The sequence below is a fragment of the Schistocerca serialis genome, chromosome 4 (assembly GCF_023864345.2).
Source record: "Schistocerca serialis cubense isolate TAMUIC-IGC-003099 chromosome 4, iqSchSeri2.2, whole genome shotgun sequence".
NCBI lineage: Eukaryota > Metazoa > Arthropoda > Insecta > Orthoptera > Acrididae > Schistocerca > Schistocerca serialis.
In genome coordinates, this window is record NC_064641.1 from 874,373,109 (window position 1) to 874,445,197 (window position 72,089).

Sequence of the window (72,089 nt, forward strand, 5' to 3'; positions counted from 1 at the left end):
TACAAGGTTGGCCAAGGAATAGTTAAGATGCTCTACAGTATACAGATACCGCCTCTCAAGATCATAGGCAATAATATCAAAGTTTCCAAAGATCAAAACATATTTCAGGTATTCGGCCGTTATACTCCAAGCAATAAATTCTTTAACACAGCAGATCCGACAAACATGACAGAGGCAGCTAACGTACGGTAGATTGATAGGGAGATTACCGAACAACCCGAACTGCAGGTTGCTCTAATCCACCCCTTCTCCACAAGGGAAAAACGGACTACCCAATTTATAAACAACCACGTTCCCGTGGGTGGGCAAACGGAGGAGAATGGTGGGACGACCCCAAAGCAAAACGGCTGGTGACCTCACCATAAAAGCAAGTAGAATTTAACAAGAGTAAATCAAACAACATATTACCAATCACTTAACTTCTTACAAACTGCGAGAAGTCCCGGCGCAGCACCCCCTAAATCGCTCTCCCGAACCGTCCGCTGCCAGCCGCTTCAACGGACGCAGGAAGGCGCGCCGATCTCCCGTCTCACGGCGTCGGACCAGCCAGACTGATGTCGTGGGTTGACTCCTGTTGCTCTCGCGTCGCCCGCGAAGTCACTACCCCTCGCTGTACGCCGCGGCCAGCTGGACTCACGTGGCGACCTTGTGGAAGGTTGCATTAAGTAGATCTTCCACTGGGAGACCGAGAAGATGCGTTGCGCCATCTTGCATGAAAACAGTGGTTTTGCACAGTTGTGCTCTTCCAAACGGTACAACTGACTAGCTCTCTGAGCGTATCAAAGAAGAAGGGACTAAGAATGAAGGTACTTGTGCATGCACAGCACACTGTCACAAACGGCAAGTACCGTAGATCGTCGTGCACAACACGCAATTTAACACTACCATAAATTCGACAGATCTGTGTATCTCTGCACTCTGTGGTTTAAAATATGCTTCCTCCCTGCATAGAATATTGCCCGGCCATATATCTTCAACTTCGATCCGTATCAGAAACTGAAGAGCAAATGCAGAACGTTCCTGCGGATCATGAGTTTTCAGAGAGAGAAAAGAAAGACATCCCAATGTTAATTGTCTCACTGGAATATGATGTATCTCAGGGCTTATGCACAGTCACTAAAGATGTGGCAGGAGAGAATAGAGAAAGGAAACATAGTAATTAGAGAGGACATGCAGGTGAAAAAAGGTTAGCAGTAACTGAAATTACTGTCGGCAGGAAGGTCAGTTGAGTGATATTTAGTTTTGTGACATCTGCAACCCCCAGCAGTACAACTTTTCGGAAATACTGCAAAGTAATTAGCGGCCTATGTCTGTCGTGGAACGATGTTTTTAGTTAATTAAATAAAAGCAGAGAAACAATTTCATGTATTTTGCGATTGTTGTTTCATATGGCTTGAAGGTCAATGTGTAACGTCCCCTTAGAAAACTTAATGAATTACTGTGCTGGTAAGCCCCTACGTTATTTGATTTTCAAACAGCTGAGCAGAACTGAACGTACTCAGACATTTCGCATTTTGCTCTTTACCTATTCTGATCAACACTAAAATGACAACAATATTTTTAGCGCAACGCAATCTGACTTTCAATAATACCTACAAAAGAATGGCCCTAACTAACATTAAACTATACCTTTCACAAATCACTTACCTCACAAAAATCTTCGTTACTCAGGCTACTGCAATACAGAGAGCACCAATACTGCTAGCTAAATAAAAGATTCAAACTACTGAAGGCACTAACTACTGATAGGCATAGTTAGCAAATGAAAGATTTTGATAGAGAACAAACAATGTATTTACCTTAATAGTGTTCAAAAGTCATAATATCAGTCCATGATATCCAATATTACAAATTTACTGTCTCTGTCCAGATCATCCGCTCTCAAAACTCCGCCATCTCACTTCCCACATCCACCACTGCTGGCAGCTCACCTCCAACTGCGCAACGCTACGCGCTGTTAACAGCCAACTGCCCAACACTACAATGGCGAATATTGCAACAATGCCGACCAGCCTCAGACAGCACACAGCACAGTCAGTGGATTTCATATAGAGCGCTACGTGGCGTTACCAATAAAAAAAACTAAACAGCCTACTTACAAATGCTACTGTAGAGTAATTTCTAAATAAACGCAAACAGGCATACCATAATCCAATATATATATATATATATATATATATATATATACACACACACATAGGTTATGTCCAGATTCCTTAATTTTCTGTGATAATTTCGTGAGACACACGGTGCACATTTTACATATCGCTAATCATTGTATAAATGGTCGAAGCGGAAGTAGTTTTTCGTAGCTACGATGTGATATAATGTGGTGATTTAATTCGATAAGCTAACACCGTGTTTTATTATTAAAAATGATAACAATTTTCGATTTTTAAATTTTTCATTTATAAACCACATTCCGAAATGGTATATGGAATTATTATCGGAAAGGCTTGCTCTACTTACGTATAACTAGGTTTATTTGAACAACTTTTGTTTTTACTTTTAAGTACCATCATATCCTGCCCTTGCTTCGGAAGCACATTAAGCACAGGGATTCGTGATTCCACAAGCGCGACGTCGACATAGCTCTTGATGGGAGGAGGGGGAGAGGAGAAGACCCAGATAGATCAAAGTACTCGACAGAGGCGGTGGAAGGGACAGGGCACCCACCCCTTTGGACGAGGTAAATCCTTCCATCAGCCAGTTCTTTCCGCAGACCTCCGGTGCCTGCATTTCTCTGGATACCGACCACCATTCCTCAAGTTGATAGAGTTGTTGCCCCACTACGAACTACGGGACATTTTTCGCTACACTAACTAAACCAGGCGCGGAAATATTGGCACCGCTTCTTGTTACTTTACAAGCTGACAATCCCGGCATGGCCCAGGTCTTTGAGGTGCCAGTTTCTATTACAAATGAAAACAAACAATGAACTAGGGTTTTAGTGTAATATCGAAAAAATCCTGGCATGGCCCAGGTCTTCGAGGTACCAGTCTCTATTACAAATGAAAACGAACAATGAACTAGGGTTTTAGTGTAATATCGAAAAAATTTCATTTCCATACATTCGTAAAAACACCTTTGAAATTATGAATCAACAGTGCAAAGAAATGTATGTAATGTACAAATGTATAAGTATGTATAAGTATATATCGCATATTACACCAGTGGTTCTTGTAATGTTCTGTTCATTTCTCCTGACTTATTACTTTTATTTGTGGTACATCTTTCTCAGATATATTTATGTTTTGAAAATTAAGTTTTGTCTCCCATATACATCATTTTACAACTCTGCTACAAATTTATTCCAACTATCTCGAGGAGCCTCTCCTACAACTGATTTTTCTTTGGTCTCCTGGAGATTGCAGAAAAGACTCATTACTCTTTGTTTTAGTTCAATTATTTCTTCAATTTCTTCATTCCAAATTTTAAGACCTTTTTTCTTTTGACACGCGGTTACTTTCCTATGGCTTCACCTGTTGCTTTATTTATACTGTATGTCATGTTTTCCCATTATATGATCACATGACTTTTGTAGGTGTGTGCATTAAATAATAATTAAATCTTTGTTTGTTGGGATCTGAAGATGAAGGATCTGTGTTCATACATGATGAGCACTCGAGTCGCTTTGACTTGATTAGTATTCCTGCTTTGGCTATAACCAAAAAAATGGTCACTGCAAATATCATGGCCACTGGAAAATTTAACGTCGTGCACATGGCATGGACACTTAGTACTGACCTATTTCCTCTGTTATCACAAATGTATTTAGATATGTCTTTCTTTAGCAGGAACATATTAGTTAGTGTGAGGTTGCAAATACAGAAACTTCTCATCTGATTACTATTTGCATCCATAGCATTATTACAGTAATTGTAAATGGATTCACAACGCCTTTTGAATGTCTATCTGGCTATATAGCTTTGCTCCGCGTGAGTGGAGAAAATTTGAAGCGACAAGTGGTGGCAAACGTTTTCAGTAGATGCAAAATCTGTCCGTGGCGGGAGTTACCTATTACATGACACCGTCTTCAAGATGTTTTACTTTGGATCTGTATCTGGACTGTAACTTTGTAATGTCTAAATTTCTGCCAAAATATATGTTTCTCACGATTCCTTTGTTCTGTACTTGTTCTGAAGTTGCTCATAACTGTAATAAATATCTTAAAAGATAAACGTATTGGTGTGGAAGCTTGAGTCTGAATGTCAGAATACACATACGTTTAGTCATAATTCTGCTTGTTGGATTCATGAACAGTAAGCTAATGCACCTGATAACTACAACGCTACAAGAGTTTACTGCAATACTGTCCTTTGGGTTCCTAAAAATAAGCATGTAAACGGTGCCTGTCATGATTTGAACTTTCTTTAAATGAATGTTTGCTCTGTATTTTGTCCATCATATTGCTGGTTTCTTTTTAACATGAGTACTGTTGCGTCTAATCTGATGGATCCCGTAAGATGTTACAAAAATCTGAGCACTGTATGTCACGTAATTTCTTTCTTTGGTATCACTGCGACAAAACAGTCATTCAGAGAACTTATATAAAATTAAGATTCTTCCTGATATGGCTCCCAATACGTCATAGTTTCATTGAGATTATTGTACTTCTGAACTTCCACCCATTAGTTGGGGTTAAATGAGTTTGTAGATATACTGAAAGCAATTAAAACTAATATGAACGCATGATTTGAATCTAAAAGCTTTACTGATTGCTGCTACATTTCCTGAAATAAGCACAACTTCAAGCATAATGTGTTAACGTGTACAAAATTCTTTGCCATGTTCAACATACATAAAAACTGAAAACTAAACTCCTCTCTAACAGGCCATGAAGGCCCAGCGGCGCCGACTGGCCGCCATGTCATCCTTAGACAATAGGCGTCACTGGACGCGGATATGGAGGGCATGTGAACAGGATATCGCTCTCCCGGTCGTATGTCAATTTTCGATACCGGAGCCGCTACTTCTTAATCGAGTAGCTCATCAGTTTGCCTCACAAGAGCTGAGTGCACCCCACTTGCCAACAGCTCTCGGCTTACTATATGGTCAACCATCCAAGTGCTAGCCCAGCTCGACAGCGCTTAACTTTGGAGATCTGACGGGAACCAGTGTTACCACTGCGGCAAGGTCGTTGGCATTAAACATACGTAGGGCGATTAAAATTCGCTACTTGAGAGAGTCTCCACAAAAAACTAGTGATCGTTGGACATCGAAACTTTTCGGAATCGTTTTTAAGAACATGCGGAAGGGAAATAATGGATAAACCACTGAAATAAAACACATTTTGATTTCTGCATCAAAGGATAACATTTGTTAATTGAGTACAATATTCGCGTTCCAGATGACAAACGTTGCTCAATGGGATGACAATCATCTTCTACAACAGAGTGGCAGCACATTATAGAATACTCTACTGCTGCGCAAAACGTCTCAGGTGGGATATTGACTAGCTCCATCGCTATGCTCATCTTCAGCTTGCAATGTGTGCTGGTTGTCCTTATCCTGTGTCTCAGACTATGGCAACTAACTTATTCAAGAATTTGTGGCGCAACTGGCCGTGGGACTCTTTTAGGGGCAATTCCTAAATTGTCAGTTAATTCGATTCTGAATCACGTTCTTCAATGCTGGTGCAGAAAGAGGGACCTCTCCGTATTGCTTTAGCGCACTGACACTCGCGAACAGCAGGAGAGTATTCCCTTTGTTTAGTTAAAAAAAATTTTCGAGTACAGCCCCACTCATCTTTTCCAAACACATGTTAACTGTCTGAAACTGAACACACACTGGTGCTTGTGTTTCAAACCTACCAGTGCTGGCGCCTAACTACGGGGTGACACAGAATAACGGGAATGTTTGAAAGGAGTACTGGCAGCCATGGGCAGGTGGCAGCACTGTGGGATCGTGACCGTTAGCGAGTAAACAGTCCGCCATTTCAGTAATCATGGATCAGTGGAAGGGACAACAGCGGGCGTTAACCATAAAAATGGTTCATAAAAACAATAATTTGGTAGCGCTGCAGAAGGAGCTTCGACATTTTTATAATTTAGGACGTCATGATGCTGTTCCGTCGAAACACGCGATAAAATGTTGGATTAACTACATGTCATGACACTTAACGCTACTAACAACGCAAACCCTTGACGCACAGTCCGAACATTATTCCTACAATGTTGGACACAGTACACCGTTTTCCGTCCACACTGTCTCAAGTAGCGGATGTTTAATTATAGTCACGCCGTAATTCAAAGCGATATGGAATTGAAATGTGTGTCCAGATTGTGTGTTTAGATTCTAGTCCAGGCATAATTCAGCGTAAAAAGAAATGGAGGCGTATTTCCAGGATTAATACACTGATCCCGCGTTTTACTTTACTTATGTCCCACCTGAACACAAACAGGCATTATATACTACCAATGTAGAATGTGAAAAGATAATTTAAAACTACACATTTTTAATCAGCTTTAATTTTTTGTATTTTATTTACAGCGTTTCCCCAACAAAGAGCAACTGGATAGAAATATAACTCCTTAGCAAAGGTTTGAGGAGTCTCGAAGGGACTTACACTGGGATGAAGACAGAAACTATTCTGTTTTGTTGTTCAACTTTCCAGGAATGAATCTATGGCACTGGTAATCCAATCTCGTAAACTAACTGGATTGGTGAACGTAAATCGATCCCTTATCTGTCCTGTGCAGGCTCCCGACCAGAGGATGCCGTGCTGCATGTTGTCGACGAGAAACGGCCCTCCACTGTCACCTCTGCAGGCGCCAGTGCCTTCTTGTTGAGGGCGCATACAGTAAAAGGTGTTCAGTTGCTCTTCCAAGCCCCTAGGGTAGCACTCGACACGTGGCACCACAACCATTGTGGTCTTCCCTATCCTCTTGGGGCTGGGATGCACGCCACTCAAGCCCCATCCGACCACGGTCCCCACTGTGTCGATGTCTAGAGACCCTGTTCCCAGCGTCACCACCTGTGGACACCCAAAGCAATCCCAGTGACTCTTCATTGTCGAGAACGAAAGTCGCTCCATGTAAAAACGAGACAAGTTTAACTACAGCTGCTACAACTGATAATTTACTAGCGATATTACCTAGAAATGAGCAAGTAAATGACTTTATACATAGAAAATACTCGAGATACAGATTTCGCGTAGGGCTACTATATATAAATCATAAGTTTTATATACATTTTTTATTCTCTGCACGGGTTATTGAAGGTACTTAACACATCTGTGCAACTACTAGAATATGATTGTTTATGTCCCCATACACCTTTCATATTAATGATATAAAACATTGTCAGTGGTCTTCAATTAAATATACAGGGTAAGTAAACAAGTCCATAAGTTTTATTGACACAAAAAATACACATAACAGACTTTAAACATCAATAATGCACTATGTGATCAAAAGTATCCGAACACTCCCAAAAACATACGTTTTTCACATTAGGTGCCTTGTGCTGCCACCTGCTGCCAGGTACTCCATATCAGCGACCTCAGTTATTAGAAATCGTGTGAGAGCAGAATAGGGCGCTCTGCGGAACTCACCAACTTCGAACGTGGTCAGGTGATTGGGTGTCACTTGTGTCATACATCTGTACGCAAGATTTCCACACTCCTAAACATCCCTAGGTCTATTGTTTCCTGTGTGATAATGGAGTGAAAACGTGAAGGGACACGTACAGCACAAAAGCGTACGGGCCGACCTCGTCTGTTGACTGACAGAGAAAGCCGATAGTTGAAGAGGGCCGTAATGTGAAATAGGCAGACATCTATCCAGACCACCACACAGGAATTCCAAACAGCATCATGAACCACTGCAAGTACTATGACAGTTAGGTGGGAGGTGAGAAAACTTAGATTTCGTGACGGCTGCTCATAAGCCACTCATCACGCCGGTAAATGCCAAACGACTCCTCGCTTGGTGTAAGGAGCGTAAACATTGGACGATTGAACAGTGGAGAAACGTTGTGTGGAGTGACGAATCGCGGTACACAATGTGGCGATCCGACTGCAGGGTGTGAGTATGACGAATGCCCGGTGAATGCCATCTGCCAGCGTGTGTAGTGCCTACAGTAAAATTTGGAGGCGGTGGCGTTATGGTGTGGTCGTGTTTTTCATGGAGTGGGCTTGCACCCCCTGTTGGTTTGCGTGGCACTATCACAGCACAGGACTACATTGATGTTTTAAGCACCTTCTTGCTTTTCACTGTTGAAGAGCAATTCGGGGATGGCGATTGCAGCTTTCAACATGATCGAGCACCTGTTCATAACGCACGACCTGTGTCGGAGTGGTTACACGACAATAACATCCCTGTAAAGGACTGACCTGCACAGAGTCCTGACCTGAATCCTACAGAACACCTGTGGGATGTTTTGGAACCCCGGCTTCGTGCCAGGCCTCACCGACCGACATTGATACCTCTCCTTAGCGCAGCACTCCGTGAAGAATCGGCTACCATTCCCCAAGAAATCTTCCAGCACCTGACTGAAAGAGACTGGAAGCTGCCATCAAGGCTAAGCGTGGGCCAACACCATATTGAATTGCAGCATTACCGATGGAGGGCGCTACAAACTTGTAAGTCATTTTCAGCCAGTTGTCTGGATATTTTTGATCACATAGAGTATATTCGTTCTCCTTCACTACTTAACACAGTCCGCCAACGATGGGTAAGTTCTCGATCGCGCGACTGTAGAAAACACGTGCTTTTGAGGAGAAAAACTCGTCGATTAATGTTCGGATTGGATTTTCATCCGGAGAGGAAATCTTTGAAGGTTGTTCGATAGCAATAAAGGTGAAAATCTGTTGACACAAGATTTGGAGAAAAAGGTGAGTGCGGACCGACTTCCCAACCGAACTCCTGTGGATTTTGTCAGTCTGGCGGAATGCTGGTGGTCATTATCATGAGTAGCATCACTCACGCAGTCTTCCTGGTCGTTGTTCTTGGACTGAGTTGCAAGACGTCGCAGTGGTAGTTACACCTGAGGGAAGCGATTCGTAGTACACCACAACGTCACTGTTCCACCAGATGCACGAGGTTATCTTTTGTTAATGCGTGCAGATCATTGTACCGAAGATTGCTTTTCCTTAAGTAAGCATCAAGAAACCATTTCTCGTTACCACTGGCTATACAGGATAAGAATGTGTTTGCTGTTCCCGAGCCAGCAAGCACAGATGCAGACATGGCCATGCCCTGATTTTTGTGATTTTTGCTTAGAGCATGCGGTACCATGCACTCAATTTTTCAATCTTGCTCATTGCATGCAAATGTCGCACGTTGGTGGAATCATCACGGCTCATAACGTCTGCCAGGTCTGTAATGAAACGTGGACGGCAAACACTTTGTCGCCTACTCGTGGTTTCACTATTTTTCAACCACTTTCCACAGACTCTCGCCGCGGTAGCACGCCAACAGACAACCAGCCTCTCCATTTCCCATATGCTCATTCCCAGACACTATTCCAGGCCGTAAGTTTGCGATTTGTAGAGGTCGCCTATGTCGGTGGATTTCCTCATTTGCGGGCCGTATAGTCGCTAGATGAACTCCCCATTTTTCACTGCACCGTTGTCACTATCGCGTCCCCTGTCTATGATGCAGCCAGTCAGCCTTCACAGCAGGCAGAGGCGATAAAGTTTAATTCGCCAGTATATTCGTACATACGTATAAATCTCGGAAATGCTAATATACCAACACACTTGGAAAAAATCAATACTTGAACAACAAATTATGAGACGCATAAACAGCTACAAGGCGCTTTAAAGAGAGGAGAACACAAAACTTTAACAATATGTACGTATTAATAGACTAATAGCTACACTACTGGCCATTAAAGTTGCTACACCAAGAAGAAATGTAGATGATAAACGGGTATTCATTGGACAAATATACTAGAACTGGCATGAGATTACATTTTCACACAATTTGGGTGCATATATCCTGAGAAATCAGTACCCAGAACAACCACCTCTGGCCGTAATAACGGCCTTGATACGCCTGGTCATTGAGTCAAAGAGAGCTTGGATGGCGTGTACAAGTACAGCAGCCCATGCAGCTTTAACACGATACCACAGTTCATCAAGAGTAGTGACTGGCGTATTGGGACGAACCAGTTGCTCGCCCACCATTGACTAGACGTTTTCAATTGGTGAGAGATCTGGAGAATGTGCTGGCCAGGGCAGCAGTCGAACATTTTCTGTACCCAGAAAGGCCCGTACAGGACCTGAAACATGCGGTTGTGCATTATCCTGCGAAATGTAGGGTTTCGCAGGGATCGAATGAAGGGTAGAGCCACGGGTCGTAAAACATCTGAAATGTAACGTCCACTGTTCAAAGTTCCGTCAACGCGAACAAGAGCTGACCGAGACGTGTAACCAATGGCACCCCATACCATCACGCCGAGTGATACGCCAGTATGGCGATGACGAATACACGCTTCCAATGTACGTTCACCGCGATGTCGCCAAACAAGGATGCGACCATCATGAGGCTGTAAACAGAACCTGGATACATCCGAAAAAAATGACGTTTTACGATTCGTGATGACGTTTTGCCACTCGTGCACCCAGGTTCGTCACTGAGTACACCATCGCAGGCGCTCCTGTCTGTGATGCAGCGTCAAGGGTAACTGCAGCCATGGTTTCCGAGCTGATAGTCCATGCTGCTGCAAACGTCGTCGTACTGTTCGTGCAGATGGTTGTTGTCTTGCGAACGTCCCCATCTGCTGACTCAGGGATCGAGACGTGGCTGCACGATATGTTACAGCCATGCGGATAAGATGCCTGTCATCTCGCTGCTAGTGATACGAGGGCGTTGGGATCCAGCACGGCGGGTATTACCCTCCTGAATCCACCGATTCCATATTCTGCTAACAGTCATTGGATCTCGACCAACGCGAGCAGCAATGTCGCGATACGATAAGCCGCAATCGCGATAGGCTACAATCCGACCTTTATCAAAGTCGGAAACGTGATGGTACGCATTTCTCCTCCTTACACGAGGCATCACAACGACGTTTCACCAGGCAACGCCGTCAACTGCTGTTTGTGTATGAGAAATCGGTTGGAAACTTTCCTCATGTCAGCACGTTGTAGGTGTCGCCACCGGCGCCAATCTTGTGTGAATGCTCTGAAAAGCTGATCATTTGCATATCACAGCGTCTTGTTCCTGTCGGTTAAATTTCGCGTCTGTAGCGCGTCATCTTCGTGGTGTAGCAATTTTAATGTCCAGTAGTGTATCAGTAAATTTTAATATCATGCGCATCGTTAATGACGATGGTACAAATGGACTGGGGTCGTCGCAGTGGGATTGGCCCAGTACACAGTGGTTCAGAAGAGCACGAAGGTAATCTTAGCATGCTGCCTTGTAGACTAAGAGCTAAAGAAAACGAACTGGTCTGCTACGTGGGGCGTTCAATGGCAATGTAGCTGGTGACGAAGGCCATCTAGGTGGCAGAGTTGGTGCAAGAGACGTCCTGCGATATTAGTTTCGCGTCTGACTTGTAGCAAGTGGCAAAATGGTCAGCGTCTATTCACTTGAGGAGCGGCTGAAAATTTTCTTCTCGAAACTACCAACTTTCAGCCGTACCCTTAGAGGACCTGTTGCTCAGACACATTAAGCAGTCAATAAGATGATGCACTTTCTAAGAGATTCTACTACAGGGAGTAAACAATCTCTGATTCCTAGGGAAATTAATAGTAAGCTTTCGGATTCTTGGTGCGTAAAACATTGTGTGAAGGTTGAGTAGAGCATCCTGGAACCACCCTAAAACCAAAAAGCAAGTCGGAGGTGACTGGCCACCGTGTCACCCCTGCCAATGGCGTCATTTAAACGCATTTTGGGGGGACACGTGATCAGGCCACGAGAGGTAGGCAAAACTTCGTTTCACAGATCGGGTCAGACCTGGTCGTTCGCTGGAATGAAGTAGTTCTTTTTCACGACTTAGCGCTCACCCTTCATTCACAAAAATAATTAAAGGGATGGTACATTGTCTTTTTAATTCAGGTGTCTAAACCTGTATTTTTATCTAATTTGGTCTTATTTTGAAAGAGCGTATAAAGAGGAGTAATAATTTTGTGTTATGTCCGTAGTAGTTTTCAGAAATAAAATCCTAAATATTTTTTATCAAGTAGAAAAAATTTAAGAGTGAAAACTGATTCTTATTATATTTTGATACTTTTATTGAAAAAAAACATTGTAAATGTTATTACAAATGTAGTTGAATTGTATCTGCAGTTGTTGACAGTCAGTATTACCATATATGTTCCCATAAAGGAAACATTAATCAGTATTGTCATTTATAGTTACAACTTGACCCATTTTAGTTGATGAAAGTCTCTCTTCTTGGGGCACATTTGTCTTGATTTTGAAAATATTCGTTCACTAGCCATTGATGTTGCCGTAATACATAATACTTTTAGAACCAATTGCTATAGCGCTGGCCACAGCAATTTTCTTGTTTCGCAGCAGTTTAAGGAATTGCTATTCCTAGGCAAATATCCCTCCACTACACATGTCCAGTTCGACAGTTGGTGCACTTTCTGTGTCGTGACTTGCTTGAAGCTGACTAATAGTTTCATTAAAATCCTCACAGATTCAAGAAGTCTCACGTGTCACAGTCGTAAATGGTTGAGAAATGAGATCTATTTTGAACAACCAACGCTTTCAGTTTTGCAAAAGCTTTCATGTAGCAGTCCTGAGCTGTTTTGTCGTCTGAAAATCACTGGCTTTGGATCGGAGATCCAGTAATGTTGCCTGACTAACCACTTCGTTGCTGGAGATAATCCCAAACCACTCTGGTAACTGTTTAAGCAAATTATCAGCCAATGATACTCTTTCTTGAGGAAACTCTTTATTTCTGTCTTGAAAAGATTTTAGTTGCCATTCCATTAATCTGGCAAGATATTCACTTTTAAATGTGAGACTGTTTTCTCTGAGGACACTTCTTTGGTTACCCCATCGAAAACGTTCAAATATCTGCAAAGCCTGTTGCATTATCTCCCAGTCTGAACCTTTTAAGTTTAAGATGATCGACTTTCCACCTAAAATAGCGAAGCAAGAAATTATGGGATCTTTATTTAAAGTAGATATTTGGAACATTTGGTAAGTATAGTTCCATCTGGTTGGGGCATCTTGTTTCAGTTTCACTCGGTCTTTTTTAAATTTTTTGCTTAAAGCAGAGGGTCTCTCCTTAAGAATAAATAACAACTCATTTGACATCGTTAATGGTTTTCTGAATTGCTTGTTACGCAGTGAGGTTTAAAGAATGTGTAAAGCGTGGGCTGTGTGGAAGTTTCAGAAGCGTGGCAGTTTCACATTTGACGCATTTTCTGTTATTATGGATGTGGTTTTAAAATTGATATTGTATTTGTGATAACAAACTTTATCCAGTTTGACATATTTTTAGCAGTGTGTCTGTCTTCGAATTGTGAGCACACAAAAAGTTATGACTTAGTTCACTCTTCTAATCTGCGGTATGAGCAGTGAGAGCATAGAAACTAATGTTAGTTACACTCGTCCATGTTAGGCAGGCTCCCTTTGCGTGGCCAAATAATTCTTCATTTTATTAAATAACTCATGATGCAGACTGGGCATCAGACAGTTTCACTTGGGCGTAAATATATATTGAAACCCGGTACTCAAGGAATGGCAATCATAAAATTTTTTAAAAACATACAGTAAAACAGCAAATACAACACCAATGGTTAATTTAAAAGGACAAGCAACTGATCACCGACCAGGTGAGACAAAATGATGGCAAATTTGATAGCACAATCATTTAAACCTGCTGTAACGCCAAGAATGGCAATTATATAACAAAATTTAAAACGATACAGTAAAACAGCAAATATGATAATAAAACACAAGTGCCAGTCACAGACGGTGCACCAGGAATCGACCTCTGAGTAGGTCCGGCAAAAAACACTTTCGCGAGCGATGACAGAGGCAGCCAAGAGTTGCGTTCACTTCACAAGATGGTAACTCAGATTAGTGGCAGTCTAGCGAATGAGTAATGATAACCTTGCTGAGGATACCTGACGTCCAATAAATCAAATGCAAAGATGTAAAAATACGCCAAAGCCGGAACCGGCGGTCTGGACTCTGCGTGCCTAGAGCACCTGGAATGAGAAAGAAATCACTACCACCACAGTAGAAGAATCGTCAACCAGCCTACAATCAAGAAAGCTGTCAAAACTACACGCCTCACTGGGCACCAGCTGCAAGGCAAGGAAACGTACACTGCCGTTACATACACTAATCGGTGTGGCCAAGCGGTTCTAGGCGCGTCAGTCTGTAACTGCGCGACCGCTACGGTCGCAGGTTCGAATCCTGCCTAGGGCATGGGTGTGTGTCATGTCCTTAGGTTAGTTAGGTTTAAGTATTTCTAAGTTCTAGGGGACTGATGACCTCAGAAGTTAAGTCCCATAGTGCTCAGAGCCATTTGAACCATTTTGAACCAGAAACCTACAAACAGCACCAACACGAGCTGCAGCATGGCTCATATATAACTGCTGATCACTTTTAAAAGCTGTACATCTAATGTCATACTTTTATTTAATGTGACCGGATTTATAATATAATATAAAATTAATATTTAAAAAATAACTTATTGGTTGTTGTATATGAAAAGCAGTTGGGGTTGAAGGCATTACAAAAGGAAATAAATCAGGGCTTGGTCCAGAACCTGACGACACTGGTGGGCTGCATACAGCTTGAGACTCAGTTTGCCATTCTGAGAAGATAACTGTGGTGTCACCGCCAGACACCACACTTGCTAGGTGGTAGCCTTTAAATCGGCCGCGGTCCGTTAGTATACGTCGGACCCGCGTGTCGCCACTATCAGTGATTGCAGACCGAGCGCCGCCACACGGCAGGTCTAGAGAGACGGCCTAGCACTCAACCCAGTTGTACAGCCGACTTTGCTAGCGATGGTTCACTGACAAATTACGCTCTCATTTGCCGAGACGATAGTTAGCATAGCCTTCAGCTACGTCATTTGCTACGACCTAGCAAGGCGCCATTATCATTTGCTATTTATCTTGTGATGCATGTACCGTCAGACCGATGTTCACCAATTATGGATTAAAGTTAAGTATTCCAGAAGCTCCGTACTTTTTTTACTAGACTCAACTCCTTTAACTGTTCCAGACCTCACGCCAGCCTGCGTGAGCTTAAACGCGTGCCTTTCGGCTTCACCTCGTAGTGGCTTGGCTGTCTTGCCAAGTCACAACATTAACTCCATCCGAGGCAGAAGCAGATGTTTGTGAGGACGGTTTATGAGAAACGATTTCTCGAATTTCTGCATCGATTGATGTCGATCTTGATAGGCTTCCTGACCCACATCGTTCCAGATGTACAGTACGATACTTCGAGTTTAGATATTTCTTCAGGTATGATGATGAGGTAGAAGTCAGGGCAATTATCTGCTGACAGTAGCGGAACTTTCCTTTTTCTTGCATTTTGGTAAAATGGTACCGAAAATCTCTCGTAATTCTTCTAGGCGAAGACAATTTGGGTGACATATTGTTGTGCAGCGCCGGAAAGTACACTGGTAAAATTAAGATATTTACTGTTAACACAGTTATCTTAAATCGTAAAAGCTTAAAGCCAGAACTAATATACATGCAGCAGATTCTACGTATATTCATAAGTTATAGAGTAGCACGTAGAGCGTTGTGATCTATGAAACCTAGAGCCACAATCGTGAAGTTTGTATCGTATACAAAAAGTTCTGAAATAGACACAGTGATTAAGAAATTCCCGAAGACAAGCCTGATAATATGCGAGGATTTCGCTACTTAAAGGTAAAAGCTTCGAATAATGTGATATCCTAATTTGGGCTACATGATGACTGAACAAGAGATGGCAGGATAATGGTGCGGATAAAGGCTGGAAAAAATCAGTGCAAACGAAATCTAGGGCCTATGCTTTAGGAGCTACAAACTTATCTACTCATGCAGCCACTAGCTATACCAGTGTGTCTATATAGTTACTGTAGAACATACACTACTGGCCACTAAAATTGCTACACCACGAAAATGACGTGCTACAGACGCGAAATTTAACCGACAGGAAGAAGATGCTGTGATATGCAAATGATTAGCTTTTCAGAGCATTCACACGAGGTTGGCGCCGGTGGCGACGCCTACAACGTGCTGACATGAAGAAAGTTTCCAACCGATTTCTCATACACAAACAGCAGTTTACCGGCGTTGCCTGGTGAAACGTTTTGTGATGCTCCGTGCAAGGAGGAGAAATGCGTACCATCACGTTTCCGACTCGGATTGTAGCCTATCGCGATTGCGGTTTATCGTATCGCAACATTGGTGCTCGCGTTGGTCGAGATCCAATGACTGTTAGCACATTATGGAATCGGTGGATTCAGGAGGGTAATACGGAACGCCATGCTGGATCCCAACGGCCTCGTATCACTAGTAGTCTCGATGACAGGCATCTTATCCGCATGGCTGTAACGGGTCGTGCAGCCACGTCTCGATCCCTGAGTCAACAGATGGGGACGTTTGCAAGACAACGACCATCTACACGAACAGTTCGACGACGTTTGCAGCAGCATTGAATATCAACTCGGAGACCATGGCTGCGGTTACCCTTGACGCTGCATCACAGACAGGAGCGCCTGCGATGGTGTACTCAACGACGAACTTGGGTGCACGAATGGCAAAACGTCATTTTTTCGGATGAATCGAGGTTCTGTTTACAGCATCATGATAGTCGCATCCGTGTTTGGCGACATCTCGGTGAACGCACATTGGAAGCGTGTATTCTTCATCGCCATACTGGCGTATCACTCGGCGTGATGGTATGGGGTGCCATTGGTTACACATCTCGGTCACCTCTTGTTTGCATTGACGGCACTTTGAACAGTGAACGTTACACTTCAGATGTGTTACGACCCGTGGCTCTACCCTTCATTCGATCCCTGCGAAACCCTACATTTTAGCAGGATAATGCACGACCGCATGTTGCAGATCCTGTACGGGCATTTCTGGATATAGAAAATGTTCTACTGCTGCCCTGGCCAGCACATTCTCCAGATCTCCCACCAATTGAAAACGTCTGGTCAATGGTGGCCGAGCAACTGGCTCGTCACAATACGCCAGTCACTACTCTCGATGAACTGTGGTATCGTGTTGAAGCTGCATGGGCAGCTGTACCTGTACACGCCATCCAAGCTCTGTTTGACTCAATGCCCAGGCGTATCAAGGCCGTTATTAGGGCCAGAGGTGGTTGTTCTGGGTACTGATTTCGCAGGATATATGCACCCAAATTACGTGAAAATGTAATCACGTGTCAGTTCTAGTATAATATATTTGTCCAGTGAATATCCGTTTATCATCTGCATTTCTTCTTGGTATAGCAATTTTAATGGCCAGTAGTGTACCAACTTGACGCTGCATCACAGACAGGAGGGCCTGCGATGGTGTACTCAACGACGAACTTGGGTGTACGAATGGCAAAACGTCATTTTTTCGGATGAATCCAGGTTCTGTTTACAGCATCATGATAGTCGCATCCGTGTTTGGCGACATCGCGGTGAACGAAAATTGGAAGCGTGTATTCGTCATCGCGATACTGGCGTATCACCCGCCGTGATGGTATGGGGTGCCATTAGTTACACGTCTCGGTCACTTCTTGTTCGAACTGACGGCACTTTGAACAATTACATTTCAGATGTGTTACGACCCGTGGCTCTACCCTTCATTCGATCCCTGCGACACCCTACATTTTAGCAGGATAATGCACGACCGCATGTTGCAGATCCTGTACGGGCATTTCTGGATATAGAAAATGTTCTACTGCTGCCCTGGCCAGCACATTCTCCAGATCTCTCACCAATCGAAAACGTCTAGTCAATGGTGGGCGAGCAACTGGCTCGTCACAATACGCCAGTAAGTACTCTTGATGGTATCGTGTTGAAGCTGCATGGGCAGCTGTACCTGCACACGCCATCCAAGCTCTTTTTGACTCAATGCCCAGGCGTATCAAGGCCGTTATTACGGCCAGAGGTGGTTGTTCTGGGTACTGATTTCTCAGGATCTATCCACCCAAATTACGTGAAAATGCAATCACATGTCAGTTGTAGTATAATATATCTAATGAATACCCGTTTATCATCTGCATTTCTTCTTGGTGTAGCAATTTTAATGGCCAGTAGTTTAACAGTAATGGCCAGTACTTCTCAAATTTTACAGAAGCTCTCCTGCGAACCTTGCAGAACTAGCACTCCTGAAAGAATGGACTTTGCCCAGACATGGCTTAGCCACAGCCTCGGGGATGTTCCCAGAAAGAGATTTTCACTAATGAGATTTTCACTCTGCAGCGGAGTGTGCGCTGATATGAAACTTCCTGGCTGATTAAAATTGCGTGCCGGACCGAGACTCGAACTTGGGACCTTTGCCTTATGGAAAAGCTTGTCTGATCTAGGGAATAATAGGAAAAGTAGAAGCTGCAGCTGATCCTCTTGTCGCAACCAACGAACTAAACCATTACTTGACTTTAGCGATAACCTTCATTGAACCGACAACAAAACATAAACTTACAGATTATTTCACAGAGGTAAATCATTGTAGTCGCTAACAATTCTTTCTTGACAATGCCGTCAAATAATCCTCATTAGTTACATGATTTACCTTTCTAATCTTCAGTACTCTCCTGTAGCACCAAAGTTCAAAAGCTTCTATTTTTTTTGTCTGAACTGTTTATTGGCCGCAGTCACTTCCACAGAAGGCTACACTCCAGATAAATACCCTTAGAACAAATTTCCTAACACTTAAATCTATATTAGAAGTTAAAAAAATTTCTCTTCTTCAGAAACGCTTCTCTTGTCATTATCACTCTACATTTTATGTCCTCTCTTCATCGGCCACCGTCAATTACTTTACAGCTCAAATAGAAAAACTGGTCTTCTACTTTTAGTGTCTCATTTCCTAACATAATTAGCTCATCGTTGCTTGATTTAATTCGACTATATTCAGTTATACTTGTTTTGCTTTTGTTAATGTTTATCTTATATGCTCTTTTCAAGACATTGTTCATTCCATTCAACTTCTCTTCCAAGTCCTTTGCTGTCTCTGACAGAATTACAATGTCATTGGCAGCCCTCAAAGTTTTTATTTCTTCTCCATGACCTTTAATTCCTTCACTAATTTGTTCTTTAGTTTCCTTCACTACTTGTTCAATGCACAGATGGAGTACCATCGGAGCCTGTGTAACTCCCTTTTCAACCACTGCATCCTTTTCATACCCTTTGACTGTTATAACTACTCTCTGGCATCTGGACCTTTCGCTCCCTGTATTTATCCTCTCCTACCTTCAGAGTATCAAGGAGTCTATTCCAGTTGACACTGTCAAAAGTTTTCTCCAAATCTGCAAAAGCTATAAACGCGGAACTGCCTTCCCTTAACTTACCTGCTAAGATAAATCATAGGGTCAGGACTGTCTTGCGTGTTCCTATATTTCTGTGGAATCCAAACTGGTCTTCCCTGAGATCGGCTTTTACCCGTTTATCCATTCTCATGTAAAGAATTCGTCTTAGTATTTTGCAAATATGACTTATTAAACAGATAGTTTGGTAATATTCACACTTGTCAGCACCTGTTTTCTTTGGAATTGGAATTATTACATTCTTCTATCTGAGGGCATTTCGCCTATCTCATTCATCGTGCAAACCAGAGGGAATAGCTTTGTCATGGCTGACTTTCCCGAGGCTATCAGTGGTTCTGAAAGAATGTCGTCTACACCTGGGGTCTTGTTCCGATTTAGCTCTTTCAGTGCTCTGTCAAATTCTTTTCGCAGTATCATATCTCCCATTTCATCTTTATATACATCGTCTTCGAGTACATGTGCCTTGTATAGGCCCCATATATAAGTATACTCCTTCCACCTTCCAGCTTTCACTTCTTTGCTCAGTACTGATTATCGATCTCAGCTCTTGATATTCACACTGATACTTCTCTTTTCTTCAAAGGTTTCTTTAACTTTCCTACTGGCAGTACCTGTCCTTCCCCTAGTTACATGTGCGTCTTTGTCATTACATTTGTCCTCTAGTCATTCCTGCTTAGCCATTTTGCACTTCCAGGCAATTTCATGTTTTTTACCGTTTGTATTCCCTTTTGCCTGCTTCATTTGCTGCATTTTCACATTTTCTCCTTTCATCAATTATGTTAAGTGTGTCCTGTGATATCCAAGTATTTCTAATACGCCTTGTCTTTCTACCATTTTGATCCTCTGCTGTCTTTGAGTCATTCGTTGTCTAATGCTCCCGCAGAAACTCTGAGAAACTTGGAGTTCTTCCAACTTATTCACATCGTATCTCCTTAATTTACTACCATTTAACCCATAAATTGTGGCCGAAGTCCATATCAGCCCATGGAAATGTCTTAGAATTTAAAATCTGTTTCTGAAATCTCTCTCTCTTACGCTAAAGATAAGAGACCCTTTAACAGCTGGAATGACAATAAAAAGTGATAAGGATCGAAAAGCTGTTGTAGAAGCCAAGTCGTGACATGCGAAGTTCTTTAGAGGGTAACACTGCAATATCTGGAAGTTCAGTTGACAGCAATAGAACCAGACTAATGGAAATAAGGTAAATACTTGTAGAATGTTTGGAGCAATTACACAACTCTAAGCCACCACAGCAAAATTTTAATTGTGACAATGCAGCATGAAGGTAACCAGGCCCAAAGCCACCAACTTAGAAGGTACTGGAGGAAACATAATAAAACTTAATAATAACAAAGCACCAGAGGAACACAATATACCTGCAAATATACGGAATCACTGGTGACTATATGTTAGCATGTCTAACAAAAATTATTCAGGTAATCTCGGAATCAAACACAATGCCATCCGAATGGGGTGGGTTATGCTTGCCATGACTGTGGTATTTTCGATAAACACACTAACGATGCCCCACTCCCCCAGGTCGCTCTAAATAGCGAGCGCCTCAAAGAGCTCAGCATTCATTTTCTGGGTACGGGCATCACATACCTAGGGTTCCTGATATGGGATCTGGTGAATGTTGACGTCCCTGTCACTGTAATCTATGGGCATGCTTCACTGACAACCATTTGGCATGGCAGCAGAACGAATGGGGATCTTGCATTGTAAGGTGACATGGTCTCCTGACCTTCATTTCTTACATATTCCGACCTCACAATCGTATTCTGCACATCAAGACGTTTTATTCGAACCCAAACTCGATAAGGTAGTGTCAATTTTGTATGAGTTCATGTAAGCGATATGCAAATCTAATAAGTAAATCGCAAGTGCGCACCAAGGTTGAAAAAGACGAGTCTGGCATACACAACATGATGGCCATAAGAATTTTCGTTCTAAAGAGGAAACCAGCCTACTGGGAAAACTGTCCCTTCAGAGGGCTGGGTCAACAACATACCTACTTCAGCCGAAGCGACCGCCCAGAGAGAAGACAGCTTTTGCCAGAGCGAAGGGATAACGACCCCCGTGTTCGACTTAGAAGCAAATTCCGCTACATTGTGTGGGAGCGCCCAGAAGACGCATTTTTTCATGGACCGACTGCATAGTTAAGGAGTTCTCACAGGAGGAAAGTATATGCCTAACAGAGGAGCTACAGATTACCGCAATGGTCGTCTTAAACGAAACGTCACTCTCCCGTTTAAAAGAGCAACGCTGATTGGCGGAATATTTCAGATGCAAAGAGTCATAGGAGTGAGGGAAGGCAGCGAATGACACACCCTTGCAACTTTTCCAGAAAAAGAGGCACTTCTATTGTCGCTCTTCGAGCGGGAACACGTAACGAGAGCGGGTGCGCTTGTACGTGTACGCAAAAGGCGAGGAATAAAGTCTCTCCTCAGTACTTCACTGGGAGAGCACCTCTGTCGTTAGCAAATCAAAGTGACACTCTATATTGAGTCGCTCGCGAATAAGCGCTGATCACTGTGTTGGCCGCCACACTTATTGTGCGGTGTGAACACGGAAAGAGTACTAGTTAAACCCCAGCGACCGAGTATTGAGTGTCATCACGGTGGACAGGTTATCTGACCAGTGTACCACGCCAATAGTTAGACTAGGGGCAGATAGGAGTCTTTCATTTCATCAAGGTGTAGGGAGAGTTTGATTGGCGAAGGTCAATCCAGATAGAAAGAGATAGTTGTGTTATTTGTCAGCAGCGAGTGACACACTCAGCAGTCGTCGCAGCTCACGGTATTGTGCGCTACAGCGTATGCGAGCCCCATCTGTCCTCCATAACAGTACACTCCACTACATTTCTCGTGCTACAGCCTTGACCGTACCTAGGAAAGTTACTCAAGTTGTGTAGGTGCGGCTCTCAGCCATTCTGCCAAGTAAATAACATTCTTAAAGAAAAGGGAAATATAACGTTTCCATACTTTGTAAAATAATAGCATTCCTGTCCATAAGAGGCAATCTACTGTTCTGAAAAGAACCCGGAAATTTATTACTATTTTATAAGAAAAAGTTTCACTTGATTTCTCACAATTTTTTATAATAAATAATATTTTTCGTTGGTTTAATGGTTTTCTTTCACTACCTAGCAATACACTCATACCCAAGCATTCCACTAGTTACGTAAGAATATACAGAATAATGTTGTGTCTTTTCCTTACAGTGGACAACTCCAGAAGATAATTGTTGCTGAATGTTTTTCAATCAGTTCTTGTTGATACATTAGGAGCGTCTGTCTGACTTGTGTAGTAGCCTTAACTGCCCAGATTGCGAGGATGGTACAAGTTTCTACAAAGAAGAAACCTCAGCTTCAGGGTGTGCTACATGCCTATGCGGTGAATTGCTGTTGAAGTAGAATAGTCACTAGCAGGCAACATTTGAGGACACGGTTGTGCCTCAGTTGTATAAGGCTTTATCGGGCAAGCGAGCCTCTCGGTGTGTGGACCCTACCTAGGTGGTCTGTTTGTTTCCATAGTTGCTGGTAGGAACACTATGGCACGCACGGGTTCTCCAACATTATCTTCTGATAGTCAGGCGATCCCTTGGGCAGTAAAAAAGAGTATAAAAATGTGGCCCACCTGCTCTGACTTGATATAAAGTTAAAGCAATGTGTCATAACTGGACACACTCACAGCATTAAAAGTCTTTCTTACAATAACAAGGGAAGATGATACGTTTGAGAAGATATATAAAGGGTCTCGACAGCTTGATATTAGTGATAGAAGCAGGGTTGCACAACAAGCAAGCACCCTCCTGAAGTTGTTGGATGAGTGTCTGATTTCGGTTTCATTGCATCATACTCTTAACTAAAGTTGAGGAGTAGTAATACGCAGTGACTTGCATATAGACACTACAGAGATTAAGGAGATTTTGGTGAAGAGAGGGTCACTGAAGCAAGAAATGCAGTATGTTGCGTGAATAGAACACTGGAAAAATCAGAATCGCTTACACTTTCATTTCACCACTTTTGCCACATTGTATTGAAGCTGGATTTACAAGACTAAACGTCGGATCTACACCTAATATGCACAGATGGGACGCTGTGGCTTCCCCATTGTTTAATTGCTGGGGGGCTACTTCAGCGCCAAATAGGTTTTACACTCTGGTCCGTCCAAGATAACTTCCTGTTGATAGCCAACTAAAGAAAGCTCCCAAGGTCTCTCTTGCTATAACAAAAAGAAAGGAGAATCAGCTGTGCAATCATTAGAAGTAGCGAATATTGTGTACAGTTACCATGCAGCGTTAAAGAATCGGCTATACTGGGTATTGGGATGTTCATATTACATTATAAAATAGGTTGCATGACAGTTCGGGAATAAACTATCATGTAACATCACCTCGTTGTTGCTTGTAACATGTATGTAGATAAAGTTTTTCTGAGATGATCCTGTAGCACAGGACAATGGGTACTATACCTTGTTTTTGTTCTGCATGATCATTGTCTGATGTGTTTCATGCCATGGGTGGAAAATTTTAACGTGGATGCAACATTAAAACATGAAAATACACAAACAGACTTACTCAGAAGCCTCCTCGCACTGAGTCATATCCTCTAGAGCAAGGGTGTATTTCGTTGGAAGGCACATTGTAAATAATAAATGGAGAAACATGAGATCATACAATACTACACACACATATCATTTAGTTTTACAATGCTCATAAATGAAGATAATGTCTTGATAATCTCACAAAGACAAGGATGGCTTGTGTAAAAATTCAAAACAAACTCAAAATCAATTTAATACGAAGTTACTACATCCACAATTACCACATTGCAGTACAGAATTATTCATTTCATTGGAAACATATCATAGTGAGTGACTTATCACAATGAACAACGGAATTCACAGGAATGCATAGAGGTACATGGAAGAATATACATATAATCATGAATTCATACAAAGTCGGTATACAACAGGAAAATGTCATGAATATTAAAACATTAGACAAACTCTCATGTACAAACACGTGTGTCAGTGTATAAATAGGTTGACCTACATATTGACAAATAAGTGTCATAATCCTGATATTAAGCACTGAAAATCTCATACAAATTAACACAATTACAGCATATCTTAACGATAAAATATCATAAGATTAGGGACAGGAAGAAATGCATCACTGCTGATGTTGCATATCAAGAGTAGTGCATAAGTCAACAAATTGACATAAGGTTTCGAATGCAAACAAATTGGAATGTCGCTGCTGGTCCATGTAAATCATTCATATACTGAGCTCTTGCTGAGCGCCCGACAATCCCAGTCTCTGATACCATTATAAAATTGAGGTTGTCACTGAAAGATAAAAGCACAAAAGAAACATATATACATTTCACTGTCCTCGAGCAAGCTGACTGTTCGTCACATGAATTGTTCTTGTGAAAAGTTCCCCTCAGGAAATGACATGTTAATGTAAATGAAACGTTTAATGTTTATAGTGTTTGTAGTTCTCATAGAACAGCAACACAATTCATAAGTTCAAGTCAGGAGCTCGTCTGAGTAAGTGGTGGCACACATCGAATGCAATTAATTATTAATGAGCTGGCTCACATAAAAGTTCATGTTCAAAGTTTGCTTATGACAAGAATTGGTTTCTTCTCGGATTTCATTCAGTGTCTATCACAATGAAGTTGCAGAGTTCCCTTCTCTAACGTCTCACCAGTCTTCAAATGGTTAATGAGCAACAGTAAAAATTTATGTCATTTACTCACAAATAATCTGATGGTATGGAGAACGGCGTATGTTCATGTTCTGATATAAGTAACGGAGAAGTATGCAGTATCTGCATCACTAGACTCAAGGTTTAAGTTTGTAACCGAGTAAGAGTTCGTAGCAATTGTCAGATAGATATTGTTCGTATATTTAGCTCAACCTTGCGCGTAACACAATAATGAGTTCATAGACAGTTTCTTCTGCAGTCACCCCACACATGTACTCCAGTGATTCAGGTCGACTTACAGCCTCCATGATAAGTAATGATGTGGAGAAGGATCCGACGTCATCTGCAGTATGGCTCTGTGATGAGACCATCGAATGATGTCACAGCTGTGTTAAGCTGGTAAGCATACTGTAATTTCCTGTGGTGGCACCCCTCAGTGTGTACTGCAGGTCGTCTAGATGCAGAACTGTTTGAGCAGCTGTGGCTTGCTGTGCTGGTATGGAGTTTAAGTGGGCATGCACCAACAGGTAAGCAGTACTTGAAAGCCAGCCCATGTGCAGGGTTGGAAGGCGGTGCCCCCATTGGCAGCAAACACTCAGTGGGATGTGTCTCCTCCCCTCACTAGTGTGTCAAGGTCATATCACTCTCCCTGGGCTGCTGCCTTCACTGTCAGTTGTATGATTCGAAACCTCATGCGGACATATCACCCATGTCGATTGTATTGCCCTCAGGCAGAGTTACATGAGAATATTAGACATTCAGAAATGAAATTTACATACTACCCATGATACCCTATGTACTTGGTTAATTAAACCCATAACACCACACATGTGATTATTACAGCTCTCTGGCCTCAAAAAGTGATGAAGGAATAATAAAATACTCTGGCTCTTAAGCCTTCAAAAACAACAAAAGATTCATGGTCCGTAAAAGTGAAAAGAACGAACTCTTGTTCCTTGACCTTTCAACAAACAAGCACAAACATTCTAGAGGTGAACAATGAAATAACAGTTAAGTTTCTAAAATTTATTGTTTATAACGGTCGCTGGAAGACGACGACAGATTATCACATCATTAGTAGTTGTTCTGCACGCATTTAATATACTCTGCATACTACTGAAGTTATGATGTTCTTGGGTATCCACGGATGCTGCCCGTATTCCTCTGTATTTAGTTGAACATTTACACTGGTTTAATTATTGGCGTGCCCTAGGGCTAACAACTGAGCTGACAGCATGCGTGCATGTAATCCTTATTATTATTATGAATTTTCCCCCCTCTCACGAGTCATTTCTCCTCTTAAACGTCAGGAATCATTAAAACAGTCTGTCAATGTACATCTTGGATAATGATTCTAAAACACGTATAAGACACATGTGTTTTAGAATACTTATCCAAGATGTAGAACGACCAACTGTTTTCACTATTCCTGCAGTGTGTGTGACACACAAGCATTTTATATGGCTGACAACAGAGGAAAACCCAAAACACTCTATTGCAGTACTCATTACAACCGTAATGCATTGACGTACCACAGTTTTAGTACCTGAAATTGTGACCTCATCTTACCTCTGTTCTTAAGTTAGAGTACTATTCACCAAACCATTGCATTACTGTAGGACATTTAACACCACAATAACGAACTTCTTCCAAATGACAGTCGCATAACCTGTGAACACTATACACAAAATACACAAGTACATACATATTCTTGTACCTTTACATTTCATGATACGGTGGTAATGCGTCATTTCATACATCATCACCCAGTGGCTCGTACTACTGCCTTACTTAAACACAATAACAAAAACTCCTATAGGTTCCGCATTCTAACACATCCCGCAAAACATAAAAGACATGGCGCTCCATTGATACCGATAATTACCACCCGTTGCTTCACGCTACTGGTACCTAATATCAGAACTGTTATACATAATGTATCTTCATAGGATAAACTTATCCAATGCTTTCGGCATTATCATTGTCCTAAACTTTCTCAGTGGTTTAGATCTTTCTGGAAAATCGTCCACACGCAATTCATAACAAAATCCTTCATACCATTCTCCTACAAGTTTCATTGTATGCTTGCCCAAAGCAGTAAGACTGGTTGGCTTCTCTCTAAGCCTACCATTCCTCTCTTGGTTTTATTCGCATTTCACCTTTCACGCATTCAAATTTATCTCCTTTGGTAATTCTATCACCGTTTAATTACTACTCCTCCCGAGCAGGACATGAAGGCCCAAATGTACCGACCGGCCGCCGTGACATCCTCTGCCCGTAGCCATCACTGGATGCGGATGTGGAGGGCCATGTGGTCAGCACACCGCTCTCCAGGCCGTATGTCAGCTTACGAGGCCGGAGCCGCTACTACTCAATGAAGTAGCTCCTCAAGTTTTCCTCGCTAGGGCTGAGTGCACCCCGCTTGCCAACAGCGCTTGGTAGACCCATCTAAGTGCTAGCCCAGTCCGACTGCGCTTAACTTCGGTGATCTGACGGGAACCGGTGTTTCCACTGCGGCAAGGCCGTTGGCTATATCACCGTTTACAGTGGCTAAAACATGAAAAGTTTTCCCAGCCTCTTTTAACGTGCGAGATATATCGCCAATCTTTAGATTTGCGTCTCCTGATGGTCTCAATCTCATCTATGTTGTTGTGTCTTATCTTCCTCACTTTGTACAGTCCACACTATATATAAAAGAATTTTTCTTGCACACTCCTTTTGATGTCTTCAGTGTAATTTCATTGTCTTCAACGTCCTTAACTAAGTCTCATTGCGCTCTATGGTCTTCGTGGCATCTCATTATTCAGTACAACGCAGTCGCTGAACCTATGTGCACACAATGTCCAAATGACCATCAATCACAAACTCCTAACCTGTTCCGTCGTATTTCCAACAACTATTGACTATGTTCATCTTCGATGCCGAACAACATGTCTCATTGCTGTTCAACATATCTACTGCCTTCTACTGTGTCTCTACCAAGAGGCTCGGCAGGCTTCTCGTATCTGGAACACTATTTTCCTCTCTTGGTTTTATCTTCATTTCACTTTTCACACATGTACATTGATATCCAGTGAAATCATCCTCTGGTAATTCTAACACATGTTTATCCACAGTTTAGTGCTACTGTTTTAAGACGTAAGTATTTACGAGGGCTATCTACAAAGTACATTACGTTTTGGAATAAAAAATAAATAAAGTATTGGAAATTTTTTTTATTATATACAGACGAAAGCCACACTTAAATACTACTTTCCTGTATAGTTGCCATTTAAGTTAAGGCACTTATCGTAGCGATGGACGAGCTTGGAAATTCCTTCGTCGTAAAATTCGGCCGCCTTCGCCTTCAACCACGTAATGACTGTCTTTTGGGACAGAAAAGGTGTGATTTTTGTGGATTTCCTGGAAAGAGGCACTACAATAAACTCTCAAAGGTATTGCCAAACTCTGCACAATCTCAGAAGAGCAATACAAAACAAGCGCAGGGGAAAGTTGGGCTCAAAGATCTTGCTGATTCACGACAACGCCCGGGCCCACACGGCAAATGCCACTCGTGAAGTTCTCGAATCTTTTAAGTGGGAGTTGTTTCCTCATCCGCCGTACAGTCCCGACCTGGCACCGAGCGACTTCCACTTATTCCCAGCAATGAAGAAGTGGTTGGCTATGCAGCGTTTTGATGACGACGTACAGCTTCAAGAAGAGGTAACCACGTGGTTGAAGGCGCAGGCGGCCGAATTTTACGACGAAGGAATTTCCAAGCTCGTCCATCGCTACGATAAGTGCCTTAATTTAAATGGCAACTATGTAGAAAAGTAGTATTTAAGTGTGGCTTTCATCTGTATATAATAAAAAAAATATCCAATACTTTATTTATTTTTAATTCCAAAACGTAATGTACTTTGTGGATAGCCCTCGTATAATTAACTTCTTCATCCTAGGGTATCACTAGACCAAACATCTTCCCATTCATCATCATCCTCAAAAGGTTCTTCATATTCCAAGGCATTTCCTTCTATGACCACTTCCTCTCTCTTCAGAACTCCTGCAGAAACAGGTAGGTCCGTCTCTACTCCCTCTACCTCTGATACTCCCTCGTCCATTTCCATTAGTCGTACTTTATTGTCTCGTGGTAGTATACTTCTTTCACTAGCCAATACACTGCCTAACATCTCAAAGCTCTCATCGCCTGAGTTTCCCTGATTGTCCTTAAAGGTTAACTTAATTCCTTTCCCATCTAAATACACCAGCTTGTAGAAATTAAGGAAACTGTGACCGAGAATCACTTTCACAGTCAGCTTCCATATAATCAGACAACTGGTACTAAGTATCTGTGATTGACACGCCAAGTCAGCTGTGATCTGCTCCTTTACTTCCGGTCACTTCCCCTGTCCTCTGTTCTGTTGTCAAACAGAGCGACACTTTATGATAGCTTTTTTCTTCAAGTCTTCTTCATTGACAAATAAGTCTCCTGGAAGATGAATCCCATCTAATGGCAGTTTCTGAGCCCCGAACGCTAACACATCTCTCCTCATGTTTCTCTCTTTGTCTTTACCTTGTGGATTCCTTCATGGATTTGAACCAGATACCTCTACAATTTTTGCAGCCTTTCGTCTCTGTTATAGCGTCATCTGTAATTTCAAATTTCATCTCACATCTGCCTGATACAGCAGCACCCGTGAACCACGAGGATTGTTCCTATGCCATTTGTTTGCATTTTGTTAGTTTGGATACCTTACTCGTCAATTCGCATTGGGCGGCCCATGTAGTTGCAGCCCACAGTACGTTTGGACAAAGGGCATTTCTATAAGATCAACGTCGCGATCATAACCAAAATGTAAAAACGCACCTGTATAGTTCAAATAGTGACTGGTCAATCTAACGGTGGGGCACGTTTCTTTTGACTATTTCTTTACGATACTGTGTTGGTCTACGAACCTGCGACCCTGCACCAGGCTCCATCATCAAAATGCCTAGTTTCAGTTGCTCCTGCTGCTCTTGCGCCTAAACCACATGCAGAAATATCCGATTAAATTCGTTGCAAGTTCTGCATTCTACCGCATTGGACGTAATGGGATCTATAAGATCACCAATGGTACAAGGACGACCCATTACGTCCAATGCTGGGGTGCTTGCCAATATCGGAGAGCCCTGGCAGTAGTGACAATATGTAAGGGAAAAATGAATTGAAGTTTTGTGTTGGATAGGGCACTCAGCTTAGGTAGTTCGTGCATGAATGTTAACCATCGTACGGCGATGGTGTAATGGTTAGCATTCCTGCCTATTAAGCAAGAAGACGCCAGTTCGAGTTCTGGCCGCAGTACAAATTTTAATTCATTTCGTCTGCTTCGATCATTATCGTTCCTTGAATTGTTCCTCTTGTATTTTGAAACAATCATCGTTCCTTTCATTTTGCTGTTTGCTGACTAACTCAAGTGTCGCTACATTCTCTTCTGTCAGTTTTTAAAAATTATTTCGTCTTTTGTAACTCTCATCAGAAATTTTATTACGCTCTTCCACCTTCTTATGTCGCTCATACACCGTTTTCTAAGGTTCTTCCACTCCTTTATGTTGTTCTTCGGTCCTTACGTAACGCTCGTCGTTCTTCTCGAACTGACACTTGTTTTCCACTGCCATTTCAATGAAGAAAGACTGAAGGAGGAGTTGGCGCGCCACCGGTAGCACTCTGTGTAACTGCCTCATGTCCTGTGGCTAGAAAATTCTCTGCTGCCTGAGACTCTGTCATTCTCCTCACACAATTAACTATCTTCAGCTTGGTCCCTTTTTACTCTGCATCTTAGTTTTTTCACTAGCCATTGCTACTGACCCTTTCAAATTACTCTCATGACTTCCTCTAGCCTCAGTACTTGTTGAACTGCCTCGTTTGGCGTCTATACTCAATTTACGGTTTAAAGGTTACACACTGACTTGCTTCTTCACACTCAACTGTACTCATCTTTTCTAAACTATGTGCACGAGCATGTATTAATCTTGGCATAACAAAACACTGAAGCAAAACAAACACTTTTCCCTAATTACCAAATTCTTACGCTAGAAGTGCCATGAAACTAGCAAAAACACGAACACATTTAAATATATTCCCCAAAAGTGCAACGTCGATGCTCAGGACAACGACATACTCTACTCACCAACCTTGACTGTAAGAGAAACAGAAATTAGAACAGCGCAAGAAACTTTAATTATTTTAAATTTTTGAACCTCATTTCTTACTGTGGTGTTTGTCTATACCTTTGTGGCTAAAATGCAATCAGTAACATTTGTTGACTACATAAACCAGTGGGTTCCACACTTCGAAAATCCTGACTAAGGCTCGAAAAACCGCTCTTTAAGGTGTCAGTTGAGCTGTTAACCATACCTCTTAGATGCTAAAAGTTTGAGTCTGGTGAAAGGAGACTCTCCATAAGATCTCGCAAAGTTAAGAGAAGCACTGTTGCACATTGGATAACGTCTTGTTGTTGTGGTCTTCAGTCCAGAGACTGGTTTGATGCAGCTCTCAATACTACTCTATCCCGTGCAAGCTTCTTCATCTCCAAGTAACTACTGCAACCTACATACTGCTGAATCTGCTTAGTGTATTCATCCCTTGCTCTCCTTCTACGATTTTTACCCTCCTCTCTTCCATCCAATAGTAAATTTGTGATCCTTTGATGCCTCATTAATTACGTGGTCTACCCGTCTAACCTTCAGCATTCTTCTGCAGCACCACATTTCAAAAGCTCCTACTATCTTCTTGTCTAAACTATTTCTCGTCCATGTCTCACTTCCATACATGGCTACACTCCATACAAATACTTTCAGAAACGACCTCCTAACACTTAAATCTATACTCGATGTTAACAAATTTCTCTTCTTCAGAAACTCTTTCCTTGCCACAGCCAGGCAACATTTTATATCCTCTCTACTTCGACCACCATCAGTTATTTTGCTCCCCAAACAGCAAAACTCATCTACCATTTTAATTCTCTCATTTCCTAATCGAATTCCCTCACGATCACCTGATTTAATTCGACTACATTCCATTATGCTCGTTTTGCTTTTGTTGGTGTTCATCTCATATCCTCCTTACAATATACTGTCCATTCCGTTCAACTGCTCTTCCAGGTCCTTTGCTGTCTCTCACAGAATTACAATATCATCGGCACACCTCATAGTTTTTATTTCTTCTACGTGGATTTTCATTTCTACTCCGAATTTTTCTTTTGGTTCCTTTACTTCTTGCTCAATATACAGATTGAATAACATCGGGGACAGGCTAAAACCACGTCTTACTCTCTTCCCAACCACTGCTTCCCTTTCATGCCCCTCGACTCTTATAACTGCCGTCTGGTATCTGTAAAAATTGTATATAGCCTTTCGCTCCCTGTATTTGATCCGTACCATCTTTAGAATTTTCAAAAACTTTCTCTAAGTCTACAAATGCTAGAAACGTAGGTTTGCCTTTCCTTACTCTATCTTCTAAGATAAGTCGTAGGATTAGTATTGCCATGCGCGTTCCAGCATTTCTACAGAATCCAAACTGATCTTCCCCAAGGTCAGCGTCTATCAGTTTTTCCATTCGTCTGTAAAGAATTCGTGTCAGGATTTTGCAGCTGTGCCTTATTAAACTGATAGTTCGGTAATTTTCACACGTGTCAACACCTGCTTTCTTTGGGATTGGAATTATTATATTCTTCTTGAAGTCTGAGGGTATTTCGCCTGTCTCATACATCTTGCTCACCAGACGATAGGGTTTTGTCATGGCTGGCTCTCCCAAGGCTATCATTAGTTCTACTGGAATGTTGTCTGCTCCCAGGCCCTTGTTTCGGCTTAGGTCTTTAAGTGCTCTATCAAATTCTTAACACAATATGATATCTCCCATTTCATTTTCATCTACATCCTCTTCCATTTCCGTAATTTGCCCTCAAGTACATCGCCCTTCTATCTCCAAAGGTCTCTCTAATTTTCCTGTAGGCAGTATCTAGCTTTCCCCTAGTGATATATGCTTCTACATGCTTACATTTGTCCTCTAGCCATCCCTGCTTAGCCATTCTGCACTTCCTGTCGATCTCCCTTTTTAGGCATTTGTATTTCTTTTTGCCTGTTTCATTTATTGAATTTTTATATATTCTCCTTTCATCAATTAAATTCAGTGTCTCTTCTGTTACCCAAGGATTTCTAGTAGCCCTCGTCTCTTTACCTGCTTGATTCTCTGCTGCCTTCACTATTTCATCTCCCAAAGCTACCCATTCTTCCGTATTTCTTTCCCCATCCTTGTCAATCATTCCCTACTGCTATCTCTGAAACTCTCTAAAACCTCTAGTTCTTTCAGTTTATCCAGGTCCCATCTTCTTAAATTCCCACCTTTTTGCAGTTTCGTCCGTTTTAAACCAATAAATTGTGGTCAGAGTCCACGTCTGCTCCTGGAAATGTGTTACAGTTTAAAACCTCGTTCCGAAATCTTTGTCTTACCATTATATAAGCTATCTGAAACCTTCCAGTGTCTCCAGGCCTCTTCCAAGTATACAAACTGGATAAAGTCTTACTGAAGGAAAACTACTAAAGGCGACCCCATTAGGCATGAAAGTGTGGACACCACACCTCACACGATTATATTAATGAAGGAGCTCATCTGCCTACCAAACGATACTAGTGATCACTATAACAATTTGAATTATTACCAAATAACATCAAATAAAATGATTTACCCACTGAACCACCCATATAGACATTTAATAAATGGGAGAAAGCTAGTATTTAAGAACTTATGTCTATCCTGTATGTAGTAGTAGTAGCATATAATTTTATTTACTTTTAACACTGTCTGTGTGAGAATTCTCTATCTTGTATAGAACCGTAGCACTGTAATTATTATTCCTTTCCTTCTTAAATTATTTGCTCAGCTTCTTCTTTTAAATGGCCCAGAACAAAATTACTGTCAGTGTTACTTTTGTAATTTCTAATTTAATTGTTAGCTTTCTGCGTTAATATTGTAGTTCTGAAGCCTATTTTTCTCTGCTGGTAGCATGGTCTGTGTAAGTCATCTGCTTCTCTCCTATCACCCTGAACTGCACAGTACACTATAGCCCGATCCACGAATTACGGCGGTTTGCACAGCTCGAGATGCTGGTGGGCATTGCATTGTTGCCACTTGCCAGCAAAAGATGCGGTAAGTACATAAACGAGCACTGTGCTTGAAGAAAGCGAATATATTGCAAATTATGTCTCTCGCTTGCATGCGCGGAAATTGTCGCTAACCACCACCATTAGCTGTGACAAATCTCAACAAACGGAATAAAAATTCACTGAATAACTCGCTGCGATCACGTTTAATGCTCTGATTGGCTAAGAAAGGCTGTTCCATCCGAGCTCTGGGGAGCCGGAGCGCTCCGGAGCGCTCACTGCGGCAGCTCGGAGCCCGCGTGGAGGGGGAAAGCGAACTCACTGCCCCCTGGCCGCATGCAGCCGCAACTGACGCAATAATCCGTGTTCAATTACAGCTATGACTAGCCGTGGGAGCCCTGTACCCCTATTGGAGGATATCTTTCTATTCATTGAGAGGGATGGTTGTCTGCAGTGTCTTGTATGTCATAAAGTATTTAATTCTGCGAAGAGGTACAATATACAGGGTGATTTAAAAAGAATACCACAACTTTAGGAATTTAAAACTCTGCGACGACAAAAGGCAGAGCTAAGCACTATCTGTCGGCGAATTAAGGGAGCTATAAAGTTTCATTTAGTTGTACATTTGTTCGCCGTCTCAGCCAATAAAGTTTTTGGTCCCTTTTTCTTCGAAGGTGCTACTGTAACTGGACTACAGTATCTGGAGATGTTAGAGAATTGGCTGTTCCCTCAGCTCGAACAAGAAGCACAACAATTCATATTTCAGCAGGATGGAGCGCCACCACATTGGCACTTATCTGTCCGTAACTACCTGAACGTCAACTACCCGAGGCGATGGATCGGCCGCCAGGCAGCCCGTGACAGAGCACGTCATCACTGGCCTCCAAGAAGCCCTGATCTTACCCCCTGCGATTTTTTCTTATGGTGGTATGTTAAGGATATGGTGTTTCGGCCACCTCTCCCAGCCACCATTGATGATTTGAAACGAGAAATAACAGCAGCTATCCAAACTGTTACGCCTGATATGCTACAGAGAGTGTGGAACGAGTTGGAGTATCGGGTTGATATTGCTCGAGTGTCTGGAGGGGACCATATTGAACATCTCTGAACTTGTTTTTGAGTGAAAAAAAACCTTTTTAAATACTCTTTGTAATGATGTATAACAGAAGGTTATATTATGTTTCTTTCATTAAATACACATTTTTAAAGTTGTGGTATTCTTTTTGAATCACCCTGTACTATGACATTATACACGTGTTCACACAGCGCACTACGATCAGGTAGAAGGCGTTGCACGCAGAGAACTGGTAGCCAGGCTTAAGAACGACATACCAGGAGACCTAAGTTTAGAAACGGTTTCGTAATACGGAGTGTATCAAAACATGCAACAAGCAAGGCGGAGAGCTTTGTTGCATCTTCGCTAGCGCAAGACGAAAGTACCGACATATCGGACTGTGCTCAGCTTGAAGTCTTTGTGCGTGGTGTCGACATGGAGCTGCAAGTAGCTGAAAAACTCTTGGATGTGGTACCACTCAATTACACCGCAACATGACGTGACATTTTTGAAGTTGTTTGTGAATCAGTGGACAATATGAATTTGCCGTGGGATAAGCTCCATTCTGTAGCGACAGGCGGTGCACCACAAATGATCGGGCGTCACCAAGGTTTTGCTTCTTGTTTGAAAAATAAACTCAGGAACGAATTCGAGAAAGACATTTTGACTCTTCATTGTTTTATTCACCAAGAGGCTCTGTGTGCTGAAACAGTAGAGCTAGGAGGCGTAATGAAAGATGTCGTGAAGTGTGTGCATTTTGTGCGGCGTCACGGTATGAATCATCGCCAATTCAAAGGATTCCTGAAAGACATGGAAGCGGAGTATGGGGATACACCTTACCACGGTACAGTTCGTTGGCTAAGTCAGAGAAAAGTTCTTGATGTTTTATTTTCTATTCGTGAGGAAATATCCCTTTTTCTCGAAATGAAAGGGGAAGAAATGCGTTGTCTGAAAGATATAAAACGGATATCAGACCTGGCGTTCCTAGCTGACATAACTATGCATCGGAATAATTTAAATCTGTCATTGCACGGCAAAGGGCGGCTAATCGTTGACATGCACGACCAGATCAAAGCGTTCATGGAAAAGTTACGTTTATTTGAGAGGCAGATGAATAATGGACATTTAATGTTCTTCAATGGTCTTGCTTCTTTAAAACTACCTGAAGGTACTACCTTCGGCGATTACCATGCAAAGTTAAAGCAGCTCATCACGTCGCTTGGAACACGATTCCGAGACCTCAGCACTCCTTTTTCAGTTTCCCCTGATGGCTATTCATCGTCACTTCAAATGGAATGATTGATTTGCAAAATTCAACTTTGTTGAAAGAGAATTACTACAACACGTTGGATTTGTCACGATGGTATCGTTCATTACAGCAATAAACATTTCCCAAGCTTCACAACAATGCCGCTCAGATCATGTGCATGTTTGGATCTACGTATTGTTGTGAGCAGCTTTTCTCAGCAATGAAAAGAGTAAAAAGTAAGGAACCATCGTTTCTTCAGGATGCAACAATGAAGGCCATCCTCCACATTAACACTGCGAACATTTTGACGCCTGATATTTCCGATCTTGTAATGAAAAGAAAATGTCAAGCTACAGAGGCCCAATAAATTTAGTATGCAATTTCTTGTAAAACAGTTGTTTCTTATTTATTTCCTGGACATGGGTATTTCCTGGTGTAGCATGTCACCACGTCTTAGCAGCTAAGAGTATGAGGTTGTCGATCTTGTAAGACGCGGGCTGGCACATCGAAACGCTTGCCTTGCCGCCTGCCTCAGCCAGCCGTGCCACGTGTCTGCGTGCCGGCCCACTCGAATGGTCACAGCGAGCGACACGGCTCCCTAGAGCAGGGAGCGCTCTGCGGCTCACAACGGAGCCGACGAGCTGGAACAGTCTGGGCTAAGACGTTCACAGCAAAGCGCTGAGAGCACCACTGAACGCTGATTGGTTGTCGGAGAATGTGTGACGTAGATGCGCAGAACGAGCCTACACTCGACCGTCGTCCTTCATGTTTTTACAGTCGTTGCTATCCTCAGTAATATTGCCTCAAAACGAATACACTACGCCCCTCACTCCTCTGTATTCACGCAGACCTCCGCGCTTTGCTCTGGTGAAGTGTAACGGACCTTGAAACTCCAAGCGTCCTGAAACCCCGTACCTGCCTGTTGGTCCTTCACCTCCCTTCCACCCCCCCTCGCATACCGCAAGGGCTATTCCAGACTCCAGGACAGCTGATATCCCTACTTATAGCATTACAGCCGAAAGAATTCACAATGTCTATATGGTACAACACATACGTGTAAATGTGCGGTCGTTACTTTCCCACTCGTAGCTTTAATGTTATACTCCAGATGGAGACGTGACTGAAGCCAAATATCTCTTCCAGCTATGTTGGCCTCTATGGCTATGTGCTTCTGAGACACGACAGGTATAACAGAAGAGGTGGCAGTACGGTTACATGAATACAAGCATACTGGCTTCCCAACATCGTGCTCATGTCCAAAAGCGAGGACAAACAACCCGCATATACACTCCTGGAAATGGAAAAAAGAACACATTGACACCGGTGTGTCAGACCCATCATACTTGCTCCGGACACTGCGAGAGGGCTGTACAAGCAATGATCACACGCACGGCACAAAGGACACACCAGGAACCGCGGTGTTGGCCGTCTAATGGCGCTAGCTGCGCAGCATTTGTGCACCGCCGCCGTCAGTGTCAGCCAGTTTGCCGTGGCATACGGAGCTCCATCGCAGTCTTTAACACTGGTAGCATGTCGCGACAGCGTGGACGTGAACCGTATGTGCAGTTGACGGACTTTGTGCGAGGGCGTATAGTGGGCATGCGGGAGGCCGGGTGGACGTACCGCCGAATTGCTCAACACGTGGGGCGTGAGGTCTCCACAGTACATCGATGTTGTCGCCAGTGGTCGGCGGAAGGTGCACGTGCCCGTCGACCTGGGACCGGACCGCAGCAACGCACGGATGCACGCCAAGAAAAAAATAGCTCTGAGCACTATGGGACTTAACATCTATGGTCATCAGTCCCCTAGAACTTAGAACTACTTAAACCTAACTAACCTAAGGACAGCACACAACACCCAGCCATCACGAGGGAGAGAAAATCCGTGACCCCGCCGGGAATCGAACCCGGGAACCCGGGCGTGGGAAGCGAGAACGCTACCGCACGACCACGAGATGCGGGCTGCACGCCAAGACCGTAGGATCCTACGCAGTGCCGTAGGGGACCGCACCGCCACTTCCCAGCAAATTAGGGACACTGTTGCTCCTGGGGTATCGGCGAGGACCATTCGCAACCGTCTCCGGCTACGGTCTCGCACACCGTTAGGCCGTCTTCCGCTCACGCCCCAACATCGTGCAGCCCGCCTCCAGTGGTGTCGCGACAGGCGTCAATGGAGGGACGAATGGAGACGTGTCGTATTCAGCGATGAGAGTCGCTTCTGCCTTGGTGCCAATGATGGTCGTATGCGTGTTTGCACGTCCGCATGTATCCCGTGCCACCCAACGTGCTCTAGAAGGTGTAAGTCAACTACCCTGGCCAGCAAGATCTCCGGATCTGTCCCCCATTGAGCATGTTTGGGACTGGATGAAGCGTCGTCTCACGCGGTCTGCACGTCCAGCACGAACGCTGGTCCAACTGAGGCGCCAGGTGGAAATGGCATGGCAAGCCGTTCCACAGGACTACATCCAGCATCTCTACGATCGTCTCCATGGGAGAATAGCAGCCTGCATTGCTGCGAAAGGTGGATATACACTGTACTAGTGCCGACGTTGTGCATGCTCTGTTGCCTGTGTCTATGTGCCTGTGGTTCTGTCAGTGTGATCATGTGATGTATCTGACCCCAGGAATGTGTCAATAAAGTTTCCCCTTCCTGGGACAATGAATTCACGGTGTTCTTATTTCAATTTCCAGGAGTGTATGTTCACTGAAGTTAACCCTCTCAACAGAGAAGTGTCTTATACATGTGATTTCTTTTTTTTTTTTCTATTTTTGGTCAACAGTCTACTGACTGGTTTGATGCGGCCCACCACGAATTCCTTTCCTGTGCTAACCTCTTCATCTCAGAGTAGCACTTGCAACCTACGTCCTCAATTATTTGCTTGACGTATTCAATCTCTGTCTTCCTCTACAGTTTTTGCCCTCTACAGCTCCCTCTAGTACCATGGAAGTCATTCCCTCATGTCTTAGCACATGTCCTATCATCCTGTCCCTTCTCCTTATCAGTGTTTTCCACATATTCCTTTCCTCTCCGATTCTGCATAGAACCTCCTCATTCCTTACCTTATCAGTCCACCTAATTTTCAACATTCGTCTATAGCAGCACATCTCAAATGCTTCGATTCTCTTCTGTTCCGGTTTTCCCACAGTCCATGTTTCACTACTATACAATTCTGTACTCCAGACGTACATCCTCAGAAATTTCTTCCTCAAATTAAGGCCGGTATTTGATATTAGTAGACTTCTCTTGGCCAGAAATGCCTTTTTTGTCATAGTGAGTCTGCTTTTGATGTCCTCCTTGCTCCGTCCATTATTGGTGATTTTACTGCCTAGGTAGCAGAATTCCTTAACTTCATTGACTTCGTGACCATCAATCCTGATGTTAAGTTTCTCACTGTTCTCATTTCGACTACTTCTCATTACCTTCATCTTTCTCCGATTTACTCTCAAACCATACTGTGTACTCATTAGACTGTTCATTCCGTTCAGCAGATCATTTAAATCTTCTTCACTCTTCACTTTCACTCACCTTGTATTTTAATTCCACTCCTGAACCTTTCTTTTATTTCCATCATTGCTTCCTCGATGTACAGATTGAAGAGTAGGGGTGAAAGGCTACAGCCTTGTCTTACACCCTTCTTAATACGAGCACTTCGTTCTTGATCGTCCAATCTTATTATTCCCTCTTGGTTGTTGTACATATTGTATATGACCTATCTCTCCCTATAGCTAACCCCTACTTTTTTCAGAATCTCGAACAGCTTGCACCATTTTATATTGTCGAACGCTTTTTCCACGTCGACAAATCCTATGAAAGTGTCTTGATTTTCCTCTAGCCTTGCTTCCATTACTAGCCGTAACGTCAGAACTGCCTCTCTCGTCCCTTTACTTTTCCTAAAGTCAAACTGATCGTCACCTAGCGCATTCTCAATTTTCTTTTCCATTCTTCTGTATATTATTCTTGTAAGCAGCTTCGATGCATGAGCTGTTAAGCTCATTGCATGATAATTCTCACACTTGTCAGCCCTTTCCGTCTTCGGAATTGTGTGGATGATGCTTTTCCGAAAGTCAGATGATTTACAATCCACCAAAAGCTGGACAACTCTCCAGCTTTGAATCCGCGCTCACAGGTCTTCAATCTTTGTATGAAAAACTGGAGCTTTGTAGCTGTAGTCGTGCAGTTTCAAAATTTAAGTGTATTCCTTCCCGTTCAGGGCTCACACTGCTTTGACTTGGGCCAGCTCATTGTACTTCTAACTATATTTTCGAAAGTAAGTCTCGAGACAGAGTAATTCGCATCATCAAATTTCTGCACCTAGCTTATCTGCTCGTACTGTAATATTCATGAATTACTCGTTACAATGTCCAAAGAACAAACCGCAAGTCACCAATTTTAGAGGTTTCAAGCGCTTGCGTAAGTCTGAGCTTATAACCGACGCCTATGAAGTCTCTTGGCAGGCAATGACAGGAAACAACTTTGACATAAATTGTGAAGTAGCTAATTTCACTGAGAAATTCAAAATTTTGTACGACAAACACGCTCTGATCAACTCTAACACCTTATGACTGTAAGAGACGCAGTATGCAGGGAATATAAACGACGTCCGACGTCCGAGAATCATCTCTGCCACAAGCGACTACGTAACTGAATTAGTCAGTAGGGCCGGCCGGAGTGGCCGTGCGGTTCTAGGCGCTTCAGTCTGGAAGCGAGCGGCCGCTACTGTCGCTGGTTCGAATCCTGCCTCGGGCATGGATGTGTGTGATGTCCTTAGATTAGTTAGGTTTAACTAGTTCTAAGTTCTAGGCGACTGATGACCTCAGAAGTTAAGTCGCATAGTGCTCAGAGCCATTTGAACCATTTAGTCAGTCGGTGAGAAACGCAAAACTGAGGTACGCCTACTAGGTGAATGGGAATTTTAACAGGCCCTCCTCCTTGTGAAAAAATGAGGGCTAGGAATAGGACTCGGGTAGACACTCTGGCCCCCGATCGAATTACCGACGATGGCTGGCGTGCCGGCCAGCCTGGTTGTGGTTTTTAGGCGATTTTCCACATCCCACTAGGTGAATACTGGGCTTGTCCCCACGTCCCGCCTCAGTTACACGACTCGCAGACATCTGGACACGTTCGCACTTTTCCCTGGCTTACACTAGACGCAGATAGCTGGGGTACACTAATTCCGTCCCGCGGGGTGGGGTACCGGATAGCGACTTGAAGGGCATCTGGCCAACCTTTGACACTAACAACGCCAAATCCATAGTAACAAAGTCCGACCCCACGTTGAATGGGGCAAACGCACAAGGAAATGATGATGAACTTTCTGAGCGAACATCAATCTCGTTTCCGCATAAATCGCATCGGGACGACTGCTTTTATAAAAGTCAGTGACGAACTAAAACAAGTTATGGACAAATAAGATGAGACTACTATGAGTTTTATGGATTTCAGCAAAGCTTTCGATGCTGTCGACTTTTATATCCTACTTGCTAAGCTCAAAACTATCCTTCATGTGGTGTACAATGATTCCACTCATACCTTACATACTGCCAAAAGTGTGCAATGATTGGAGAAAAGAGGACACAGTGGATGAATGTAATGTAAGGGGTCCCACAAGTATTAATATTGGTCCCATTATTTTTCTCTTTGTATGTTAATGGCATGTCGAATATTATCTTCCACTGCAAACCCAACAAATCTACGCACAGCCATCCAGAATGTAAATGCTGGCTTACTTGCTTCATCTCAATGGGCCCAAACATAGATTTGAAACTTAACCCATGTAAGAGCAATGTCAACGATAAACAAAAACAAACATTGCGTTATATCTACAACTGTTGGCGAAGTTGTCATTTCGTCAGAAAGATAGCCAAGGAATTTCTCAGAGTGAGAAATAAGTGGCAGATGAAATACTTTCTTTAGTCATCAGGGGATAACTTCCTTGATCTTATAGGGAACCGTAAAAGGAACAAATGTAGGGTAACATGGAAACTGGACAATATACGGGGTGTTCATAAAGTCTCTCCGCAGTGCCGTATGATTGTTAGCCGCGCGTGCCGCATGCCGCAGTGAATATACCGAAATGAAACTCAGTGAAATACAAGTTATTAACTTATTGAATATTCATTTTTACTTACAAATTTTCACTTTAAATGTTGGAAGTGTCCCTCCTGTTGTAGAATACACAATTCAATTTGTCTAATCATGTTTCCAAACAGAATCGGTAACATTTCTTCTGTAACAGAAGCAGTGAAAGTGGATATTGCAGTTTTCAATTCAACGACGGATTTTGGACGGGTTTATAGACAGTTGCTTTCGCTGCACCCCAGAAGAAAAAGTCAGGTGGTGTTAGGTCAGGCGATCGTGGAGGCCAAAGTTCCTGTGAAATTATGCGATCACAAAAAACATCAGCAAGCAGTGACATCGAAACGCGAGCTGTATGCGTGGTTGCACCATCCTGTTCAAAATAATCGTTCAGTATTTCACTTAACACAAGTTCTCCTATGAATGGGTACAGAATATCACTGCAATATCGTTGTGCGTTTATTGTTTCGTTGAAAAATATGGGACCCACAAACCAAACTCCTATTTTCACAAAATGAAATGGTCCGTCATGAATACACAATGGATTTGCAGTACTCCACATACGAGAATTTTGCGAGTTCATTTTTGAACCATTGACAATAATGCAGTCTCTTGCCATGATCAGTATTTTTCAGTTCTTGCACGACTCACTTTGTGTGGGAAAAGTTCTAATTTTTTCCTTACAGCTGTGTGGGCCGTACCGACACTAACATCGATTTCCTGGGCGAGTTTTCTTACTGACTTGTTCGGACTTATGGACATTTTATCGGAAATGTAGAGTAGTTTATCCTCAGACAAAACGCTAGGACGACCACTTCTCGGTGCATCTGTCACTGAACCCGTACTTCGAAATTTGTTAGTCAAATCTCGCACAGTATCGCGATGTGGGAGTGTTGTCTCTGGGAAAACTGAATTAAATGTTTGACGAACTGAAACTGTGTATTTACTGCCAGCTTTGAACACTTGTTCTTCAATTTTTAGCATTTTAACAGCGACAAAAGCAAAACAAACGAACAAAGGAACTAAACTTCAACGTTCATGTCAACACGTAACGACACACACCAACGATACTACTGACGCTGGCTGAGAGAAACGAAACAGTGGGATGTTGGGAGAGTCCACTTGAAGGAAAGTAACCCAGGCAGGCGAACAATCACACGGCACGCGCGGCTAACAATCATACGGCAGTGCGGAGAGACTTTTTGAACACCACGTACAGTAAAAAAGTTGAGGGCTTAGGGAATAACTGCTACTGTGAGATGAAGAGGTTGGCACAGCAGAAGATGTTGCGGTTGTCCGTTTCGAACCAGCCAACAGACAGATGACCCCAGAATATGATGTAACAATCTGTGAACATCAGTAGAACGTACCTGCACTTTTTGTCCCATAGGGAACTCCAGCTGCACGTGTAAAACAGCGATGTCGGCGATGCTATGTGAAACAATTTTATCGACGCCAATCACATATCCCCCGCTTTCTCGGTCAGATGTTCCAACTCGCAGTGTTACTTCGCCGTCGGTTTCAGTCCGCTCGATACAGTGTTTAGCAGTCATGGCCCAAGACTTTCTGATGATGGTCGCTGCACATTCAAACACACCCCACCTCTCGAGACCCGCCATATAAGGGAATTTCTCGATAGATGTTTCCTCTCCGCCCAAGATACGGGGCGGTGCGAAGCAAACGGTGACATGTAGACAGCTGGAGAGCCACACAAGCGCGTCTGCACGAAGGATGCGGAAACTGTGGGCGCCCAACCTACGACTGGTACACTGTGCGCAGGTCCCCGCCTTCATCTGCTGTCTCTTTTCCATTGCCGTTTGCGTTAACTTCCGGCGTAACGCTCTCTGTACGGAGCTGAACGACTGCAGGGATGACGGGAATAGTGGGGGCCTGCGGCAGCAGCATTATACGACTGTATCAGGCTATGTAGAGAGTACCAAATGAAATTTATTTGTTTATAAAGCTGATGTGACACTTAAAATCCCCAACATATCGTGATATTAGTACCGTAAGACCATGATATCTTTCACATTAATAAGGGAAAATGCTGGTCAGCGTTATTGGGCATAAAAGCACACACTGATAGCAGTAGTCGTATGTAATTTCATAAGTTATTACTGTTTTCAGCATCCATACGAACATTATGTGGCACTAAACCTTTATTTAGACAACACAACAGGTACTGTTCAAGTAAATCGCTGTTTTAAGCATTTGAGTAGCAGTAGGGAAACTCCATCTACCATCTGGTGAGTAAGATATATGAGGCAGGCGAAAGACCCTCAGACTTCAAGAAGAATATAATAATTCCAATCCCAAAGAAAGCAGGTGTTGACAGATGCGAAAATTACCGAACTATCAGTTTAACAAGGCACGGCTGCAAAATACTAACGCGAATTCTTTACAGACGAATGGAAAAACTAGTATAAACTGACCTCGGGGAAGATCAGTTTGGATTCCATAGAAATATTGGAACACGTGAGGCAATACTGACCCTACGACTTATCTTGGAAGCTACATTAAGGAAAGGCAAACCTACGTTTCTAGCATTTATAGGCTTAGAGAAAGCTTTTGACAGTTTTGACTGGAATACTCTCTTTCAAATTCTGAAGGTGGCAGGGGTAAAATACAGGGAGCGAAAGGCTATTTACAATTTGTACAGAAACCAGAGGGCAGTTATAAGAGTCGAGGGACACGAAAGGGAAGCAGTGGTTGCAAAGGGAGTGAGACAGGGTTGTAGCCTCTCCCCGATGTTATTCAATCTGTATATCAAGCAAGCAGTGACGTAAACAAAAGAAAAATTTGGGGTAGGTAATAAAATCCATGGAGAAGAAATAAAAACTTTGAGGTTCGCCGATGACATTGTAATTCTGTCAGAGACAGCAAAGGACTTGGAAGAGCAGTTGAACGGAATGGATAGTGTCTTGAAAGGAGGATATAAGATGAACATCAACAAAAGCAAAACGAGGGTAATGGAATGTAGTCGAATTAAGTCGGGTGATGCTGTGGCAATTAGATTAGGGAATGAGAGACTTAAAGTAGTAAAGGAGTTTTGCTATTTGGGGAGCAAAATAACTGATGATGCTCGAAGTAGAGAGGATATAAAATGTAGACTGGCAATGGCAAGGAAAGCGTTTCTGAAGAAGAGAAATTTGTTAACATCGAGTATAGATTTAAGTGTCAGGAAGTCGTTTCTGAAAGAATTTGTATGGAGTGTAGCTACGTATTGAAGTGAAACATGGACGATAAATAGTTTGGACAAGAAGAGAATAGAAGCTTTTGAAATGTGGTGCTACAAAAGAATGCTGAAGATTAGATGGGTAGATCACATAACTAATGAGGAGGTAATGAACAGAATTGGGGAGAAGAGAAATTTGTGGCACAACTTGACTAGAAGAAGGGATCACTTGGTAGGACATATTCTGAGGCATCAAGGGATCGCAAATTTAGTATTGGAGGGCAGCGTGGAAGGTAAAAAACGTCGAGGGACACCAAGAGATGAATACACTAAGCAGATTCAGAAGGATGTAGGTTGCAGTAGGTACTGGGAGATGAAGAAGCTTGCACACGATAGAGTAGCATGGAGATCTGTATCTAACCAGTCTGAGGACTGAAGACCACAACAACAACAAAAGGGAAAATTATTCTGGTCCAGCCCCGATTGCAACATGCGATGTCGATCGTAGTCATTATTGTGTTTCCAGAATGCTATTTTTACTCTGCAGCGGAGTGTGCGCTGATATGACCATTCCTGGCAGATTAAAACTGTGTGCCGGACCGAAACTCGAACTCGGGACCTTTGCTTTTCGCGGGCAAGTGCTCTACCAACTTTTTTTTTTAATCTCATTTTGTTTGCTTTTGTTCGTTGCATCTGCTCGGGGCGGACGTCATAAGACATCCGTTTTAAGTTCGTTGTTGATCGATTAGATCAGTTTTTTTTTAATTACAGAGGGCTGCTAACCCTGTGACCGAACACGCTGAGCTACCATGCCGGCACCAACTGAGCTACCCACGCACGACTCACGCCATGTCCGCACGGCTTTACTTCTGCCAGTATCTCGTCTCCTACCTTCCAAGTTTTAATCTGCCAGTTTTAATCTGCCAGAAAGTTTCATATGAGCGCACACTCCGCTGCAGAGTGAAAATCTCATTCTGGAAACATCCCCCTGGCTGTGGCTATGCCATGTCTCAGCAGTATCCTTTCTTTCAGGAGTGCTAGTTTTGCAGCGTTCGCAGGAGAGCTTCTGTAAAGTTTGGAAGGTAGGAGACGAGGTACTGGCAGAAATAAAGCTGTGCGGAGGGGGCGTGAGTCGTGCTTGGGTAGCTCAGTTGGTAGAGCACTTGCCTGCGAAAGGGAAAGGTCCCGAGTTCGAGTCCCGCTCCGGTACACAGTTTTAATCTGCCAGGAAGTTTCATTATTCTGTTATGAATGAAATGGACTTCAGATCTATGGTATGGCGGCGAAACTTGGTATCTATGCTAGTGCGTTAATGTGGAACTGATTTACGCTGGAAAAACAATAGTTGACCACCAGGTATGGAACACGTATAGAAACGTTTTTGCCTGTGCAATGGATTAGGAATGGGGCGTGGGCAGAAAAGGTCAAACGAGTGAGAAAGGCGTAATGGTGATTTTTTTATTAAATTCCGCTTACTCGGTTTATTCAAAATGAACACTGGAAATGTCATCGAAGTAATGCAACTGTAAAACGATCTGACCAACAGTTGCGTGTAACCGTACCGGTGGAATATGAGCAACGTGCTCCTGTATACTGGCCTTTTAGACGCAGGGCGGAGAAAAATTGTGTCACGAAATTTTAACCCTGGATACCTGATGGCAGTAGGAGCCAAAATTCCTACTGTAGTGTAGGTCGGCAACGCACAGTTTTTAAACTACGGAAACTTGGGGCCACGCACTCCTATTGGCCACGGGATTGCCCTGTTGCCGGATGCTCTGGACAACGCATGACAGCGAATGCTTTGCCTTCCAGAGGTCACGATGTATTCAAGGCGACTCGCACGCTCCCTGGTAGCGCGCCAGCCTTCCACTCTGGCAGCCTGAGGGCGAACCCGCCGGGGTCCCGACACGTCCATTTTAGTTTCATGATAAGACATACCGGGAACAAACCCGTCAACATCTGTTTTTCGCCTACAAAAAGTCTTTTACAAATTGTGTCGGCCCTGAAAAAGGCCTTTTTTGTAGCTGGGACATTGTTTACTTGAAGCAGGTGTTCGAACTGGCGACGCTCTCACGCAACACAAGCTTGTTAACGTCGAACGGTGTCTTGCCGAACTCTTTCAAAGATTCCTGGCATTGCCTTCGTGTGATTGGCGTTATGTTGCATGCGATCCATCAATTCCTCTTCGTTTCTAGGTGGTTCCCGTCCAGGTGGGAGAACATGAACCTTTGAAGAATCCCTACAGGAAAAAGTCCGGTGGCGTGAGGTCTGGTGATCGCAGGAGCCATGTCTTACGAGCACCTCTGTCAATATCCGCACACAGCACCAGTGTTATGCTGCAACCACATGCATAGCCGTATGTCCGCCGGAAGGTCTTCCAGCAGGATGGGTAGAGTTTCTTGCAAAAAGTGAAGGTAATTTTCCCCGGTTAGTCGAAGAGGTAGACGGACCGCCTCAGTCAGATGGTCACCCACAATGCCTGCCCAAATGTTGAGCGAAAATCGTTCCTGGTGCCCGAGGACGTACGTGACGTGAGGATTTTCCCCTTGCCCAGTAAAGAACGTTTCGACTGTTGCAAAGGGCACCCCGATGGGAGGTGCACTCGTTGGTAAACAACACAATGGCGGGGAAGTCGGGATCTGGTGCAACACGTCGCATAAACCACCTGCACAACCCTAGCCTGTGTTCATAGTCCGCCACAGGATTTAGGTCTTGGACAGGGTAGAAACTAAATGGATGCTGACCCTCATCCCTCAAAACCTCCCAGACTAACCGATGAGTGCCCTCATATCGTGTCCAACCGCTCGAGTACTTGTCGTAGGTGCTTCCTCAAAGCACTCGAGAACAGTCTCTTCAAATGCAGCATCCCGTCGTGTTCGAAGTCTTCCAGCATCACCATGATATCGCGCTAACAAGCCTGTTTCGCCAAGTTGCTGGTGAATTGATGTAATCGTTTGCGAGTTTTCTGGGTACCGTTCCTCATACAACCGTCGAAGCCGGCCGCGGTGGTCTCGCAGTTCTAGGCGCGCAGTCCGGAACCGTGCGACTGCTACGGTCGCAGGTTCGAATCCTGCCTCGGGCATGGATGTGTGTGATGTCCTTAGGTTGGTTAGGTTTAAGTAGTTCTACGTTCTAGGGGCCTGTTGACCACAGCAATTGAGTCCCATTGTGCTCAGAGCCATTTGAACCAACCGTCGAACTTCATGTGCCTTACCGTCGGCTAGTCCATAAACAAACGAATACTGTGCCGCCAAGCTTACTGTATGACTAAATCGGAGGTGGCGATATGCGCTCCGAAGCGAAGCGTACGTGTGAATGCCTCTGACGTGGAGACAAACAGCAAGACCTGTTCGACACGTGTGTGTATCACGTTGGGGCAGTGACGGGGCGATAGACGTTTGTATGTGTGAACCGACAACCATAGTGCTGCCCGTCAACCGACGAACGGCAACAGGGCAATCTCACGGCCAAACGGAGCGCGTGGCGCCAAGTTTTGTGACACAATTTTTCTCCGCCCAGCATAGCCAGAGCCAAAAGTCAGTAGCATTCACATCAGGTGATACTGCAGGCCTTGAACTTGGAAAATCTCATGGGATAACACGATCGTGGAAGATTGCACTACGCAGATCTTTCACTGGGAGAGCGAGATGATGCATTGCACCATCTTGTATGAAAACTGTGGTTTTACTCAGTTGCGCTCTTCCAAAGTAGGAATCACATGCTGTACAAGGAGGTCTCGATAACGTGCAGAAGTCAGGATACAATTGACAAGCTCTCTGAGCGTACTCTCTGCAAAGAACGGACTGAGAATGAAGGTACTTGTGCATCCACAGCACACTGTCACAAACGGAAGTGCAATGGCTCTTCGTGCACAGCACGCAGTTTAACACTACCCCTAATCGGGTAGATCTGTGTATTCACTGCACTCTGTAGCGTAAAATGTATCTCGTCACTGCAGAGAATATTGTCTGGCCACATATAATCAATTTTGATCCGCGCCATAAACTGAAGAGCATACTCAGAACGTTGCTGCGGATCATGAAGTTTCAGTTGCCGTGTCCAGTCTGGACCTTGTGCGGGTGCTAGTGTAATATACATCACAAACTTCCATACAGTTGACCGTGGGATGGACAATTCTGGTGACTCAGCACAAGCTGTAGCACTACACGGAGCGCTTGGTCGTGCTGCATGGTCAGTTAAGTGTGACGTCTGTGGCATTTGTTACGTTATATACAAACAAAACTTATATATATATATATATATATATATATATATATATATATATATATATATATTCTACAAGATTGGCCAAACAATAGTTAAGATGCTCTACAGTACACAGATACCGCCTCTCAAGATCGTAGGCAATAATATCAAAGTTTCCAAAGATCAAAACATATTTCAGGTACTAGGCCGTTACACTCCAACCAATAAATTCGTTAACACACCAAATCCAACAAACATGGCAGAAGCACCTACTAACGTACGGTAGATTGATAAGGAGATTACCGAACAACCCGAACCGCAGGTTATTTTTAGTTTATCACCATGAATTTTTCTTTGGTTTGAGCATGACTCTTTCTCTCAGGGATATTATCTTTTCTTATCACTTTTACTTAAGTGCATAAGTAAATATGAAACGGGTTCTTGAAGGGCCGCTGTTATTCATGGACCAACTTTAGATTTTGAACGTGGTGACTAAAATATAGTTGCCGTTAACTGAATTGAATGTAATTTTGTTAATTTCTATTTATTGATTGCAAAGCAAGCCTCGAGAGAATGTCGATTGTTGCCATGGAGCGGCCAAGGTAAAACCTACTGAACTCATGGAATCTGTATAATTTAAAACATGAACTTTAACGTAAATTAATTATCTGTTACAATTTAAAAAGGTTCTTATAACGAAATCTCGCGCATTTACAGTTACTGTTACCACTTTGAAGAATAAATTAATACTTCGCCCTGTAATGGCCGACCAGAGGCTGCAAATTACTGAAAAAATGCTTATTAAAAATAGTTAGCCACTGCGAGCATTTTAGGTGACAACTACTACAAAGAAATTCATTTTGTGACAATAATAACAATTTTATTTTAGCAGAGATACGAATAACTTACATAAAATATGTGTAGCCGCTCAATGGCTGCCTTCCGTATAGCGAAACAAAACAGTGTGTGTCTCATAAAATACGTCCTTCCTCCTCGGCCGTACAATCGCGTCTCTTTCGATCCTTTTTCATTTTCATAGACATTAAATAAAGATGCTACTCTTAAATTATCGCTGCATACCAGTTGTTTGAAGTACATTAACTATATCTTTTACACTAATTATACTCATAAAATACTTTAACTGCGGTTTACAACCGATAAAAATGTCAATATTTGTGTGACGTACCGTCCCATACGGCAGCAACTTCGTCAGCAGGTTCCACTGGGATAGGCCGTCTTAATCTTACGGGTGCCACACCAGGCTCACCCACATTAATTATAGCCACCCGGTATGACGTAACGGAGTTTTTAGAGCAATATTAGTGAAGTGTTGACATCATTTGGTTCTTTCTTCCAGAACTATGAATATAAAGTACACCATGCTTTACGATGAAGGTTACGATTCCCACCCCAGCGTCAACGACAAGCCGCTGCAGGTACTTGGGGCCATGGCCGCCTGAGTGCTGGAGAAATGCGGTGTATACGGAAGTACGCGAACAGCAGGTTTGGCGGAAATTTGCAGATAACACCTTTACATAAGGGCTCTCCTCACAATCAATATCGTTTAACAATACTGAGCTGTGGTAAAAAATTGCCGTTTTGAAGAGCGCGCCGCAGCGCGTACTGTGAAGCAGTCGCCCTCCGTTTCTGGCGGAGGCGCTGCTGTGGCAGTCGCAGCTTTGGTGTCTCCCTCTGGTGGGAAAGGGGAAAGGTTGCCTGTTCACGTGCTTTTAAGGGGCGTTATGAGCTCGTCAGTCGGTCAGTACGGGGTCAGTCTGGGTCTGTATCTCGTCCGCATTTGTGCGGCAGTTAGTGTCTGTCTGTCTGTCGTTCGGACCAACCTTTAAAGCCGGCAAAACGAGAGTCTTTCCACTCTGCCAGTAAGAGAACTCAGCGAGTGGTCGCCCGGTCGGGGCTTAGTTCCTGTATCTGAGTCTGCGCGTTAGGCCGCAAGTCTGCTCGAGTTTGCTCAGGCAATGGTCATTGGCGGTTGGATCGATCGGTTGGTCGGTCGCGCACTGAGACACAAGATGACTTGTCCGTCTTGAGCGTCGGCGCATGTGAGGTCGCCACGTGAGTCCAGTGGGTCGCGGCGTATAGCGAGGGGTAGTGACTTCGCGATCCACACGAGAGCAACAGGAGTCAACCCACGACATCAGTCTGGCCGCTGCGAGCTGCGACGCCGTGAGACGGGAGATCGGCGCGCCTACCTGCGTCCGTTGAAGCGGCTGGCAGCGGACGGTTCGGGAGAGCGATTTGGGGGTGCTGCGCCACGTCTACTCGAGAAATCACAGTTTATTAGAAGTTAAGTGATTGGTGATATGTTGTTTGATTTACTCTTGTTAAATTCTACTTGTTTTGTTGCTGAGGTCACCAGCCGTTTTGCTTTGGGATCGTCCCACCGTTCTTCTCCGTTTGCCCACCCGCGGGAAGGTGGTTGTTTATAAATTGGGTGCTCCCTTATTGCCTTGTGGAGTAGGGGCGGGTTAGAGCAACCTGCGGTTCGGGGTGTTCGGTAATCTCCCTATCAATCTATCATACGTTAGTAGCTGCCTCTGTCATGTTTGTCGGATTTGGTGTGTTAACGAATTTATTGCTTGGAGTGTAACGGCCTAATACCTGAAATATGTTTTGATCTTTGAAAACTTTGATATTATTGCCTATGATCTTGAGAGGTGGTATCTGTGTACTGTAGAGCATCTTAACTATTGTTTGGCCAACCTTGTAGAGTTTTATATAAGATTGCATTTCATGGGCTTTTATTTAAATGATCGTTTTAGTATATAAAGTTGCCACCCTTTCGCCGTAAGACTTTTCTTAGAAGTTAAAATCAAGTTGCACCTTCGGTGGCAAGGTTAATATTTTAATTGTTAGTGTCTTGTACCATTTCCATCCCTCCTATGGGGTGCATAGTTTGTGTGCTTGTGTAAATTGTTAAAACTCTTAGTTTAAAGTTATCTGGTGTGTTACAGATTTGCACCAGTGTAGTCTTTCAGAGGCTGTTGTGAGCGGTCGTAACTACGGCCGTGTCAAAAGGAAGCGGGAAGGTTCTCTGCCCGAAAGCTCATAAAGTCCAAACTTGTTTCTTTCTGCCTCTGAATAAATTGTAACTTGATATTTAGAGGGCGCTTTCTGATTATAATTTTCAATCTGTTTCTTTTAAAAAATGCTTTTAGGCACTATTAAAGTGAATAAAATTCTCATTTGTTAAAAGGATTTGGTTATGATTTCATCAGTTACTCCCTGGAAACTACTTCCATGCTTACATAGTGTGAGTAAATGTGTTAATGTTCTTGATGAATCGCAAGTAAATAAAATAAATTCTTAAGAATATTCTTTGAAAATAAATCACGGTTCAAATACTATATTGTCCATCCCTCAATATACCGAAGCCATCCTCACACCATCGACCGTTATATCAGTACTTTCATTTCGAAACGCGATTTCAAGAATGATTAAACATTTGTCATTTTGTTAACTACTACAAAGAAGAACGATCACAAAAAAGAGGGCATGTGAATAATTTGAGAGAAAAGAAGGACGTACCACACGTTAATTTTCTCACTGGAATCCGATATATCTCGCTGCTTATGCACATATTTAAAGCGACCAGGTTGGTCAGCTGCTGTGGTGAGTGACAGACCTAGGTGCACTGTCAGGATGCTGTTAGTCCACCACCCTGGGCAAGGTAGCATTGTGGCGGTGAGTGGGTGCCTGGTAGACGTCCGAAAAGTTGTCATAGGAACAGCATTCTAAAAACCAACCATTTATTACACAGAACTAATATAATCGTGTCGTTGCCCCAGGATGTCAGCAGTTCACACCCAATAAGGAATTCATGTGGTCAGCACATGGTCTGTACCCATGGGCAGGCAGCACCGTCGTACAGATGCCAATGGTATGCCAAGCTGCTGACCCTGCTAGATCACATAGTCGTGCTGTCTGAGGCAGCAAGACAGCTACAGCGAGGCACACCATGGAGCACTGGATCCCACTTCAGACCTGATGTAGTAAGGGCAGCTCACAACAGCATAGTCTGCCCAGAGCAGAGGCAGGCTGTAAGACGTTTGACTGCAGTGGTGATGGCGGTTGAATCGCTGCGAAGCCCCAGGTTTGAGCTGTAGACGTCCAGGGGCTGTTGCAGATGAAGTAGGCCCTCCAGGTGGCCCCCCAGTTGGGGAGATCTACGTACACAGCATGGGGCTCCAGCTAGCAGTGTCTGGAGTGCGCGAATGGTTGACTCATGGAGACTCAGGCTCGTGTAACAACGTAGGTCCCTTCTAGAGACTGGTGGCCAGCAGACTGCAATACTTTTGACTGGTCCATCCTCGTTTTGCATAGCGTGAGTTTTTAGCACATAAATCACATCAAATCCGTGGCTCAGATGTGAAGTAACTCAGCCATCCACAGCCCCCTGTGGTGACTTCGTCTTTCTGGTGCGTCAGTGGTACTTATGTTTCTGGTCTCTCAGCTTGTTGACAACGTCAGTGGGATAACCTCCTCGACACAATAGTCACTGAATAAGCAAACAGCCCTGGTATAATTCTGATCAGCTCTCTGACTTGACCTGTTTCTGTGGCTTCTTCCATTAACTGAGGAAGGTGTCTTAATTTAACCTCGATGTGCCAAGTAAATTATTTGCATTGCAACACTCCTCCCTCACTCAGAAAAATCTGTCCTCCAGATCTTTTTGTGGCTCCTCTGCAAAGTCTCTACATATATTTAAAAGTTGACAAACATTTACAGTACTCTTATCCTCCCACTTACACAATCTCAGATTAAGGGACAAGGACCATTGGCTGCACCCCCAATTCTAAACAACATTTTATAGGTGTAGTTCACGTGACTGACTTGCTTTCCTCCGGGAACATGATCCCATAGAATCATTTCTTCATACTACTAAAAAAAGTTATTGAAGTATGCTACTACACACTTCAAAAAGGCCTTGCATCACCTCGGTTCCAAGAGTCCCGGAACCTGTACAGAAAATAGGAATAGACATCAACGTAAACGTCATTTCCGCCCTTTTTGTTGCTCATAAAAACCACACACTGCATGTTGTAACAACATACACAGACCTTCAGAGGCGGTGGCCCAGATTGCTGTACACATCGGTACATCTAATACCCAGTAGCACGCCCACTTGCATTGATGCATGCCTGTATTCGTCACGGAATACTATCCACAATTTCATCAAGGCACTGTTGGTCCAGATCGTCCCACTCCTCAACGGCGATTCGGCGTAGATCACTCAGAGTGGTTGGCAGGTCACGTCGTCCATTAACAGCCCCTTTCAATCTTTCATGCCTCCTCTCCCACTGATATCCATTGGCGTGAGCTGAGTACATCAGGAACTCTGCGTGTACCTTGCCCATCAGCTCCAGTTTTTTTTCTTCTTCTCCTTAATGTCCTTCGCTGGTAACGACACTAGTGGTTGTGGCAAAACGTCCATAGCTTCTTTAAAAGGCTTGATGTGCCCTACGTAAACAATGGAAGTCTTTGTTGGTAACAAACTTCCGTAGCTTGATATGCCTTTTGGTAATAATTAACGAGTTTTTTATTTTACACTTGGCCTGCAGGGATCCGCAAGCATGACCCTCTGACCGATTCTATGCTCAGGTAATTTGTCAACGTGTTGCCCCACTTGCTCTTGCCGATCTAGTGCTTTCATATTAACTTTCTTCACCCATTTCCAAATCACCTGTAAAATCTTCACAGACTTCTTCACTGATTCTCCACTTTTCAGGTTTAATCACCTCAAAAGACGACATATACAAGTTTGTATATTGAAAGCCCAACACTGGTATATACTTTAGAATTATACACAGTTATGACACAAGGTAGATAAACGTTTCAGTCGTTATGGTAGGCGTGCACATTATAACACCTCACCAACACTACCATGGATGTGTTCTGTTCCTCCATTCAGTTGAAGATGTTAAGCGCTAGTTCTGAGCTTCTGGATCTGCAATAGATGTCATAGCTGCTTAACCAACTCAGACATAAATTTGGTGCCCCAATCTCTAATTATTGTGTCCTGAACGCCAAACTTTAATAACCAATTGTTTACTATAGCATGTGCCACCATACTTGCTTGTTGATTCAGGACTGCCGCCATCGTGTTATAATGTGGAAAATGGTCTAAATTGTTGACACATAGTTGTTGCCTGGTGACGTCACATTGAATGGACCTAAAATGTTCCATTCGCACATTTTAAGATGGCTTGGATGCCTCTAGTAATCTTTGCAAAGGTAGACGTTGATGACTTAGATCAGCATGTTGTGCGCAAAGTATACAGTTTTACTAATATTGGCTGACGTCCTGCCTCAGCTATTTAGTGATCTGTTGTCGTTCATCCTCCGTGACTGCTAATCTATGGTTGTACTTGTCTCAGCACTTCACACTTCAAAGCTGCAAGTACTACAATGCGTGACCCTACCTAATCATCTTACACAATAGCCTCTTGTGTTTCACCTTATGTAGCTGTGTCCTAAATAACAGGCAGTTTGCATCATCAGTCTGAGTTCTTGCTACTCATTGTGGCTATTGCCAAGTGTTTACATGCCCTCCATCTTTCTTCACAAACCACCGATATTGCTATGTTCCTTGCTGGGTTTTTCTACTACCTCGTAGTCGAATCCAGTCAAATTTGAAGCCCAGCACGTTAGTCTACTCAAAGGATCCTTCTGTCATAGTATCCATTTTAATGCTGCAAAATCCATCATGACTGAATTTCATACCGTACAGGTAGCAATGGAAATAAATAATACCATATACTTATATGACCCTCAACAACTATTTCTCTGTGATTGAGTAATTCTGTTGAGCTTTATTCAGCTGCCTTGGCGCATATGCTACTGTGTGTTCCTTGCAATCTGTATCCTGATTTAGAACACATTCAATTGCCTGACCACTTGCGTCACAGTATGGGATAAATTTCTTCTTGCGGTTTAGAAACATTAATACCTGACTCATTGTTAAAACCTGTATTTCAGTTCCTCAAATGCAGTCCGACAGTAGTTTGGTCGCTGGACTTTCATACCTTTTTTCAGGGAATGAGTTAACGAACTAGCAATTTCAGCATTTTATTTGATGCATTTTCAATAACAATTACATAGTAATAAAAATGATTGAAGTTATTTTGTTGTTTGTACGAGGGTCGTTCAATAAGTAATGCCGCACATTTTTTTCTCAGAACATATTTATTGTTAAAAGTCAGAATTTGGTGACAATACGAGGTGTGGCTAGAAAAAAACTGGACTAGTACTGGTGAAACAATAAAACGAATGCAATAAGGCTGAAAGTCGCGTGGCCTGTCACGTGACTCTCGCTCCGCCTACTGCTCGAGTTTCATCTGCCTCCTGCACTCAGTCTGCCCGTGGCGTCTGTTTTAAGTAGTTGACGTTTTGTCTGTGCTTCGGAAAATGTTGAGTGTACAGAAAGAACAGCGTGTTAACATCAAATTTTGTTTCAAACTAGGAAAATCTGCAAGTGAAATGTAATGTTACAACAAGTGTACGGCGATGATTGTTTATCGCGAACACAAGTGTTTGAGTGGTTTAAACGATTTAAAGATGGCCGCGAAGACACCAGTGATGACACTCGCACTGGCAGACCATTGTCAGCAAAAACTTATGCAAACATTGAAAAAATCGGTAAACTTGTTCGACAAGACAACAAGTCAACTCCTGTTAACTCAGACACTGCTCTGATTGTTAAACGGCGATCTTGTCGAACAAGTTTACCGATTTTTTCAATGTTTGCATCAGTTTTTGCTGACAATGATCTGCCAGTGCGAGTGTCATCACTGGTGTCTTCGCGGCCATCTTTAAATCGTTTAAACCACTCAAACACTTGTGTTCGCGGTAAACAATCATCGCCGTACACTTGTTGTAACATTACAAACGTTTCACTTGCAGATTTTCCTAGTTTGAAACAAAATTTGATGTTAACACGCTGTTCTTTCTGTACACTCAACATTTTCCGACGCACAGACATAACGTCAACTACTTAAAACAGACGCCACGGGCAGACTGAGTGCAGGAGGCAGATGAAACTCGAGCAGTAGGCGGATCGAGAGTCACGTGATAGGCCACGCGACTTTCAGCCTTATTGCATTCGTTTTATTATTTCACCGGTACTAGTCCGGTTTTTTTCTAGCCACACCTCGTATACACCAATATGTCTTGTCCATGTCCTATTTTTCTACGTAGTCTCCATCACGTTCAATGGCCATACGCCAACGTTGTGAAAGAGCATGTATTTCCTGCTGGTAAAAGCTCTTGTCCTGTAGGTGTAGCCATATTTTCACTGCATGACTGACACTCTCGTCATCTTCAAAGTGTGTTCCTCCTAGAGAATCTTTAAGCGGCCCAAAGAGATGGAAGTCCGAGTGTGTCAGGTCTGGACTGTAGGGTGGATGAGGCAGTGATGTGCAACCCAGTTTGGCGATGTGTTCCCGGGTTCTCACACTTGTGTGTGGGCGCGTTGGAGCAAGATTTCTGTTGCATTCTCTTCCGATAGAACACGTCGGGATTGGTTCTTGAATTTTTTCGGAGTCTTCACCTATGGCTCTGAATTCATGGTTGAACCTCTTGTTGTCACGTCCACGAGAATGGCACCATCACACACTCAGACGCGTGTCACCACGACTTTTCTGGCAGAGTGAGTTGTCTTGAATTTCTTCTTTTGTGGTGAATGATGATGAAGCCACTCCATGGACTGCCTTTTTGTTTCCGGCGCAAAGTGGTGCACCTAGCTGTCGTCCCCCGTAACGATCCGTGAGGCCTCGCTGTCGGTCTCAAAATGCTCCAACAATTCAGATGAAATGCTCCTTCTTTGAATCTTGTGGTCCGCTGTGAGCACTTGTGGAACCCATCGTGAGCACCTCTTTGAATATCCGAGAGTCTCGGTCACTCTAGACGCACTTCCAATGCTGACCGACAATTGTAGAGCCAATTGTCGAGTTGTGATGCGGCGGTCGGCACGAATAATGTGATCCGCACGATTCAGCATGTCCGGAGCAGTGGTTGTGACAGGACGTCCCGAGCGTAGCTGATCATGGAGCTCTGTTTCTGCATTTCCCGAGGCTGTAACTTTCTTTATCCACCGCCCAACTGTACTCCTATCAACTGGGGCATCGCCATACACTGCACACAAACGTTTGTAGATGGTCACCACGGTTTGTTTTTCTGCACAAAAGAATTCAATAACAGCACGCTGCTTGTAAAGTAAGTCGTATGTAGACACCATTTTGACGCTGTACTACAGCTCTGCCGTCTGCCAGAACTGTCCGAAACTTCACCAGCACACAGAACAAACAACAATCGTGAAGCACCCACAAGGATGTTTATCTGCATATATTAATGCCTTTAAAGAAATGTGGGGCATTGCTTATTGAAAGACCCTCATAGAAGTAAGAATCAAGGACAGCACATATCAACTTTGGGAGACTTTTTACACCATTCTGGCTAATCACATGACCTAGGTAGCTTACCTCTGTTAAGGGGGGTAGGACGTCAGACGGGTCGACTTGGAGCATGAGAGGCATCACACATTTTAATTTCCAGTGTCTATACTTTTACAAATAAATTCATAAAACTTTGTCAAATCTTCAGGAAGGATTCAGGATTCAGACTAATTGCAGTGGAAGTTTGAAAACATAACAAAATAAATTTTTTACGTGCGAAACGTCATCTTTTTTCACTTACTAATGGCTGCATTTGTTGCTATAGGTACACTTTTCTTCTAGACTTTATTTAATTTACGAAAAAACGAATGAACTGTTATATTTTAAACTTCATGTTTAGAAAAAACACAAATTTTTTAGTTAATTATCTAATTTTTACCACAGGTTTTAATAGATTTGGAAAATCATAGAGTTTCATACACCTTTAAGTATGGCTTGTATGCTGTGCAAAATTCATCGAAGAATCTCTTTCACTTATCAAGAAAAGTGTACCTATAGCAACAAATGCAGCCACTAGTAAGTGAAAAAAATGATGAAATTTCACTTGTAAAAAAAAAATTATTTCGTTATGTTTTCGAACTTCCACTGCTATGGGGGTGAATTCTGAATCCTTCCTGACCATACTGACAAAGTTTTATGAATTAATTTGTAAAAGTATAGACGGTGGAAACTAAAATGTTCTGTGGTGCCTCTCCTGCTCCAAGTCGGCCCGTTTGACGTCCTACCTCCCTTAATGCAAAGTGAAATTTTTCAATAGTATTAAATGTGCCGAAAATAACCTTTAAACACATACTCCTATCATTGCACAATGTCCTCTAGATCTTTAGAAAACACATTAATATTGTCGCTATAGGTCATACCTTGCCGTAGTTTTAATCCCCTTATGATTTCATTTAATAGCCTCTGGACTGTGACTGATGCATTCTTAAGCCCAAATGGTGTATGTCGATAGTGATAGTGACTCCATGGAACAGTAAATACTGACTTTGGCTGGTCTTCTGGAACCACTTCCAACTGGTGATATCCTCTCTTCAAATCCTTTATGCAGAAATATTTATCCTGACCTAGGTTATCCAATGTCTCCGTGACGTTCAGTGTAGGATATGCATCCATGATTTTTCTTATGTTTTTGTATCAGTAATCCCAACAAAACCTGTATTCCTTTGTTCTATCTGAGGATATCTTTGGAACAATAACGACAGGTGCGCCCCATGGACTCCCACTCTTCTTAATAATGCGATCAGCCGACTGCTGATTGATGAATCTTCCATTACAGGTTGCAAGATTCTGGGTATTCCTTATAACTATTAATAGACTGGTGGTTATTTCCCTTTGGGATTCTGTGTTTAGTCACAGTTGTTACTGGCAATGGTCACCAGGATTAAACAAATCTCCGAATCGCATTAACAGGATTATCATAGCAGATTTATTCTTTCTTTTCAAATGCTTCATCTTCTTGCATAATTCAGATGCACTGACCGTTCACTTGAGACAGAGGTCTCCGTTCGACCTATCCAAATGGTCCTCATTTAGGACTTTTAAATGGGCGACCACTAACCCTTTTGGCAGATCTCCTTTGTGAGAGTCAAAATTATCTAAACGCACTGGAACAAACAGCTCTATAACACACAGCATATCGTTCAGGTCAGTATGCACACTCACCCAGAGTAATTTTCCTCTGCCTCTCGGTATTTAATCTGGCAAATTGTGCTTTAATTAATGTGTATGTAGTTTATTCCGTTCCACCATGTTTGGTGGAACTTCTGCCAATGTATCACTCGTTTCCAGCCTCAATATCATCCATAACAGGTGTGAAAGATCGATTTTTGCATTAAGTTTATTCAGAAAACCCATCCCCAGGATTGTGCAGTATCCCCCACTGACAAAGGGTAATATTTCAATATATTTTTGGAAATTCCTTGTTTCAATACGTAAACTGAGCAATTGTGTCATTGGTGTGGGTATAAGTGGCCATACATAGCCCTTAGAACTCATCGTCTTACAAGCGTGTAGTCATGACGTCATTCTCGGATGGGACTTTTTGAAAGCTTCTCTGGCAATGGTAGATTGTGGTCGCTCGAAGGTTATGCTAGACGAGATGGAATACTGTCGACAGGAAGATGCGCATCCGAGTGTGTGGAGACTATGTGTGCTGGATGATCATTCCTGTAGTCAGCGCTAGAAAGGTAATTATCATGTGTTATGCCATGCATCAACCCATGGATCTTATAGAAGAATGTACTGGGTTATTACAAATGATTGAAGCGATTTCACAGCTCTACAATAACTTTATTATTTGAGATATTTTCACAATGCTTTGCACACACATACAAAAACTCAAAAAGTTTTTTTAGGCATTCACAAATGTTTGATATGTGCCCCTTTAGTGATTCGGCAGACATCAAGCCGATAATCAAGTTCCTCCCACACTCGGCGCAGCATGTCCCCATCAATGAGTTTGAAAGCATCGTTGATGCGAGCTCGCAGTTCTGGCACGTTTCTTAGTAGAGGAGGTTTAAACACTGAATCCTTCACATTACCCCACAGAAAGAAATTGCATGGGGTTAAGTCGGGAGAGCGTGAGGCCATGACATGAATTGCTGATCATGATCTCCACCACGACCGATCCATCGGTTTTCCAATCTCCTGTTTAAGAAATGCCGTACATCATGATGGAAGTGCGGTGGAGCACCATCCTGTTGAAAGATGAAGTCAGCGCTGTCGGTCTCCAGTTGTGGTATGAGCCAATTTTCCAGCATGTCCAGATACACGTGTCCTGTAACGTTTTTTTTCGCAGAAGAAAAAGGGGCCGTAAACTTTAAACCGTGAGATTGCACAAAACACGTTAACTTTTGGTGAATTGCGAATTTGCTGCGCGAATGCGTGAGAATTCTCTACCGCCCAGTTTCGCACATTGTGTATGTTCACTTCACCATTAAGAAAAAAATGTTGCTTCATCACTGAAAACAAGTTTCGCACTGAACGCATCCTCTTCCATTAGCTGTTGCAACAGCGCCGAAAATTCAAAGCCTTTGACTTTGTCATCGGGTGTCAGGGCTTGTAGCAATTGTAAACGGTAAGGCTTCTGCTTTAGCCTTTTCGGTAAGATTTTCCAAACCGTCGGCTGTGGTACGTTTAGCTTTATTCGTCGACTTCCGCGGGCTACGCGTGAAACTTGCCCGCACGCGTTCAACCGTTTCTTCGCTCACTGCAGGCCGACCCGTTGATTCCCCTTACAGAGGCATCCAGAAGCTTTAAACTGCGCATACCATCGCCGAATGGAGTTAGCAGTTGGTGGATCTTTGTTGAACTTCGTCCTGAAGTGTCGTTGCACTGTTATAACTGACTGATGTAAGTGCATTTCAAGCACGACATACGCTTTCTCGGCTCCTGTCGCCATTTTGTCTCACTGCGCTCTCGAGCGCTCTGGCGGCAGAAACCTGAAGTACGGCTTCAGCCGAACAAAACTTGATGAGTTTTTCTACGTATTTGTAGTGTGTCGTGACCATATGTCAATGAATGGAGCTACAGTGAATTTATGAAATCGCTTCAATCATTTGTAATAGCCCTGTAAGAGAAGAATACCACTGAAGAATAACTTGGTCATCTCAGCCTCTGTCGTATCGTTTAAGAACGTATTCGGTGAATTGTGGATAGTTAACTGTCGCCGAGAACCGCAGATCCTTCCAAGACGCATGTGCGTAGCAAACGCTGAGCCGGTAACTGCAGCACAGCTGAGTGTCATAGAAACCTCTGATGCCGAGTCTGTGGGCGAAATCAGCGCTGCTTCTAGCTCGACTATCATCGGAGTTCACTAAGGAACAACAGAAGAAGCTACTTTCCATTCTTCAAGAGTTCTTTGAATGCTTCAATCCACAGATGAAGAGCACTGGATTAGCACTGGAGACCATCAAGCAATAAGCCAGAGAGCATACCGTGTGTCAGCAACGGAACGTCGAATAATTCGCGACGAGTTAGAGAAAATGATGAAGAATGACATCAGTCAGCCGTCGCAGAGCCCATGGTCCTCACCAGTGGTTCTCGTCAGGAAGAAGGATGGCAGTTGGCGCTTTTGTGTTGACTACAGTAAGCTTAATAAGATTAGTAAAAAAGGGCGTTTACCCCGTTCCATGAATTGACGATACCCTAGATTGTCTGAAGGGGGCTAAATTTTTCTCAACCATGGACATTTACTCGGAATACTGGCAGATCGAAGTAGATGAGGCTGATCGTGAGAAAACTGCTTTCTTCGCCCCTGGTGGCCTGTATGAGTTTAAGGTAATGCCATTTGGTTTGTGCAATGCACCAGCAACTTTTGAACGGATGATGTGTAATCTAAGTCACCTGAAGTGGACGATGTGCCATTGTTATTTAGATGACATCACAGTGTTCTCAGAGACATTTGATGAGCACACAAAAAGACTGAGGGCAGTTCTTAAGTGTCTCCAACAAGGCGGACTGAAACTTAATTCAAGAAAGAGTCTCTCTGGAGCAAAAGAAATCAAAATACTTGGACACCTTGTGTCAAACGAAGGTGTGCGGCCAGACCCAGGTTTGACATATTTCACATTAGCCACCTTTAGCAGAGACGTTTTGCTGTCGACGAATACGGTTTCCTGCAACTGGTGACGGTAATTCTCCGAAATGACTGAATATGATGCTCTAGAGTCCACAAGAGCTTGGGATGGACGGCCATCTATGAGGATATCGACGCATTGCCTATCACTTTTGCGGAGGATTTCCAGTTCCTCCCTTATGACCTCTTGAAGCGTCTCGGTTTTTTGCTCGTCGTGCAATCCAGGTGCCTTCTGAACTTCCCCTCTCACTATCTGACGAAGAACACTTGTGAAATCAATTTCTTCCTGCGTCACAGACATCGATACGACGTTTGAAAGCCGTTCAAACTTCTTGCGTGTAATTCTTTTCTGTTGCATTCTCTCGATATACTGACACCATTTTATGAAGTCGTCTGCTGTCGAAACCTCCTTCATGAGTAGGGCTTGATACATGTCCTCAGCAACATCCTTCATGAGATGTGCAACCTTCTCTTCCTCCTTCGTTCTAGCATTCACTATTTTGCACAGCTCCAAGACGTCTTGAATGTAGGATGCTATAGTTTCTCCTGGATACTGTGCCCTGCACTTTAATTTATCTTCAACCTTGCACGTCTGTCGTTGTGTGTCGCCGAAATACTTGCGCAGTTCCGCCTGGAATACTTCCCAGCTTGTGAACTTCTCCTCGATGTTCTCATAACATTGCTCGGCAGTGTCCTCCAAGTAGAAAAATACGTTAGCCAAACATCTCATTTGTTAAATTTGCCCAAACGCTCATATACCTTCAGCCACTTGTTTGGATCTTGGCCATCGTCCCAAGAAAACCCGGAAGAATGTCTCATGTGGTGGTACAAAGTTGCTGTCATCGTAAAGTCTTCTTCTTCTGTCTCCGATAGATTGCGATCTGTTGAATATGGCTCGAACTCGGGTTTCTCGCCACGTAAACGGCGGGTCTGTCGTGGCCTGATAGGAGCCACTGTGTCGTCGATAATGTGAACTATCACAAGTTCCGATACCCGGCGCGTCCATCGGGATGAGGTCACGTAGATGCAGGTGTAATTAGATGAATGACGAACACTAACTTCACTTAACGGAGGTTTATTCAGCACTTGCACCTACAACAGCGAGGAGCGAACTGCCTCCGGCCAGAACACATGCGGTATATATACAGTTAATAATCTCACTGCTCTTTTTCGAAGTTTGAAAATTTTTTCCGTTCCTGCAGCTTTTTCTTAGAAGATTATGCTATAGTAGATTATACAGTGGCAATATGCAAAGCAGAACAGCATCAATATTTATCTGAGAACAAAATGAGAAACAGCTCTCAGTGCAAAGCATGCTGAACTAAGTTTCTTGGACAACTGATAATTTCCTGATTTCGTCTTAACCGATAGTGCATCTGCATGGCCACGAATTTTCTGTGGATTTGATTAATTTCCGGATTTTTAATATCCATTTCAGGAAATTAAGTGTTTTATTTGTTGGCTGAAACTGTACAATATTAATTTTTAAAAAATTTTGGGTTAGGCTATTTGCTCTGAATCATGCATATGCGTGCTTTGTGACCGCCAGAGCTGTCTATCGCATTGTGGAGTTGGGCCATTTGATTAGAGTACTTATATCATCAGCAAACAACACTATTTTTGCTCCATTATTAATATTGTAATTGGTAGATAACATAACACAGATGGAATAAATCAAAGGCCAAAGTACTGAGTGCTGGGGACTCCATTTTTACGTTTCCCCAGTCTGAGCTTTTTGTTTTTACTTGCCTCCATTAAGACAACACTTTTTTCCTGTTGGGTAATTAAGATTCTTGCCAAGACAAAAGTTTATCTTTGCTGCCATTTTGTGATAGCTGTTTTAGCATTTTGTTATGACCCACTCAGTGAAATGCCTCAGCAAGGTGATAAAAAATCCCCACTGAACACATTCACAAATTTAGTTCACCTATAATTTCAATTGCTGGAAAAAACATTGTTCTCTCAGTGGAGAATCTCAAGTGAAAACCGAACTGTGTAGATGTCAGTGATTTTGTGTAATGTGGCTATAAATCATATCATACACTATTCTCTCAAATATCTTCGAGAACACTGGCAGCACCCAGATGGGCCAATAGCTGGATACTACATGGCTCTTGCTACTTTTGTAGACTGGCATAATTACCGAACGTTTTAGTCTAACTGGAAATACCCCAGTTTTCAATTACTGGTTGTATAATATGTGACTGATTCAGTCTGCACATATTCTACATGGTTTCAAAATGGTACTTGATGCATCATCAATTCTAAAGTATTAAGTGCTTTTAAGAAATGCTATGATTTTTACAATTTATTTAGGACTCGTGCTTTTGTAATGAAGTGCTACATTTGGGGTGATGTGCATGCGAACAAGTACACTACTGGCCATTAAAATTGCTACACCAAGAAGAAATGCAGATGATCAACAGGTATTCATTGGACAAATATATTACACTAGAACTGACATGTGATTACATTTTCACGCAATTTGGGTGCATAGATCCTGAGAAATCAGTACCCAGAACAACCACCTCTGGCGATAATAACGGCCTTGATACGCCTGGGCATTGAGTCAAACACAGCTTGGATGGCGTGTACAGGTACAGCTGCCCATGCAGCTTCAACACAATACAACAGTTCATCAAGAGTAGTGACTGGCGTATTGTGACGACCCAGTTGTCCGGCCACCATTGAAAAGACGTTTTCTATTGATGAGAGATCTCGAGAATGTGCTGGCCAGGGCAGCAGTCGAACATTTTCAGTATCCAGAAAGGCCCGTACAGGACCTGCAGCATACGGTCGTGCATTATCCTACTGATATGTAGCGTTTCGCAGAGATCCAATGAAGGGTACAGCCACGGGTCGTAACACATCTGAAATGTAACGTCCACTGTTCAAAGTGCCGTCAATGCGAACAAGAGGTGACCGAGACGTGTAACCAATGGCACCCCATATCATCACGCCGGGTGATACGCCAGCATGGCGAAGACGAATACACGCTTCCAATGTGTGTTCACCGCGATGTCGCCAAACACGGATGTGACCATCATGATGCTGTAAACAGAACCTGGATTCATCCGAAAAAATGACGTTTTGCCATACGTACATCCACGTTCGTCGTTGAGTACACCGTCGCAGGCGCTCCTGTCTGTGATGCAGCGTCAAGGGTAACCGCAGCCATGGTCTCCGAGCTGATAGTCTATGCTGCTGCAAACGTCGTCGAACTGTTCGTTCAGATGGTTGTTGTCTTGCAAACGTCCCCATCTGTTGACTCAGGGATCGAGACGTGGCTGCACGATCCGTTACAGCCATGCGGATAAGATGCCTGTCATCTCGACTGCTAGTGATACGAGGCCGTTGGGACCCAGCATAGCGTTCCGTATTACCCTCCTGAACCCACCGGTTCCATATTCCGCTAACAGTCATTGGATCTCGACCAAAGCGAGCAGCAATGTCGCGATACGATAAACCGCAATCGCGATAGGCTACAATCCGATCAAAGTCGGAAACGTGATGGTACGCATTTCTCCTCCTTACACGAAGCATCACAACAACGTTTCAACAGGCAAAGCCGGTCAACTGCTGTTTGTGTATGAGAAATCGATTGGAAACTTTCCTGATGTCAACACGTTGTAGGTGTCGCCACCGGCGCCAACCTTTGTGTGAATGCTCTGGAAAATTAATCATTTGCATATCACAGCATCTTCTTCCTGTCGGGTTAATTTCACGTCTGTAGCACGTCATCTTAGTGGTGTAGCATGTTTAATGGCCAGTAGTGTAGTTGTATAGCATCTGTGGCAAACTGGTTACTATGGTTCCCTGTTTTTTCCAGCTACAATGAGAAAAAACTTATTGACAACTGAGGCTGTAACTTTTTGATTCTGCTGATCTGTATCATTACCAAAGGACTGTTGTATCCCTCCTTTTCCTGATTTTATGTTCCTATTTATCTCTCTTTTTATGATGTTTCGATGGTTTTTACTTTATTGTTTGACTGGCTAATTTTTTTGCGCATAATTCCATACCTGGTTCATTTGGCCTTCCTGATTACACATGTTAGGGCTGCACAGTATTTCTTGTAATGTAATTTCGCTGCTAGGTTTCTACTGGCCTTTATTATTCTGATGATTGCCCAACAAAACATGTTAAATATTTTATTGTGTTTTTATGAGAAATGACATGGGCTTCTACCTATAACGTGTATTCATCAGACGGACAAGGCGAGCAGCAATCTGCGTCTGTTTGCCGATGAAGCTGTGTGGTGTATGGGAGGGTGTCAGCGTTGAGTGACTGTACGAGGGTACAAAATGACACAGACAACGGCTGCCTGCTCTAATTTTAGTAAAATGTAAATTTAGTAAAATGTGAATTAATACAGATGAGTGTGAAAAACAATCCCTCAATGCTCGAATACAGTATTAGTAGTATACTGCTTGACACAGTCATGCCGATTAAATATCTAGGCGTAACGTTGCAAAGCGATGTGAAATGGAACGAGTATGTAACAACGGTATAAGGGAAGGCGAGTGGTAGACTTCAGTTTATTGCGAGAATTTTAGGAAGATGTAGTTCATCTGTGAAGGAGACTGCGTATAGAACACTAGTATTAGCCATTCTTGAATACTGGTCGAATGTTTCCGATTCTCACCAGGTCAGATTAAAGGAAGACCTCGAAGCAATTCAGAGGCGGATTGTTAGATTCGTTACTGGTAGGTTCGATCAGAACGCGAGTATTACAAAGGCGCTTTCTGAATTCAAGTAGGTATCCCGGGAAGGAAGCCGACGTTCCTTTCGACAAACACAATTGAGAAAATTTACGAACTCGGCATCTGAAGCTGACTGCAGAACGATTCTCCTGCCGCCAACGTACATTTCGTGTGAGGACCACGAGGATAAGATAAGAGAAACTAGGGCTTGTATGGAAACATGTTTTCCCGTCGTTATATTTGCGAGTGGAACGGTAAAGGTAATGGCTAACAGTGGTGCAAGGTACCCGCTTTTTACACAAGCGTTTGTGTTTTATGACTTTTGCTTAATTCAGCCCAGACATTTAAACAATAACAAGAAAAAAGGGTAATATATTAGATAAAAGTTGATTATAGAGAAAATAAAACAAATTATAGAGAAATAGAAACTCGCTATAACGGGAGATACACTACTGGCCATTAAAATTGCTACACCACGAAGATGACGTGCTACAGACGCGAAATTTAACCGATTGGAAGAAGATGCTATGATTTGCAAATGATTAGCTTTTCAGAGCATTCATTCACACAAGTTTGGCGCCCGTGGCGACACCTACAACGTGCTGACATGAGGAAAATTTCCAACCGATTTCTCATACACAAACAGCAGTGGACACGCGTTGCCTGGTGAAACGTTGTTGTGATGCTTCGTGTAAGGAGGAGAAATGCGTACCATCACGTTTCCGACTTTAATAAAGGTCGAATTGTAGACTATCGCGATTGCGGTTTATCGTATCGCGCCATTGCTGCTCGCGTTGGTCGAGATCCAGTGACTGTTAGCAGAATATGGAATCGGTGGGTTCAGAACGGCGGGTACGGAACGCCGTGCTGGATCCCAACGGCCTCGTATCACTAGCAGTCGAGATGACAGCCATCTTATCCGCATGGCTGTAACGGATCGTGCAGCCACGTCTCGAGCCCTGAGTCAACAGATGGGGACGTTTGCAAGACAACAACCATCTGCACGAACAGTTCGACGAAGTTTGCAGCAGCATGGACTATCAGCTCGGAGACCATGGCTGCGGTTACCCTTGACGCTGCATCACAGACAGGAGCGCCTGCGATGGTGTACTCAACGACGAACCGGTGTGCACGAATGCCAAAACGTCATTTTTTCGGATGAATCCAGGTTCTGTTTACAGCATCATGATGGTGGCATCCGTGTTTGGCGACATCGCGGTGAACGCACATTGGAAGCGTGTAATCATCATCGCCATACTGGCGTATCACCCGGCGTGATGGTATGGGGTGCCATTGGATACACGTCTGGGTCATCTCTTGTTCGCATGGAGGGCACTTTGAACAGTGGACGCTACATTTCAGATGTGTTACGACCCGTGGCTCTACCCTTCATTCGATCCCTGCGAAACCCTACATTTCAGTAGGATAATGCACCACCGCATGTTGTAGGTTCTGTACGGGCCTTTCTGGATACAGAAAATGTTCGACTGCTGCCCTGGCCGGCACATTCTCCAGATCTCTCACCAACTGAAAACGTCTGGTCAATGGTGGCCGAGCAGCTGGCTCGTCACAATACTCTTGATGAACTGTGGTATCGTGTTGAAGCTGCATGGGCAGCTGTACCTGTACACGCCGTTCAAGGTCTGTTTGACTCAACGCCCAGGCGAATAAAGGCCGTTATTACGGCCAGAAGTGGTTGTTCTGGGTACTGATTTCTCAGGATCTATGCACCCAAATTGCGTGAAAATGTAATCAGGTGTCAGTTCTAGTATAATATATTTGTCCAACGAATACCCGTTCATCATCTGCATTTATTCTTGGTGTAGCAATTTTTATGGCCTGTAGTGTAGATAATATTTTGACCTGTCGAAATCTCCATCACTCATCGAGTTTTAGATCTGGGAACTATTGCATTTTAAAGAGATAGATATACAGTATAATGATCCTTATCATGCAATTCGGATTGTTTCTACAAAGATGAAATACTGTGAAATAGAAGAAAATTAGCATCCACTTGGTGACGAAATCACTCCTTAGCTCCAGCGTGTAAAATCACTGATTCAAGCTGGAAAAATGTGCTGAAAATGTTTTTAGTGGTTTTAAAACAACTTTACTAATACCTTTGAACGAAATATGAATGCCTTTCACATGTCTTTCAACGCAAGCAGGCTTCATCATTGTGATACTAAATACACTACAGTTACTGAACAGTAATCGACAAGTAGCGTGCGAGTGGGTGCCGCCAGCAGTCAACTGATCCAGATGTTGCATTCAATATTCATGCACAATCTGCATCATCTATGGCATAAGGTTTTAATTATTGCCAACCCAACTCGTTTATAATATCCGTGATACTCTCTCCCCTATTTTGGGATAATACAAAACGAGCTGCCCTTCTTTGAACTTCAATCAGTACTGTTTAGTGAGGATTGCAACCCGAGCGGCAGTACTACAAATGAAGATCGAGTCAATGTAGTGTAGGTATCTCTTTCGCAGATTTCTTGCACCTTCTAATTGTTCTGCCATTAAGACGCAGCCTCTGGTTCGGCTTCCCAACAACATTTTGTATGTGAGGGTTGTATGCCCACGGGTATATTCGCCTATATCCACATTCTGACAGACATGCAAAAGTGTAACAGATATCTTTGGCAATTTAAAATGGAAATCTTTGGTAGAAAGACGACCTTACTCTCGTGAAATGCTTGGTGGGTAAATTTAGATCACCGCTAACAGACACAAACTTGTAACAACTCTCTGGCTCCGACGCTCATCTAGAGTAGGGACCGTGGGAATACGACAAGAAAGATCCTAGCGCTTCCGGGGGCATACGGAAAACCACTTCTTCCCCACACCACGCGCTAATTGAAGATTAGATTAGATTAATTATTCATTCCATAGACCCACAAAAGAAGGGATCCTCCTGAGTGTGGAGCATGTCACATAAACACATCACAAAAATGTAATTATAAAAACTTGAGACTAATTAATCTTAATGTTCCTCAGTCAATAAACAGTAAAATTATCTACATAAATTAAAATTAAACTTCTAATATTTAGAGGTTTAATACTTACAGCTGCTTTCATTAAAGCCATCATTCACACAGTAGCTAGTTACTTGGCTATTACAACCAAGTATTGTCAAAAATTAAAGTAAATTATTCATTTCAATGATCCTCAATTAAGAACAGTCAAATTATGTACAAGATTTAAAATTAAACTTCCACTATTAACAGACTTAAGACTTACATCTGCTTTCCATACATCTATCATTCTCACAGTAGGTAGTTACTTGGCTGTTACAACCAAGTATTGTCAAAAATTAAAGTATAATAAATAT

At 43.1% G+C, this 72,089-nt stretch overlaps 1 protein-coding gene across 1 annotated transcript; it reads right to left on the minus strand.

Moving 5' to 3' along the window:
- Positions 1–6,604: 6,604 nt before the first annotated feature.
- LOC126474822 (trypsin-6-like) lies at positions 6,605–44,175 on the minus strand. The gene is made up of 2 exons (XM_050102296.1): positions 43,993–44,175; positions 6,605–6,976 (listed from the first exon to the last, which is right to left on the minus strand). The coding sequence occupies exons 1-2, from the start codon at positions 44,173–44,175 to the stop codon at positions 6,605–6,607; spliced, it is 555 nt and encodes a 184-aa protein (XP_049958253.1).
- Between the last annotated feature and the right edge of the window lie 27,914 nt (positions 44,176–72,089).

Coding starts and splice junctions, on each gene's coding strand:
- LOC126474822 (XM_050102296.1), bottom strand. CDS start 44,175: ATGACTGCTAAACACTGTATCGAGCGGACTGAAACCGACGGCGAAGTA. Junction 6,977..43,992: donor CTATGGGACAAAAAGTGCAG/GTACGTTCTACT, acceptor GGGTGTCCACAG/GTGGTGACGCTGGGAACAGG.